General features: G+C 32.9%; 1 protein-coding gene and 1 long non-coding RNA gene across 2 annotated transcripts; one reads left to right on the top strand and one right to left on the bottom strand.

The window, feature by feature from the left end:
- Positions 1–16,529: 16,529 nt before the first annotated feature.
- Positions 16,530–17,270, top strand: LOC126892727 (uncharacterized). The gene is made up of 2 exons (XR_007700983.1): positions 16,530–16,627; positions 16,856–17,270. It is a non-coding gene; the product is annotated as an uncharacterized LOC126892727 (long non-coding RNA).
- Positions 17,271–20,688: 3,418 nt separating this feature from the next.
- LOC126891329 (gustatory receptor for sugar taste 64a-like) lies at positions 20,689–61,896 on the bottom strand. Its single transcript, XM_050660506.1, has 5 exons — positions 61,777–61,896; positions 48,706–48,860; positions 29,377–29,539; positions 24,232–24,321; positions 20,689–20,820 (listed from the first exon to the last, which is right to left on the bottom strand). Exons 1-5 carry the CDS (start codon positions 61,849–61,851, stop codon positions 20,755–20,757), a joined length of 549 nt encoding a protein of 182 aa, XP_050516463.1. The 5' UTR covers positions 61,852–61,896; the 3' UTR covers positions 20,689–20,754.
- Positions 61,897–72,089: the final 10,193 nt, after the last annotated feature.

Here is a 72,089-nt window from a genome sequence, read left to right as displayed (position 1 = left end):
TAAATAATTTAACAAATTGTACCATAAGTTTCAATATTAATAAATAATTCGTTAGTTTTCTTTATTCTTTCAAAAAGTAAATTAAAATTAAGAGATTTTTTAACTCGACGGTAAGTGAATTACTTACCGTCGAGTTGGAGTACTTACCGTCGAGTTGGATTACTTACCGTCGAGTTGCTAGTAAATGTCATCTACTGACGTAAAATCTGTCACGGTAAACAGTCAAAAATGATCAATTGTGCAAAAATCAATATTAATCATAGCCCATGTAAAATTAACTTAATTTATGTTCCGACAATAGGTTCCAAAAGTTGGAATTGTTTAGAACAATAATTATATTTTCAAAAAACTTGTTTTAAGAAAATTTCTATTTTTAGATTTTTTAAAAAATGCATTATTTTTTCAAATTATTGATTTATGAAAAAAGTGTTCTAACAGAAAATTTAGCTTCTTTTACTAACAATTTTGCTTGCTTTATGACTCACGTAGCTTATAAATTAAGCGAGATATAAGCGTTTAAAATATCGATTTCAATGTAAAAGGAGTGTCTTTTTAGTCCTTTAACATTAAAATTCTCTAACCTAAAGGGTCCAGAAAGATTGTAACTCTCATGGTCTTATAGCATATGAAATTCCCTACAAAATAATGTCAGAGTGAATGCAAATAGATTTAAGGAAAGCCGAGTTATTGTTAAAAAACCAAATACATTTTTTTAGAGATAATGTTTGAAAATTAGGGAGCGTCTAAATTTTGATGTTTTTGGAGTATTTATTCTTTTATACATGCAGTGTCTGCTTTGTATTTACATATCGGGCAACAAAACTCTCAATTTTACTGATTGGGGATGGACAAAAGCAGTGCCGGATTAAGAATCTTGAGGCCCCTAGGCAACCCAAGCTAGGAGGCCCCTCAAGAAACTTTGATCTTTTCCCTCCAAAACCCCCTGATAACCGTTCCATCTCCGAGCGGCATCTCTTTGATATATTAATATTAGTGGACATTTTGTAAATTTAAACTTAAAATTTTTGTTTCATTTTGTAAAACGTGTTTCTTAAAGAAAAAAAAAGAAATACATAGTCAAGAAACTATTTATATAATTTTGATTAAATTTTGCATTATAAAATTATTTTAGTCTTTTTTTTTGTCATAGTTATCCATAAACGAACGATTCATTTTAAAGTATAATAATTTTTCTAATAATGAAAAAAAAAAGAAGGTCGTAGAAAAAGCATAGTATTCTACTCACATGTAGTGGCTACTACTATCATTGTTTGATTTGCGTGTATAGATATAATGCTATGTGGAAATGCGATCAATGATTGTCCCCGTTTAGGATTTTGTCCTCTTCAGGGTTTGTAGTGAATGTATAGTGTTGGCAGCAAAAGCAAACAGTCCGAAAACACACTGGGGCAAGCGCCGTGTCCTGGTGTTTTTGGATCCTGGGTTATGTCGGACGGTGGTGTCCAAAAGGCTAAGAAGTCAACATAGAAGAAAGTTTGATGGATTGTTGTTGGTTCCATAGACATTTACGTGTACTGTCCGTGCTTTGCTCTCGACCAGTCTCCCTAGAAACCATTGTACAACGACAGGCGAACCTGCGTCCCTCGTCGGCGGTCAGGAGGTGGCTTTGAGCGCGGCGTGGACAGTGTGCGTTCGAGTGGAGAAAATAGTTGCGGCTATTTTCTTGGGACGAACAGGTATAATTGTGCAATGAAGGTGGGAGACCGCAAAAAACCAACTTCTCCCTGTTCGGGGTAGGGAAGAGGAGATGTTAAAGGTGGGTACGGAAGGCTAACGGGGTAGCCTCGAGGATGTTTTCGTACTCCACCGGGAGTTCGTCAATGCATGTTTGCATTAGAGCGGACGGTAAATGAATCTTTTTGCGTTTGGGCTTTCGGTGGAGTACGTGGCCGGAAGATGAACAGGAACATTTGAGAGATTCTTGTGTGTCGGAGGGGGGGCCGTTGATTACTTTGATTGTGAAGTTCCTGTTCAGAGAGTTTATTCTCTCGGTGATTTTGGGGATGTTCGAGATGTTATGGATTTCGTTTGAGGGATATCGCCAGTGCTCATAGTTACATCTACGCAAGATTCTACGTTCAGCGCTCAACAACCACTCTTGTTTTGCTCTAGCGCAAAGAGAGTAGAGGCAAGATTTGTACTCCATGACGGGTCGAATAAAGGTCTTGTAAGTGTGAATGAGAGTCTTCTTGTGTGTCTTGCCAATTCGTCCAGAGAGAGAGTTGAGAAGTCTGGCCCTGTTCCTTACCCTATCTAAAGTTGCCTTTAGATCTGCGTTCCAGTTAAGAGTCCTGGTGAACAGAACTCCTAAATAGTTCGCAGTCGGACTAACAACAAGTCTTTCTCCCAACAGTCTCAGAGGATATTGGTCGTCTTCATTAATTATGATTCTATGTGACACAGAAGGGGCGCGAAACACAATTGTTGTTGTTTTGTTCGCGTTCAGCGTGACTCTCCACTTACAACACCATCCGCCGACACCGTCCAACAGAGCCTGGGCTCTTCTGAAGAGGAGTCTTGGGTTGTATCGAGAGGTTGTTGTGAGCAGAGCCGTGTCGTCTGCATCGAGAAACAGCCGAGTGCCTGGGATATTTTGGTTAGTGATATCGCTGTTGTAGATAATGTACAACAGCGGTGCTAGGACTGAACCCTGGGGGACTCCAGCTTGTGGAGTGAAGGGGGTGGACTTTTGATCACTTATTTTCACTCTGACAGTTCGGTTGTGGAGGTATGAGTGTACAATTTTGGTAAATTGCAATGGTAGCCCGATGTCCAGAAGTTTCCGAACAAATCCGTCATGCCAGACCTGATCGAAAGCCTTCTGCACATCCAGGAATGTGGCTATGGCGAATGAACCATCGTTGATGGTTTGAGTAACTTTAGTAGTGAAATCAGTTATTGCATGTTTGGTAGATTTACCTGACTGGAATCCGTATTGAAATTTTGGTATGATATTGTGGTTTTCGAGAAAGTCATTGAGCTTCTCTTTTAGGATTAGCTCAAGAACTTTGCCCAGAGTGTTGATTAAAGAAATTGGTCTATAGGATTCCACGTTGGTTGGGGGTTTGCCTTTTTTCAAAAGCATGATGATATTGGCCACTTTCCAAGGAGTAGGGAAGTGGCTGTTTTTGAGACATGCATTGAATATTTTAGTTAGAAGAGGGATGATACTCTCTGGAAGTTTTTTGAGGCATCTTCGGTTGATGCCATCAGGTCCGGGAGCGCTGTTTTTACCTATTTGGCAAAAGCTCTCCGTCTCCCTGTTTGTGAGGGGGTCCATGATAGGATCATAGACTGGAACGTGGTGATTGAGAGTAACATTTACTATGTATTCTGTGTTGAATTTAAATAAGTGATCAAAGTTCGGGTTGTCTGGGGTTTGAAAGTTGATTTGAAGCGAATTTTTGAATGCTTCGGCTTTCCCTTCTGGGAAATTGACTATGTGATTGTTGACCAACAGATGAGATGGTTGAGATAATTTTTGTTTTGTTAGGACTTTGAATTTGTGCCAGAATTTACTACCGTCTCTGTAGTCCAGTTTTGAGGTAGTATCTTCCCACCGGCGAGCCGTTAGGTCAGATATCTCTCTCTTTATCCTGGCGCAGATCCGGTTGTATTCTGTTTTGATTAGTGGATTTCTGTTGGCCTTGTATTGACGTAGAAGACATCTTTTTTGTTGGATTTTGGCAATGATGTATTGTGGAAGTGCCGGTGATGTATAGGATATTTGTTTAAGTGGAATAGCGTGCGTGATCGCCTCGGTGATGAGGTTCTCAATTTCGGTTGCACTGGTGTCGATACTATCGTTAGTATCAAGTTCGCCTAACATAGGGAGATTTTGAGTGATGAAATTTTGGAATTCAGTCCAGTTAGCGTGACGATAGTCTCTTATAGTTCTTGGAGGGTTGAAAAATCCGTGAGGCGGATGCCTTCTGGGTTTTGACGGTGATCACCAAACTGTGTGTGTCTACAATTTAGATCGCCCATCGACACGGCCTTGCCGAGCCTTGAAAAATACTCTAGCAAATGCCTGTTGAGTGGTTGATCCGGGTGTTTGTAGTAAGAGACTATCGTGAGGGTTTCGTTATTGGGTATATGCACGTCAATTGCCAGGAAGTCCACATCAGGTGGACGAAAATTTTGTGGGAATGTGTGTATGGTGTGCGGTATTCCGTGTTTTAAGAGAATACCATTCCCGCGTGAAACCTGACAGCGGCTTCGATGGATGATCGAATATCCTGCGAAGTGTGGATCGCTTTTCGACAGAGTATCTGTGAGTGCGAGGATCTGGATGTTATGCTTCGACAGGATATTCTTGATGAGGGGTCTCTTTTTGGAGAGACCCTGACAGTTGACTGTGCCTAGGGTGAAATCCATAAAGGGAGGGTGTTTAGTGGTTGGAGCGGAATGTCACCGTGACATTGCTTCCGTACCCGTGGACCACTGTCGAGTGGTCGTAGACTTGGCTAATTAGATTAGCCGTGATAGCTGCGATATGCTCGCGAAGTTCGGGCAACAAGTTCAGCAGCAGAGCAGTCTGGATAGACAGGATGTTTTTCGTTTCAGTTGGGAGTTCAAATGGAGGGAATGATCTTTCGATCGTTAGTGGCTGTATTTCATGTGGGGCGGAGGGGATAGTGTGTCTTTGTGGACACTTATTGGAATATGCAGGGTGGTCGCCGCTGCAATTCGGGCATTTGGGTTCCTGCTGTTTTGTGCAGGCGCTGGATTTGTAATTGCCGCCGCAGTGGGGGCAGACGAATGTAGTGGCTATTACTCACTCTGATGAATAACGACACTAGCCTTCGGCTCGTGTCGCAAAATTCATCCTCGTGAGTAATAGCCATCATCACAAACATGCTCGTTGAATGAAATGCCATTACTTATTACATAACTACAGTCGGAAAAATGAAAGAATACCCATAAACGATCACATCAGTCACTTATTTTGTATTTTCTGTCTTTTTCTATAACAAACGTTTGTTATTTATAGAAAAAGACAGCAAATACTTACAAAATAAGTCACTTATTTTGTATTTGCTGTCTTTTTCTATAACAAACGTTTGTTATTTATAGAAAAACAGCAAATACAAAATAAGTGATTCATGTGATCGTTCATGGGTATTCTTTCATTTTTCCGACTGTATGAAATTATAAATAATTTTGGATTAAATATAGTTGGACTTTTCAAAGCCTTATAATTATTATAAAGCAACTTTTCTGAATTTCATAGAAACAAAACTACTTAAAATATCTTCTACTTCCAAATTTTCGAGCACATCATTCTCAATAGCCATAATTGAGGGAAATGCTAGTATATTTTGTGCCACTGTCTAACGGTGACAGCTTTTAATAATTTTCATTTTGGAAATTACCGTTCGTCTGTTGCATTTGTAATAATTAGCTTAAGATAAATATTATAAGCTATGTACTGACAAATTTCGAAACTTCGATTCGAATTTGTTCTCATAAAAATAACCCAAAGAGACTATAAAGCAGCAATAAATTGTTTTCGCTACAAATTCCTAAAGATGGACTACAAAATATTTGAACTGCAGTAGTTCATCTTAAATTTCAGGTTCAATATCATCAGTATAGCTTTCATGTAGTTTTGGAGCACACTCCTTTGTCTGAGTATCATTCAGTTTTGGAAAAGCACACAAAATACCAAATACTGAGTTACTGACTCGTACGCTGTTAACTGACGACTCAGCTCAATAATCAGCTTATACGAAATTGGTAGATTCGTTTCAACCTTTAACTTTTCTCCACCCTATAGAAAAACTTTGGAATTTAGCATCATCAAAATGTAGTTTACTTGCTCGCGTTTGTTTACTCTCGTCGGTATATTCAGAGTACTGTAGATGTAGATCGCAGACCTTCTGCTCGTAGTAAGCAAAATTATCTCTTTGAGATTATAAGAACTCCAAAAGTAATTTTAGCAGCTGAACTGCAGTTTCAAGTTCAATCTCTTCTCTTTGTAATGATTTACTGACAGCGTTGATGAGTTCTAAAAATGTTTATGTTTTGACATTTCTTTCAACAAACACTTAGCCTCATAAACTGTTTCAGCTTTCTGATTAGGGTCTTCAGTAAGAGTATGAAGAGCAGATTTGAAAGCGTTGTAACCTTTAGACAAAGCTCTGGTTGCATCAGCCCTTGCAGTCCATTTAGTGCTGCTTGTTGTTTTAAGGACAAGGTTTAGATCGTGGCCAATGGGATCACGTAGTTGAGTTTCATTTAAGCATTTGATCGTAGCTTCCCAACGGTGGGTAGAGGCTAAAAAAACATTGTACACGGACTGAACAAATTCAGAATACGATATTACTCCAACGGGTTCAACGTAACTTTTAGCACCGGCTAAAGCGAGTGTTTGGCACGAAAAATGTAAATTGCTTTTAAATTAGAAGTTTGTTAATTTTAGATAAGTGAGCCTGTCGACCATTGTATTTGCCTGGCATGTAGCGAAAGGCATGGGTAATGAAGGAGAGGGTAGGGAGTGGGCACTAACTTATTTGTTGCTCTTGCTCTTACTACTTTTCTAAGAAACCGTGCAGACTGATAGGCAGTACTGTTCCTTCTACCAAACTGCATTCATTAGCGACTTATTCTCACAAAATAGGCTTTTTATATGAACAAAAGTATGCATTGTAATGTAATTTTATACGTCCACCATCAATTTTATTAGTCCATTCTTTCACGGTTTTTGCTCTAAATTTTAAAGAACCGCTTGGATTGACATGAAACTTGGCATACGTATAGCTTACATGTCAAAGAAAAAAAGTGATATTGTGCCGATGTGTGCTTTTGGCCTGGGGTTGACTTTCACCCCCTCTTGGGGGTGAAAAAATATATGTCCAAAATAAGTCCGGAAATGGGTAAACTGACTAATTCTAAGTAACTTTTGTTCTATAGAGCTTTTTCGCCAAGTCAACACTTTTCGAGTTATTTGCGAGTGAATATGTTCATTTTTCAACAAAATAACCACATTTTTAGACGGTTTTTCGCAAATAACTCAAAAAGTAAGTATTTTGTCGAAAAAAACGTTCTTAGCAAAAATATAGCCTATAAAAAAGTTTAAAAAATGGTGTACGTGTTAGGTCTCTGCATCTCGTAGAACCAGAGTTATAGCCAATGAAATATAGATTCATATTCACCAAATTTCAAATAGAATATTTCGACGTAAAAATATCCAAAAAATTAGGCACTTTTTGGGAAAAACCCATTATAACTTTTTTAAACTGTTTAAAAAGCTTTATTTCTGTTTTTACAAAAAGTTTCTAGCATTAAATTTAAGCAAGTTACGCTCAAAATAAAGTTGGTTCCTTTTGTTTTTGCAAAAAAAAATCGGGAAAACCACCCCCTAATTAGCAACTTAAATGAAATTAATCGTTACCGCTCCACAAATTATTTTACTTATGTTGTGTTTATATGATCTGTAAGTTTCATCGATTTAAAGTGCTTATTTTTGAAAAAATTTGGTTTCAAAATAAAATTTTTAAAAATTTTAATTTTGAAAAATATGCTTTTTTTCAAAATAACTTAAAGACTGTTAGAGATACCAAAAATCTCGAAAAACAAAAAAAGTCAGATTTGCTCTTCTGAATATCATGTATTTTTTTGTTTTTCTGTTAGACAAAAATTGATTGAGATTTGGTGTTTCTAAATTTGCATACATTCGTGATCAGTGACTCGTTCAACCCCTTTTAACTACAGCCCTTTCAACAATAAGGACTTTGAACCGATGAAACTTACAGATCATATAAACAATATATACACGAGTCAAGAAACTTGTGAAGTCGTAACGATTAAGTTCATTTAAGATATTAATTAGGGGGTGATTTTCTCGATTTTTTTACCAAAACCAAAAGACACTAACTTTATTTTGAGCGTAACTTGTTTAATTTTGATGCTAGAATTTTTTTTTATAAAACAAACATGAAGCTTTTTTTAAACACTTTAAATAAGTTGTAATGAGTTTTCCCGAAATGTGCTTAATTTTTGGTTATTTCATGTTAAAGTATTCCATTTGGAATTTGACGAATATGAACCTATTTTTCATTAGCTATAACTCTGCTTCTACTAGGTGTAGAGACGTGATATATACACCATTTTTTTTTAAATTTTTTACAGGCTATATTTTTGCTAAGAATGTTTTTTCGACAAAATACTTACTATTTGACTTATTTGCGAAAAACCGTCTAAAAGCGTGCTTATTTTGTTGAAAAAATGAACATATTCACTGCCAAATAACTCGAAAAGTATTGACTTAGTGAAAAAACTCTATAGAACAAAAGTTACTTAAAATTAGCCAGTTTATCGATTTCCTGACTTTTTTTGGACGAATATTTTTTCACCCACAAGAGGGGGTGAAAACCACCCCCAGGGCAAAAGCACATATCGGCACAATATCACTTTTTTTCTTTGACTTGTTAGCTATGTGTATGCCAAATTTCATGTCAATCCAAACGGTTCTTTAAAATTTAGAGGTTTTCCAATATTTTACCGTTAAAGATCGGACTATATAGTATGGTGCCATATTTGAATTTTTCAACATAATATGATTTATAATTTTTATTTAAATCTAATTATTTTTTTATTTTGGGCCCTGCGAGGCCGCTTTTGGGGCCGAGGCCCCTAGGCAAATGCCTACTTTGCCTATTGGTTAATCCGGCACTGGACAAAAGTGAATGGCACCTTGGTACCAAACAAAATTCCTGCACCAGAAGAACTTCTTAAAATGATATTTTGCAATTACAAAAAAGGATGTGGCTCAACTTGTAGGTGTCGCAAACTTGGATTATATTGCAATCAATCTTGCGGTTCTTGCTCTGGCGATAGCTGCCCAAATTGTCCTCCTGTCGACCAAAAAGAAAAGGAAGTTGATGCAGAAGAAATAGACGAATTTGAAAGTTAAAGTTAAATTATTGATATATACTTTAAAAACCATATTAATTTTATACTTAATTTATTATTGTAAAATAAATATTTTTCATTATCATCAAAATGTGAAGTTTAAAAAGTTTAATTCTCCTCAAACATATATTGTTATCTACGACTGATACATAATATATGTATTATACTTGTGGTGTTTGCAATATAATGCCATATAATAATCCCTTAGGGATTAATAATGCGGGATTAATAGCTATTAATCCCTCTGGCACAACAATCACAAAATTCACCACGGAAACAAAATAATCAACCTCAAAAAGTGTCACTGTCAAACGAATAGTATATTTGACAGTTTGTGTTGAGATGGACGAAAATGAAGAATCTTTTAATTGTACACCACCAACCAGAAATTGTAGAACTAGCTACAGCAACAGCATCTACCTTAATACCTGAAACATCGGGTGCATTCAGCAGACACAATCGCTAACTAATCGATTAGTGATTTTCTGCTGAATGCCACATAAATTGTGACATTCAGCATGTAAATCACAAATCGATTACTAATCGATTAGTTAGCGATTGCGTCTGCTGAATGCACCCATCGAAATCCATTTATAATAAAACGTACGCAACCTTCAAAGAATGGCGTGTTCGAAACAACGCGAAATCATTTTCCGAAAATGTTCTGCTGGCCTATTTCGCTGAATTAAGTGCAAAATATAAACCGTCTTCATTATGGTCATTCTATTCAATGATTAAATCTATGTATATTGATGGAGGAAGCGATTTAACTGGATTAAAGCGTCATGGGGGCTGGAAGTCAACACAGGTAGCTAAAGGATACATTGATCAGTCTATGAGAAACAAGGCAACTACAGCAGATACTATCGCTAAAGAGATAAACAGTAATGTACCATCTTCTTGTTCTACAGCAATCGAGATCCCAAATATTTGTATTAAAAACTCTACTAAAGTTAATGATGATTCTCAACCAATTCAGTTTATTAATTGTACTATTACTAATTTTAATGTTTTTAACAAATAAAGTTGTTCATTAAAAATCTTAAATTAATTAATTTGTCGTAGATAAAGTAGAGTATACTACTCGCAATAATGGCTCTCATTCCCTCGGAATGTTACTCCCTCGCCGCTAACGCGGCTCGGTTCGTAAATATTCCTCGGGAATAATAGCCATCATTATTGACTCGTGGTATAATCTACTATTATAGGATACAAATTTTATAAATATATATCATTATATCATAAGCAACAATAAATTTTCATTTTCTTAACGAATTCCATTGCGTCAATCTTTCAAAAAGATTTTTTACATAATTTTTATGATAAGGGGTAGTTTTTAGGGGTTGAATCAAATTAAAAACTTGTATGTATCAGGTTTTTTATATTTAAATGATATATATTTTTTCTATTTAAGATCAAAAATAAAATGATTTCATAATCTCAGCAATTTTTTTAATAACTGTATGAGAGGTAGTTTTTATGGGTAGTTACATATAAAAATGTCGAACTATCAGTTACATTGTAAAAAAATAACAAAAATTTAACATGTTTAAATTGATGTCTATAACTGCTTCCATTTAATAATTTTCAATTCTTTCCTAAGTTTCATTCTTAGGGGTGGCTTTTGGTGGTTGCATTATTAAAAAAATTAAGTGTCAGGTTTCTTGTACTTAAAGGAAAGAAATTCTCCTATTACGATCCAAAATAAAAAAAATTCGTGTTTCTTGGCCATATTTTTTAAATAATCTTAGTATAAGGGGTTGTTTTTAACGGTTGTGAGCTGTAAAATATTAAAATATTATAGTCATGATTCAAAACAATCAACATTTGACATATTTGAACATAGTTATAGCCCATTACCGCTTTAATTCATTAGTTTTCAATTTATTGAAGTAAGGACTAGTTTTCCCCCCTTAAAAATAAAAAGCATATTTTGCGACCAAGTCCGGTTTGAACAGGAGGGTAAAATGAACTTAATTCCAAATTTTCAAGAAGATCGATGAAGGCAATTAGAATTGCGAGGTTTGGATCCAGTTTAAGCTTGAATGATTGTCCTAAATGAGGCATTTGAGATAATATGCCTAAAACACTTTCACACTACAATAAATGATCTAAAACATTGAAAACTTTTCGATTGCACAAGTACGTTTTTCAAAATTACATAACTTCAACTGCAAATTTTACACAACACGTTCTTCGTGAAAGCATTTTCCGTGACGTGAGATCGTTTTATTTTCCTTTGGAGTTGTATGACTACGGACGGGCCCTTCAAGGCTCATTCGCCGATTCACCAATTTTGCTCATTTATTTTACAATATCTTTTCCTATACCTATCTACTTAACATGTTTTATTCTACTTATTCTACATACTTTATAAGGAATGACCACTGGTCAGTGGAAATACTACATCAGGCAAAAACACAGGTTTACTTATATAATAGATTTTAATTTCGATCTTTACGTTAGTTAGTTTATAATTTGATTTTTATGTTTTTAATATGTTCTATAAATAATTGCATTAATTCTGTATTATTAATTTGTGATAATATATATGTTAAATTTATTGGGTGTGTTATATTTTTACAACTGTATAATTTACTTATAAACATATTTATATTTATTTGTATTAGAGGGCAATTTAAAATCATATGTTCAGCATCACCTATTTCTCCACATTGACAAAATAGATTGTCTCTTAAATGAATTTTATGTAGATATGTTGGAATCAATGCATGGTTAAATCTTAAACGGCATATTTGTCTCACTGCGTATTTTGGAAGAGTTGTCATTGCAAACCATGGTCTTGATGGTATTGTACATTGAATTTCTTTATGTACATACCTTTTTTAATTTCCTCAAATTCTTTGCTCCAGATTATTTTATATATATTAGTGCTAATATTTTTAATTTCTTTAGGTGTACATTTGTAGTCAATATATGCCCCTTCTTTTAGAGCCTGCTTAGCTAAGGAATCCACGAGTTCATTACCCATAATTCCGCTGTGTCCTTTGACCCACAATAACCCTATTTTTTTTAAATCTGCATTTAATTTGTTAATATTTTGGAAGTTACCTTCAGGTGCTTTATTTTTGACAAAGCGCTTTTACTGTCACTTATTATAACAATTTCTGAATTTGTGATAATATGTTGACAATGCTTCAAGGCTTCTAGTATACCTATTAACTCCGCCGAATGTATGTTTGTGTTTATATTTAATTTTACCATTTTTTTATACTTAACTTGTGGATCATTATTACTTAACGTGAGATCGTTTATGAGAAAGTTTAAATTCTGGGTTTTTTAGGCAATGTCTCAGTCTCATATTTACTGTCTAAACTTAAAATCAAAATTTCATGTTATAGGTTTTGAAGATTAAGCTTTAATAATGGAAATTTCATGAAGATTGATCAGTGGAAGTAGTAAATTTCATTGATATCATAATAATCGTAAAAATCTTAAAAATCGTGTAACGTTTATTTATTTATAGACCAGTAAGGATCTGTTTTTAGGTGGATGTGAGAGGTGGCATTGAGATTTTTGCGGATAAAGTTAGGTGATAACTTCGTTAATATTAATTGATTCATGCTCCTTCTCAAATATGCCCGCAACATTAATAAAAAAATTCAAATATTTAAAAATTTCTAATAACATCGATTTTTCTCTATTTTTTTTTGTTTATAACTTTAAAATGATTCATTTTGGAACAAAGTCGTATAGTAATAAAACAAAGATAATTAAATTTTATATCAGATGCGATTGGTTAAAAATGTCTTAATTTATAACCCTTGCTGCAAAATAGCAATAAATATAAAATAAGGGGGCAAAACAAGCCTGTCTTTATTCAATGACTTCCCATCACTTAGGTTACACTTGGAATCTTCCTAATTCGCTTAGAAATTTTTGTAATGTGCTAAAACCGTATTCCAAATTTCATTAAAATTGACTTACTAGATTTTGAATAATAATTTTGCAATCTAAACTTTTTTTAAAAAATTAAAATTTTGTAATATCTTGCACAACAAAAACTAGATCATACAAAGTTTTGTCAATTTTTTTACATAAAAATAAGCACTCCACCTATCTAATGCACTTTACATAATTAAAATCTGATTATTTAAGCAGCCTCAGCAATGTTTTAAAGTTACAAACAATTTCTTGACTTATAAACAAATTAGTACTGTGGCCAGGAGGAGGTGCTACGCGCTCTTTTATTTAGATGGACATACCCAAGATTTTTATGTATTTTTTGATCCGTAGAACACGATTTTTTTGGGTAAAAGTTGATCCGGATGTCGATAAGATTGTTATAAACAAAGAACTTAAGGAATTACATAACATCGATTTTTCGCAAAATAAAACATTTTTTTTGTATTTCTTGGGTAATTCTAAGCAAAAAATGTTCTTACAAGTTTTTTCGTAGGATGCATAGTTTTCGAGATAAACGCAGTGGAACTTTCAAAAAATCGAAAAATTGAAATTTTTGAACGCGAATAACTTTTGATTAAAAAATAAAATAGCAATTCTGCTGACAGCATTTGAAAGTTTAAGACAAATTATACCGGTTTTAATTATTTGCATTGCTAGTAATTATTTTTTTATTATTAAACAAAGCTATTTGTTTATAAGCCAAAAACTGTTTATAAGTTTAAAGCATTGCTGAGGCCCCTTAAATAATCTGATTTTAATTCTGTAAAGTGTATTAGATAGGTAGAGCACCTCTTTATATGTAAAAAAATTAGCCAACTTCTAAATGGTCTACTTCTTGTTCAGAAAGATTTTAAAAAATTTGAACTTTTTTAAAAACATTTAGATTGTAAATTTATTATGCAAAATCTATTAGGTCGATTTTAATAAAATTTGGTACACGGTTTAAGTATGTTACAAATAATTTCATAAGTGAATTACCAAGGTTTTATGTGCCACCAAAGTGGTTAAAAACATTGAATAACAACAGGCGTATTTTGCCCCTTTATTTTGTATTTATTGCTATATTGCAGAAAAGGTAATAAGTTAAGACATTTTTGGCCAGTCGTATATCATACAAAATTTAATTATCTTTATTTTATTTCTCTACGACTTTGTTCCAAAACGAATCGTTTTAAAGTTATAAGCAAAGAAAGCAGAAAAAAATCGACGTTTTTCGAAATTTTTAAATATTTTAATTTTTTTATTAATGTTCCGGGCATATTTGAGAAAAAGCATAAGTCAATTATTATTACTGAAGGTGTCACCTAACTTTATCTGCAAAAATCCGAATGCCACCTCTCACATCCAAAAATAGACGTTTTTTCACAGATCCTTACTGCTCTATTAACTTCATTTAAAACAAAATACAAAAATTGCTTACGAAAACTGCACTCATACCTTTAAAACAAATTTTTAGTTTTGTTTATAAGATATATACATATACATTAGCACTTCGAGCCAAGCAGGCTCATGGCTTGGTTTACAATCTTCCTCCATTCTTCCTTGCTCTTCGCTTTTTCTTTCCAATTGGTTGCATTGAGATACCTCAAGTCATCATTAACTTCATGGCTCCATCTGGTCCTAGGTCTTCCTTTTCTCTTTTTACCACCTATTGTAGCGCTTAACATGATTTTAGGCATTCTAACTTGGGCCATTCTTTGAACATGTCCTAACCAACTAAGTCTTTGTGATCTTACAACTGCAATTATATTAGGCTCCTTATACAATTCTTCTAACTCCTTGTTTGTTCTTCGTGTCCACTGATTGTTGATTATTTTTCCCCCAAATATCCTTCTAAGTATTTTTCTTTCCCATACTTGTAACATTGATTGCTCGGTTTTTGTCATAGTCCAGGTTTCTGAGGAATATATAACCATTGGTCGTATCACAGTTTTATACGTTCTTAATTTAGCTGCTTTGGATATATTTTTGCTTCTGAGTATTCTATTGAGTGCATACATGCAATGATTCCCTGACATTAGTCTTTTGTGTATTTCATCCCTGATATTTGGTTTACTAGAAAATAAGGTCCCTAAATATTCAAATCTCTCTACTTTTTCAAATTTACACATTGTTCCTTCATTCGTTGTTATCATTAAATATTGCCCTTGTTCAAATTTTTTGTCGGTTCATTCCATGTACTTAGTTTTTGTTTCATTTATACAAAGTCCTTTTTCTCGAGCTGCCTTTTCTAGTCGTTCTACTACCTCTTTTAATTGTTCCTTGCTCTGGATAGAATTACTACATCATCCGCGAATGCCAAACATTGATGTTTTTTATGATATATGTCCTGATCTGTTAATATTAGCCTCTTTTATTATCATTTCCAATACTACAGTGATGACAACGGATCCCCTTGTCGTACTCCTTCTTTCACTTCGAAATTTTCTGTTAGTTTGTTATTTACTTTTACTTTATTTTCTGTTTTCGTAAGTGTAAGCTTTATCATTCTTATTATTTTTGGTGAAACTTCTAGATTTTTTAACGCTTTATACAGGGTGTTAGTAAATAAGTATGAAAAATTTTAAGGGCTAATTGTACATGAAAAATTAATGCCAGTTTGCTCTATAAACATATGTCCGCAAATGCTTAGTTTCGGAGATACAGGGTGTTGAAATTTTTATTTCAAACTGCCAATTTATTTATTGCTCTAAGACCAGTTTAGCTATGAAAATGAAATTTGGTAAGTTTTAGGAGGTAGTTATTACGAATTTTATGACATACAATTAGGAATTTTGTATTCATCATTGGCGCGCCTACGGGCAATGGTCTGAATTTTTTTAAAGAAAAAAATAGTACGCCACTGAGATATTTCGAACTAGAAATTATTTTTAAATTCCACGTCAAATTTATAATAAAAAACCTCTCTTGCCTTTTTTTCATATGATGCACCGTTTTTATGCAGAAAAATAAAACATCTTGGCGCATATTTTTCATTTCTTAATACATCATCAAGAACTATCCAATATAATAATACTAAACTAGAACAATAACAGAAAATATTACTAATACAATTTCAACTAGGTGCAAAGCTGCAAGAAATGTTTAAAATGATCTCCTTTGCAGGTAACAGAAGAATTTTATTTTCATCATTGGCGCGCGTACGGGTAATGGTCTGAATTTTTTGAAGAAAAAAATAGTACGCTACTGAGATATGTCAAACTAAAAATCATTTTTGAATTCCTCGTTCAACTGACGACAAAAAATCTTTCTTGCCTTTTTTTCATATGCGGCGCCGTTTTTATGCAAAAAAATTAAACATCTTAACGTTTAATAAGTATTTGAACTAAGTTTCCATGCATATGGAAACTACCTCAAATACTTGGTAAGCGTTAAGATGTTTTATTTTTTTGTATAAAAACAGCGCCTCGTATGAAAAAAAGGAAAGAAAGATTTTTTGTCGTAAATTGAACGAGGCATTCAAAAATGATTTTTAGTTTGACATATCTCAGTGGCGTACTATTTTCTTCTTCAAAAAATTCAGACCATTAGGGGAATGGGGGGCATGACGGGGTCGCGAAGTAAGACGGGGTACCCCACACAAACAAGAAACTACACGTTGGTGAATAGCATGCAGTAACTCAATAGTAAGAGTCATTCGACCAACGGTCACTGCAAGAGAAACAGTGAATGAGAGTGCACGCGTTTTTTGTTTACAAACGGAAAACTGTTTTAGCGCTCCGTTGATCTAATTTTGTGCAAGGACAACCATCGTTATTTTAAGGTAATTATGATCACCTAATTAATGTCTTTTTTATCGTTGTTTACTAGTATTCTTATTTTGATAATGGCATACTGTTTGTGTGAATACGTTAATTAGTGAATTTTTTTTTTGTTCAAAGTTACCTTTTGAGGCAAGATGGGGTATTGGGTGCGGGGTATGATGGGACATTGGTGGTAAGTCTGGGTTAATTTAAATTTCTTAATAAATAACATTGGATTATTGTTTTAGATAATACCATGGTACGTACTTACAAGAAAAAAACAAAAAGAGGAGAGTGGTCGAGAGATGCTATGAAAACAGCCATATATAAAGTGACATCGTCAGAACCCTGGGTAGGCTGCCAGATCTGTGGATGTTGAGCTCACAATGCTTGTGCTAGGGTGGACAATGAAGATCTGGAGCAAATACACATTTTTGTTTATTTTGTGAGAATTAATTAGCATCACCATCATGCCCCAATTCCATTACCCCATCATACCCCATAGTATGGGGCAAGATGGTTTTTCATAATGTTCTTATTAATGGCTAATTGTTGAAAAATGTGATAGGTTGATTTTCCAAAGATTGTACCAAATCATAGTTAGATTAATGACGTAACGCGCCATCAATTAGTAATAGTAATAAACGTAGTAATTATGTTGTATTTTTGTTATTTTCCTTAGCTACCCCATCATACCCCCCCTTCCCCTACCCGTACGCGCGCCAATGATGAATATAAAATTCTTCTGTTATCTGTAAAGGAGATCATTTTAAACATTTCTTGCAGTCGCACCTAGTTGAAATCTTAATAGTAATATTTTCTGTTATTGTTCTAGTTTAGTATTATTATATTGGATAGTTCCTGATGATGTATTAAGAAATGATAAATACGCGCCAATATGTTTTATTTTTCTGCATAAAAACGGTGCATCACATGAAAAACAGGCAAGAAAGATTTTTTATCATAAATTAGACGTGGAATTTAAAAATAATTTTTAATTCGAAATATCTCAGTGGCGCACTATTTTTTTCTTTAAAAAAATTCAGACCATTGCCCGTAGGCGCGCCAATGATGAATACAAAATTCTAAATTGTATGTCAAAAAATTCGTAATAACTACCTCCTAAAACTGACCAAATTTCATTTTCATAGCTCAACTGGTCTTAGAGCAATAAATAAATTGGCAGTTTGAAATAAAAATTTCAACACCCCGTATCTCCGAAACTATGCATTTGCGGACATATGTTTATAGATCAAACTGGTATTAATGTTTCATGTAGAATTAGCCCTTAAAATTTTTCATACTTATTTACTAACACCCTGTATATTTCTTTTCTTTTTATTCTATCAAAAGCTTGCTTAAAATCTAAGAAGAGTGCCATCGTTGGTTTATTATATACATAGCTCTCAGCTTGTATTTCTCTTAAAGTAAAGATGTTGTCTATAGTACTTCTCCCTTTTCTAATGCCACACTGGTATTCACCTATGCTATTGTTAAGACTTCTTGCTAGCTTGTTTTTGATGTGTAGGTACTGCTAATATCTTATATATTACATTTAATAGTGCCACCCCCCTATAATTTTGACATTCTGCTTTGTCCCCCTTTTTATAAAGAGGACATATCACTGCTTGCTTCCACTCCATTGGTAGTTCTTCCTTTTCCCATATGTTTTTTAGTAATTTGTGTATTTTGGTCTGTCAGCTGCGCTCCTCCATATTTTAACATTTCCGCTGTTATAGAATCACTTCCAGGACATTTATAGTTTTTTAGATTCTTAATAATAATTTCAACTTCATTTAGGGATGGTGCTAGATCTTCCGTACTGTCTGTTTGCATATTCATTATTTCGTCTGTGTATCCTTCATTATCGTGATTTATGTGTTCTTCATTTCCATCATGTGTGTCTTCTTCATTATGATTATTTGTGTACCTACTCCCCGCTTAACAATTCATCAAAATATTGTTTCCATCGTTTTAATATTTCTTGGTCATCAAATATCATTTTTCCTTCTTTATCTTTGTAATAAATGGGCTGCGGTTTATATTCTCTTTTTTGATTTTTAATGCCTTGATATAAATTTCTAGTAAGATTATTTTTGTAATTCTCTTCAATGTCTTTCAACTTATCTTCGTAAAATTTTCTCTTTTTATTTCGTAAAATTGCGCTGGTTTTTCTTCTTTGTTCTATGTAAAGTGTTTCCGCTGTTTTTGATTTCAGTCTTAGACTTTCTAATCGTAGTTTGTTCCGTTTCTCTATTTCTAGTTTGCATTCATCGTCGAACCATGCCTTTTGTTGTTTCTTGATTGGCTTGTCAGTATCATCTGCTACGGCTTTTAAAGTATTTTTAATTAAGTCCCATGTTTGTTCTACATTGTCATTTTCTCTAATAAGTTCCAGTTTCTTGTTAAGTGTCAACTGGTATACCTTTTTTTTTTCTTCGTTTTGTAACCTGACTAGCTTGTTCATCATGCGTTTTTCTCTGTTTCTGTTTCTATTTATAGGTATTATTTGGTTCATTTTTATTCCCACTAAAAAGTGGTCTGAATCTATATCTGGCCCTCTATATGAACGTATATGCATTATGCTTTTTTCTACATCCTTCTCTATTAAAACATGGTCTATTTGGTTTACCGTTTGACCGTCCGGCGATCTCCAAGTGCCCTTGTGTATTTCCTTTCTCTGGAAGTTTCTCTGTTTATAAGATAATCCGTTCAAAAGATACCGAATTTTTACCATAGAGTTTTAGACCGGACTGTATCGTCACCCGCGCCCCCGCTAGCGAAATTATTCCGATTCGATTTTTTGCACAAACTTACTCAAAAAGAGGTCCTTATAACATATCCACATGGTGCCGGGCGGTGCCGTGGTCGAAAAATTGTTTAGCGTTTTTTTTAAACAAATTCACAAAAATAATTTTTTCATTGCCAACGATTTTTTTTAGATAGGATTTGGGTTATTCTGAGCAAAAAAGGTCGCTTGTGATTTTTCTCTAAAATTGATTGTTGTCGAGTTATATGGCCAATTTCGCATTTTTCAAATTTTAAATAGTGTATAACTCGACCACAATCAATTTTAGAGAAAAATCACAAGAGACCTTTTTTTCTCAGAATATCCCAAATTATCTAAAAAAAATTGTTCGAAGTGAAAAAATTATTTTTGTTTTAAACAATTTTTTGACCACGGCACCGCCCGGCACCCTGTGGATATGTTATAAGGACCTCTTTTTGAGTAAGTTTGTGCAAAAAAATCGAATCGGAATAATTTCACTAACAGCTTTGTAATAAAATAATGACCAAAATCTCTTCAGGGCCTTGAAGAAAGGGTTTGAAACTTGTTTAGGCCACTTTTTGAATTTCATAATAATAATTTTTAATTGAGTTATTAAGCCTTGAAAATGGCCATTTTCGCATTTTTCAAATTTTTAATCGCATATAACTCGACAGCAATCAATTTTAGAGAAAAATGACAAGAGACCTTTTTTGCTCAGAATGACCCAAATTATCTAAAAAAATTTGTTCGATGAAAAAATTATTTTTGTGAATTTGTTTAGGTAAAAAAATTGTTTAAACAATTTTTCGACCACGGCACCGCCCGGCACCCTGTGGATATGTTATAAGCACCCCTTTTTGAGTAAGTTTGTGCAAAAAAATCGCATCGGAATAATTTCGCTAGCGGGGGCGACGATACAGTCAGGTCTATTTATAACATTAATTTAGCGCGCGTAACAACATTTCAAAATCGCCGGTCGCTTGAAGCATTATTTCTGAGAGAACGGTTCATTCTACATAAAAAGTGCTAATAAATATTTTTGTTCAAAATTGTCTCAGCTACATTTCCTGTATGAAATCACAGATTCTTGGTGAATCGATGTTTTTCGTTCCTCCTGCAGTGTAGATAGGGGGTTTAGAAGCCCGGGGAAGGGTGAGGAGGTAAGAGTGGCAAACTTTTTTGCATTTTTTTTTTTTTTCAGCAAATTTAGCTGATTAGTATGACTTTAGAGATTCAGTGGCATTTGTGTCTCTGACGACTGAAGTATTAATATTTATTTGGAAATCATATATAGATAATAAAATACAAAGATAAGTACAAGATAACTGTATTACATTTACATAGGTTTTCATATGTATTTCCTTAAAAGTGAACACTTTATAAATAAATGTGAATACCAGCTTGCACCATGAATAGTTCATACGTAATAATTACAGCGGCCATCTAAAAAAATTGTTTAAAGTTAAAACATTTACTACTATAATACTAATTATATTAATGTCATATAGCCTAATAAAATTTAAAAAAATCAATATGTAATTCCGTACAGATTGAAATAAATTGTATATCAAAGTTTAGGTGAATACAAAAGATATTTTCAAAAAAGTATCCAAACCATATGGGGGGATCATTGTTTAAATAATTAAAAAGGGGTCATTTTTGCACAATATTTACTTTTTAACTGCTGAGGTAATTTACCTTTTAATGAAGGTCTTTAGGATTTTTTTATACAAAGTTGAAGGATAAATATTTTACCTAAGACTTACTAAATTAAATTTGACCCCCTATTTATTAAATAATTATATTTAAAATATAAAAATCAAATTTGCAAAAAAAATATTATTTGCGTTTTAAATAAGCACTATAAATTATTTTATTTAATAGGAGAAGTTGCGCTATGCTACCAGTATTAGGCAAAAATCATTGGTTAAAAAATATTTAATAACTCATGAGATATTTATTTTGTTTATTAAATGTTACTATATTGCAAAAACGCGATTGTTACCAAAAGGATATAAATCTGTGTAAAACCTCATTACTTTTATTTTTATGTAAACTCCCCTCCAAAATGGCATTTGAAAATTGTTCTAATTTGTTTATAATTTGTTTTTTAATAACGTCACGGGGATTAAACATTTTGAAATTCTGTTTCGATAATCAGGTTCTTGGGAATTTTTCACTAATTAACAAAATTTTTTGTCGTTTTTTCTTCTTCTTTTTCTTTTTTTTTGTAGTAAAAGATATAGTTTTGCTTATAGAGAGGGTTTCATTAAGAATGTCCAATCTCTGAGTTGTCGATTCTAGACCTTAAAATATTAAGATTGAACCAAAATCACTTAACTAAAATATGGCTCCTTATTGAGTTACAAGGTGTTTTATTTAAAAATTAAAAAAAATAGTTTTGCTCAGTATTTTAAAAATATTTAAACCTGTATTTAACATCATTTCGTAGAGTGTATAGTACCTACACTTTCTACCAACTATGAAAAGGATACGTCGAATAGTTTTAAAATACTGAGCAAAAATAATTTTTAAATAAAACTCAATAAGGAGCCATATTTTATTTAAATGATTTTGGTTAAATCTTAATATTTTGAGGTCTAGAATCGACAACTCGGAGATTGGACATTCTTTATGAAACTCCCTCTATAAGCAAAACTATATCTCTACCTATAAGGAAAAAAAGAAGAAGAAAAAACGACAAAAAATGTGTTAATCAGTGAAAAATTTTTTCGAACTGTGAATAGATGGCGCTATAATTGGGAAAAAGTAATTATCCTGATACCATAGGTAAAATTATAGAAACGGTCTAATATCTCACGAAATACACTTCCAAATGAGAAACCAAAAACCAGATTTTTAGTCTTTTTCGAAAACCTACCGAATAACACTAAACATGACTCTCCAACCCACCCCCTGGACGTGGGGTAAGGGGTAACTTTAAAATCTTATATAGCAACCCCCACTTTTTATCGCAGATTCGGATTCGTCATAAAAAATTAAGCAACATTTATTCGAAACATTTTTTAAAATTTCTGATAGATGACGCTAATAAATCGTTTTTTTTTTTCAATTAAAGCGCCATCTATTATAAATTCTAAAAAATGTTTGAAATAAATGTTGCTTAATTTTTCATGACGGATCCGAATCTGTAATATGGGGGTTGCTATATAAGATTTTAAAGTTACCCCCCACCCCACCTCCAGGGGGTGGGTTGGAGGGTCACGTTTGGTGTTATTCGAAAGGTTTTCGAAAAAGATTAAAAATCTGTTTTTTAGTTTCTCATTTGGAAGTGTATTTCGTGAGATATTAGACCGTTTCTATAATTTACCTATGGTATCAGGATAAATCGTTTTTCCCAATTATAGCGCCATCTATCCACAGTTCGAAAAAATGTCTTGAATAAAAGTTGCTTACTTTTACGGTTTTTTAAGGTTTTACCTTTTTAGGTTCCTGAGGTTAAAATAGACCGATTTAAGCTAACTTACCTTAGTACAAAGTTTATAATAACCGAGATACAGGGTGTCAAATTTAAACTTTTTTTTTATTTATTATTGAATATTTCGTGACAGGCATGAGATATCAACACAAAATTTGGTATGTGGGGGTTTTTCGGGACGAGAAAACTAAATTCCGTACCAGAAGTTATGTGTTACCCAGAGGGCGACACATACGCCTTTCAGCACTCATTTAATACGTTAAATTTTTTTTATCCGTCACTCGGTATAATTTTGACATTAAAATTTTTATTCCCCTATTAGTTTTACCTACCTAAAAAGGGTATACCTTTTTCATCTCCCTAAACTCAACCGTTAACGAGATAAACGCATTATTTTAAATCTGCGGTGCAACATAATTTCTAGCATAATATCTTTGTAGTTACACCAGAAAAATAACTTAAAGCCATAAAATTATCCAAAAATGTATCGCAAATTTCTTCAAATGGAATTTGCGATAAAATGACATAAATTTGAGAACTGGCACAATTATTATGGTTTTAAGTTATTTTTCGGGTGTAACTACAATGATATTATGCTAAAAATGATGGTGTATCGCAGATTTAAAATGCGTTTATGTCGAAAACGGTTGAGTTTAGGGAGATGAAAGAAGTATACCTTTTTTAAGTAAAACTATAGGTGAATAAAAATTTTAATGTCAAAATTATACAGAGTGAGGGATAAAAAAATTGAACGTAATAAATGAGTGCTGAAAGGCGTAAGTGGCGCCCTCTGGGTAATACATAATTTTTGGTAGGTAATTTAGTTTTCTCGACCCAAAAAAACCCCACATACCAAATTTCATGTTGTTATCTCATACATGTCATGAAATATTCAATAATAAATAAAAAAAAAAGTTTAACTTTGACACCCTGTATCTCGGTTATTATAAACTTTGTACTAAGGTAAGTTAGCTTAAATCGGCCTATTTTAACCTCAGGAACCTGAGGTTAAGCTATGGCCCATTTTTTACCAAACACCCTGTATATTATTAACAACAGTACTATGTATTTGCAGGAATAATGTGAAAATTTTGAATTGTGTACTTTTTGGAAAAAAACCTAATCAAAATATATTTTTTTTTATTGAGAAAAACTTGTTATCGTAGCATCATGGGGTATACAGGGTGATTGATTAGTAGGGTAAAGCTCAATAGCTCCGCTATAATAATAGATAGCAATAAAGGTTAATAACAAAAATTTTAGCCACCTTTGAGCTTCACATTACAAAATTAGTTAGAATGTTACAGGGTGTTCGATAACACAGTGGCAGACCAAACTTATGTTTTTTAAATAGAACACCCTATATTTTATTTTAAATTCGAAATCCTGTGTATTGCTTTCTTTATCCTACTCACCTGAAACAAAAGACCCCTCGTAACAACAAAATACTCGCCTCCAGATAATGAAGTATTTTGAGTATAGACTTGCAAAATAAATCTTTGTGACTAAAACATACAAAAGGTTTAGGAAAAAATAAAAAAAATAAAATTAATAGCCATTTTCATCTCGTTGCAACACGAAGCCAAAGCCGTTTTATATTTCAGTTCGTTTAGAGAGCGCAACAAGCACTCTGACCGAACGATTTCAAAACTCGTTTTAGATTTTTATCAGAGAATGTATATGTTGTATTCTCTGCTGAAAAGCTAAAAGCTACAGTGGGTGATCATATTATTAGAGCCACCTAGTAAAATTCAATGTTTTAGAGGAAGGGTATATATTATGTAATTGAGCTGTATCATTAGTCCATGTGGTGAGACCGCTCCCGTCTGGAAAAATTTCTGATTCGGTTTCTTTGTGGATTCCTATTCAAAAATGTCCTCTTAAACAAATCTAAAGGGTGCCGGGCGGAATTTTTGGGCAGAAATTGTTTAAACAATGTTTTTAAACAAATACAAAAGATCACGGTTTTTTGCTCCGGAATATATTTTTCGATTTTGTGGGTCATTCTGAACAAGAAAGGTATCTTGTAAATTTTCTCAGAAATTGATAGTTTTCGAGTTATAGGCGATTTAATATCTGAAAAATGCGAAAATACGCATTTTCGAGGCTTAAAAACTCATATTCAAATTAGTATTTTTAAGGTTGCCAGATACTTAAATTGAAGACTAAATATTCAGCTTCAAAATTCTGAAGAGTGATCGCGTCTAGCTTTAATTTATACCGTTGTTTTTTAATTGTTAAATATACGTGTTTATCCGATTTTTTTGCCGGTGCGGTTACGCTACGTTTCAAAAATCTCCTATTTTCCTCCGAAAAATGAGTTTTCTAGATTCTTTGGGACATTCTAAATAAAATAAGTTTCTTGACATTTTTCTCAAAAGTTAATAGTTTTAAAGTTATAAGCGATTTAAAATTCGATGCGTTTTTTTTTGTCATTTTTCGGATTTTAAATCGCTTATAACTTAAAAACTATTACCTTTTGAGAAAAATGGCAAGAAACTTATTTTATTAAGAATATCATAAAGAATCTAGAAAAAATATTTTTCGGAGGAAAATAGGAGATTTTTGAAATGGTGCGCGCCGCACCGGCAAAAAAATCGGATAAACAATTAAAAAACAACGGTAAAAATTAAAGTTAGACGCGATCACTCTTCAGAATCTTGAAGCTGAGTGTTCAGTCTTCAATCTAAGTATCTGGCAACCTCAAAAATACTAATTTAAATATGAGTTTTTAAACCTCGAAAATGCGTATTTTCGCATTTTTCAGATTTTAAATCGCCTATAACTCCAAAACTATCAATTTCTAAGAAAAATTACAAGAAACCTTTCTTGTTTAGATTGTCCCAAAAAATCTAAAAATATATGTTTCAGGGCAAAAAAATATGATCTTTTGTATTTGTTTAAAAAAAAATTTTAAACCATTTCTGCCCAAAAATTCCGCCCAGCATCCTTCTGATTTCTTTAAAGGGGCCATTTTTGAATAGGAATCCACAAAGAAACCGAATCAGAAATTTATTTCAGACGGGAGCGGTCTCACCACATGGACTACATATATTAATTCATTTGTTTCCATTTAGCTGTCTTGTTACACTTTATGAAAGTGCAATAAATAGTCTGACAATAGTGGCAACACGCATGTGTGGCAAGGCGTGACTCAGATGGCATTGTTTGTCAGTTCCATAGATAAGGTATATATAAGTAGAATAGATAGGCAACTCTTTAATACGTAAAATTGCAATGTATACAGCGCCCTCTGTCCGGTTTAGTCATGAACTAAATGGACAATGGCGGGAATTTTAAACGTTCAAATAAGCTTTGTTGCTAATTATTGTAGTAAAACAAGATTCTATAACATAATGCAAATTATAAAAATAATCGACAATTGTTTCTTACATTAGCGATTATTTTTTGTAATTTGCATCACATTATGGAGTCTTTTACTGCAATTATAAATATAGTTCATACAATAGGAAAGGTAGAAAAACAAAATTCAAAAATTAAAATATTTATTTAAAAAATTAACGGCACAATTTACAGGAAAGTACCAAAATTAAAGCTCATAATAAAATTAAAATATTTCCAGTATCTTTTTGTAACATTGCCGAGTTTATAAACACATCAATCCTGACATTAAGGCAGCGCCGAAATTAACACAAAATTTTTAAATTACATGGATGTAAAGTAACCCAAAAGAATATTCCTTACTTCTCAGTCCTGTTTGGTACACAGCATTTAAATACCATTGATTCAAAAATTTGCACACAAACTGAATATTTTACTTTATAGTAAGAGAACAAAAGTCTTTGTTATATATAGCTAATCTATAAGTAAAAAGTAAAAAAACAATTTAATAAAATAAATCCAAACACGTATGTAAACAAACAACGATGTCATCAGATGCCATTGACAAGACAAAATAAAATGACATTTCTGCACAGCGTTGCCACATTTTATTTAGAAAATCTACTGTAAGTCTGTAAGTTTAGCTAAAATCTACTAAATCAAAAACTAAAATATACTATAAAACTTTATTAACGTATTTGTATATAATTTAGGACTTTTTATAATAAAAACAACAGCTGACTAACTAGAAATTAATATAATATGAATATTTGTAAAAAAAACCAAACTTTTTTAGATTGTAACTGGGAAAAAACTATAATTAATTTTTATCAGTTTCATATTTAATATTTGTATATAATATTTTTTCATCCACTGATTTCTGCATGTCAGGATCAAATTCTTCACACAATTCTTTCGCATTTTACATTGGAAACACGTAAACACAACATTTTTTTGTTTTGCAAAGTTACATATGCTTAGATATTTTAGTTTTCCATCGTTAGCTTCTAATAGGCTCACCGAATGCCATAACTCTTCAATGACACCTGATATACTGCTTGCACTGCTAGATACTTGAAATCTGCAAGTTTGTTGAAACTGCACCAGAATCCAGTTTCATTTCTCTGTAAAGGCCGCGTCCCACCATCAAATGATTTGATCAAACTGGTTTGAGCAAACTGAAAGTGACAGTTAGTGACGTCACATCCTGAGTGTTCATTGTGGATAATATTGAAAAATTTTAATTTTAAATTAAGTACAAACAAGTTAAGGCCGCTTCCCACCATCAAACAATTTGATCAAACTGGTTTGAGCAAACTGAAAGTGACAGTTAGTGACGTCACATCCTGAGTGTTCATTGTGGATAATAATGAAAAATTTTAATTTTAAATAAAGTACAAACAAGTTAGGCAACTCAATACAAAAAATTTGATCAAACTAGACTGATAGTGAGAGCACAGATTTTTAGAATTTCAAAAAAACTGCAATTGTGACGTCACTTTGACGTACTTCCGGAGTTTGCTCAAACTGTTCGATCAAATTATTTGATGGTGAGACGCGGCCTTTAGACAACTCAATTCAAAAAATTTGATCAAACTAGACTGATAGTGAGAGCACAGATTTTTAGAATTTCAAAAAAACTGCAATTGTGACATCACATTGACGTACTTCCCGAGTTTGCTCAAACTGTTTGATCAAATTATTTGATGGTGAGACGCGGCCTTTAAATTCATCATCTACGTCCTGAATCTTATTTTCGGTAATGACATTGGGAAATTGTAACAAAATGTCTGAAAACTAATTTAGAAATGGGGTAAATACTATAAAAAGCAAATTTTATTTCAGCCATAACAAAATGTTGAAATATACCAAAAATTTACTAAAAATACTAGAATTTTTTAAATAATATCAAAAATCTACCAAAAAAGTAGAAATCTACTAAATGTGGCAACGCTGTTGCAGTTTCTGCAGATGCAATGACATGCGCATTTGGAAAAGTCTTTAGTGGCACCACCTTTCCAGTTTAGTAAAGAATTAAAGAGAATGAACCGTAATTGCCATTAAGGATAACAGTGCATGGTCAGTTCTGCCCAGCCTAGCTTGCAACTCGTGTGCCTATTATTTTGTATTCGGTGTTTAGAGTTAAAATAAACTTTGAGAGTTTCCACTGCTCTCTAGTGATATTCTGACAGTCCTATACTATGTTTTGTGAATTTAGTAAAAATTGCGTGTTCGTTACACTAGTGGTACCAGAACATCATGGCAAAGGCCAAAGACATCTCACCAAGGAAAATAGCAGAAATAAAAACTTTAATATTCAATACTAATCACTTCAACAGAAACATGGCATCCATTTCTAAAATTTCAAAGGCAACGTGGACCGTATAAAGAAAAAATTTACATACCATTATTAAACAAAATAAAATTTTCTGAGGTGGCTCTAATAATATAATCACCCACTGTAAGTTTTGAAAATGTTCGGTCAGAGTGCTTGTGGCGCTCTCTAAACGAACTGCAATACAAGCTGGCTTTGGCTTCGTATCGCAACGAGATGAAAATGGTTATTCATTTTTATTTATATTACTTAGTATTAGATACTCCCATCTGAGTATGAAGGGTTCCATTGTCGTTGAATTTTTTCCGCTCTAGACAGATGGGATGTGAATTGCAAATTATAGAATTCCCTCATGTTCTTTTGCTCCAGCATCTGCTTGGCTTCCATTTTTAGAAGCCACGGAGGTATAACCAGAAAATGGTCCCAAGAAAGTTTCTAATTTAATATTATTTTATATTTTATTAAGGTGAAAACTTTGACTTGTAGGAAAAAAGTTGATTGTAAAATAAACTATTCTTTCTCAGCATTCAAATTATACTTAAAAACTTTTTTGAGATAGATAGTTGATAATCGCGTTTCAAGTATTGATTAAGTTCAGATTTAGAAAATTATAGAAAATTAAATATTTTGTATAGGATAGGTATCTCAATTACTGACTTTCTTGATGTCTATTGTAAAATTCACACTGGGAGTGCAGTACGGTTAAGATAGGAATACGCATTCAGTGTTGCCACAGTTCCTGTGCGACGCTCTTGAGGGAGCAATCAACAACTGGTGAAGACCGAAAACCCTGTGCGTTTATTCCCCATGAGAAATGTATTGCCCTATCTTAGCCGTACTGCACTCTCAGTGTGAATTTCTCTCTAGAGGAAGATTTACCTACCTCTAAATTAAAGGCTTCATTTCTTAGAGAAACCAAATAGCTTAGGGGCTTTTTAGACTCTAATTCAACCATAGATCCATAGTAAATAACAAAGATTGTTCTTGATAGTAGTAATCCGAATGAGTACATGAAATAGCACTGATCTACAATAGTTCTTCTTGTCCTAAAAACATGCAAATTAGTAACATGAAAAATTCTTGTTCTAAAAATAGGTGTAGGTATATGTAATATGGTAGAGGAAACGCACCAAATTTGAGACACTTTTTTTGAAAAACAAATATAAAACAGAATATTCAAAAGTTTTTAAAACATTTATATCGAACACTTAAATTTAAGGTTTCTACAACACAACAAAAAATAAATAAAGCGAATAAGACATATGTTTTGCAAAAAAAATACATTTAATTTTTTTGCGACATTTAATATTAAAAATAAAAGGTCACCTAATTTGAGATAGCCAGGTATCCAAATTTGAGACAGGTACCCCAATTTGAGATACTATTCAAAAAAGCCCTTTCCTTCGCAGAAAAGGCAAATAAATGTGCTGGACTTTATTTCTCCACAGTCTTCATGTGCCCACCTGCCACATTGGTAACACATCGCCCATTGTTCTCCATATTTATCGTTGGAAAATTTTCCGGTGCAAAATAAACATTCCGCGTCGTTTTCTCCACTTTCGTCGGATGATGAATCAGCTAATGGAAAGTCTTCGCTGCTATCTGAACTTGAACTCGAAGAAACTTTCCGTTTCCTTCTTGATGTTTTGCCTTTTGATGTAGAAGGTTGACCTACGTCTTCGTGTACTGCTATTTCTTCTTCGGACGTTGCTGTTTTTTCTGATCTAACACTTTTTGTTGAATTGTTTTTTTCTGGAGCTAATACACAATCCAAGTTTAGCTAGGGTACTAGTTTTTTTGCTTTTTTCTTCTGCAAACTTTGCTCTAATTCTTCTTTGTAGGGTGTTAGAGTAATTACTGAAGCCTTTCCTGATCTGGCATGTGGCTTTTTAGTGGTGTCTCTCTTGTATGCAGGGATCGGACAGATGTCTTTCGGAGACACAAGTTGTTAATGAGGTAGTGGTGGACTAGGAGTTCTATGTTCTCGCATTGGATGATTTGGTTGTTCATGGTTTGGTTCTGTTATTTGTTCGTCCCTTTCGTTTTGTGTTTCCAAGTGCTCTTGAATTCCAAATTCAAAGTCCCTAAAAATTGTCCCTACAAATAGGGACCAGTCTGGTTTTTCGGAAACCATTGCAAGATATTTCCATCGTCGCAGCTTTGTTATACGCTTTACAAAAAATACTGGCAATGGCATAAGGCGACACAACACGCAACTGATTTTCTCTAAGACAGTTTTCTATTTCTTGTGCGTAGTAAGTTTTCAGAGGTGCCATAAAAGCAACATCCAACGGTGCATTTTATGTGTAGAATGTGGTGGGAGGCAAATAATCGTCACATGATTCTGTTTGGCCAAATCTATTAGACCAACGTTTCTCGTATGAGAATAGTGGCCATCAAGGACGAGAAGAACAGGGTCTGCAGCTGAAGGTTTAGTGAAATGTTGTAGCCATCTAGTGAAAATATCGGCCTGTACCCAACCTGACACATGGCATTCTGCGACTGCTCCAGTGGGAGCTCCTAGCATCAACTCTGTTTTCATATTTTTTCTAGGGAAGATTAAAAATGGTTGTACGAAAACTCCTGCAGCATTCATACATGTAATAACAGTAATCAGCTTGCTCCTTTCTGCTGAAGTAAGTGACGAAACCTGCTTCTTCCCTCTCATAGAAATGACTTTGCTATGTTTGTGCTGAACAATTGTAATACCTGCTTCGTCTACATTGAATATACGTTGTGCAGGGTTAGTAAGCTTAAGATATTCTGGTTCATACAGGTCAAAGAACTTGGATACATTTTCATGAGTAAACGATTTTACTCGAGTAGATGACATTCCCTGAGGAGTACGCATTGAAAGCGTCGGATGCCTTTTCAGAAAGAGTCTCAACCATTTCTTTCCGGCTGATTTTTTTACTACGCTAAATGGATGTGGTATTAGTTCCGTATTGCAAGTTGAAATGCCAGTCGTTTTATATCACGCGCTCTTAGCCCGAAATGACGTTGCTCCATAGTAGGGCATACTCAATCAACTCATTTTTTAATTCCAAAGGAAGAATAGGTCGGCGGCCAATTGATATCCCGACGAGTTCTTCTGGAATCTTGTCTGATTTCACATATCGTTCTAAGGTACCTTTTGGTACCCCAAAAACTTTTAAGGCCTTCAAATAGCCCATCTCTCTATTTCTTACTGTATTTACCCGTATCATATCATTTGCATTCCATTGCTAATTGAAAAACACAGTTAGGATTGGCAAGCCAAATAAAAATGTTCACAGGGCTCTGAAAGTAATTCTAAATAACCAAGAAGAGGCTCAGCTTGTTATTCGTGCCAGATCTAACCTTAAAGGAAGACATATATACATAGAACAGGACCTAACAAAAATTCAGGCAGATGCTGAGGCTAAGGTTAGAGCTGAATTTAGAACACGAGTAACTAATGGTGATAAAAATATTCGTATTGTGAACCATCAAGGTGTCCCAAAGATTATTCAAAAAAACTAATTAGCTCTCCAAACACAAATAGTATCTCTGTTTATTACTAAAATACACAAGGTTTAAGAACTAAGTTAGGTGATCTTTTGCATAATATACCAGCATGTCAACATGACATATATGTCTTGACAGAAACTTGGTTACATAACGGCATTAACGATTCTGAACTGAGTTTTACTGATTTTAACATATTCGCACACGTCGTGGAATAATGTAACATCTCCAAAAAGTAGTTTTTAGACAATTGAAGGTTAAAGATTTTGTTTTTCTAGTTAAGGTGTGTAGTAGTTACTGTTATTGATTTTTAACCGGAATCTTATTTTAAAGTGTCAATTATTGTTTTCTTGGTTTGCTAATGAATATTATTTAATTGTCTTTTAATCAAAAATGATAAAATTTTACAGATTTATTTCAAATTTCGTAGTTGTTACAGTATTCTCTGAATGAATTTATTGTGTTTTTGGAATATTATCGTGTTTCTAAGACGATTCTATTTTATTTTTAAGTTATCACGCGCATCGATCAAAAATAATAGTAGTCATTTCTGTCATTGAATGATATAATAAAGCGAGAACAAATTAACGATATTTTTAAAAAATGAATTTATTTTTGATAAAAGTAAACAAATAAACAAAACAGAAAAACTATTATGAATTTAAATTGAGGAACAGAAACAACAGTAATATTCTAAAAAATGGCAACAAAAATTTTTTCATACCTTTTAACAAGTAACTTTAGTCGTTTGTAACGAGTAATTTAAATAAAAACTTAAGGTACAAAAATAACACATTTCTAAAAATAGCGAGGCAGTCTTGAAAATCATTACAAATTTTGTTCTATACCCTAAGACTATTATAAAATTCGTAGTAGGTCCTTTTAACGTTAGTTATTGTCCACCAAGTACACGAGATCTTTTTTTTTTTGTTTGGAGATATGGGAATGGGCGCATTGTACGCTTTCTTTACGGTCCAAGTTTTAGTTTTTTCTTTCCTGCACAGACAAGGGAATTGCAGATGATCTTGTATTTTTTTTGAGTTGATTTTTAAATGTATCTAGTTCTTCAAAGTCATCAGCGAGGTAGGATGTCTTATACAAAAATTTGAAGGGGTGGTTGTCTTGTGAAAACTATAAAACTTTGATATCATAAAATGGTAAATTCTCATTTTTTCCGTTTTTCTTAGAATTGTCACCAATCTCATTTTCAAAAGCTTTAGTGCTCTTCTTTGCTGTTCTCATAATATAAAAATACTGAGAAAGGACATAAATGCCGCCAGATTTTAAACTTCTTCTAATTTCTTTTTCGATAACCGAGTGTGCGTTATCCCCTTCATTTTGGGTATGCTCCTTAAAAATATTTATGCTCAATCGTTTTTATATTGTCGAAGACACAGAGGCTGTACATGTACATCATTAATATGTGTGTGTTTTTCTGCAGACCTCCACAATTGTCTGTGTAGAATACAAAACTTATATCTTGCTCATTTTTCCAGTTAGCTAGTTTTTCAATATATTTAAACACTGACGTTCCGATCTCGATGGCTCCTAGATTGGCTTCGCCCTCGTGCCACACGTGGCAACTAGTCATTACTTTTAAGATCGTAGATAGTTCAATTATACGTCGATAATTTCGATCGGTAATAAAATACCGATACATTGCCCCTAGGCGTCGGAAGGGCAGCTTGGAGGTCATAAGCACAGACAAATTTATATTTGTCTGGGTCCGTTTTGTCTTTCTCTTTCTGCTTTCTTGCTTCTTTTTTTTTGATCCAGGTGATTGTTGTATTGTGTATTATTGTGTTTAGAATTTTCGTATTGTGTACAAAGTTCGCACTGATCCTTTTTTGGTATAAAAAAAAGATACGTTGAGCTCATTGAATATTTCAAAAAGGTTGTCCGACTCCCAAATGGTTTTTTTAGTTCCTTACATTTATCCACATGGTCGCGATATATTTGGGCGATGGTCCGCTCTCCTTCGATGTCCGAATATAATTTATGTGGGCGCGAATATCTTCCTTGATACTGTTGGAGAGTTTACTATGATTACCATGTTTTCCACGGTTATCAGTTACAAGAATACCATCAACAAGTTTTTTTCTAACTGTCGTGACTGTGGTTGAGGAAATAGAAAGAGTCACACAAAAAAACCGTTTGCAAACACGAATGTCATTTCCGTTTATTTTAAAATAATATGCGACCTTTCCGAGACTTGTTTTATTCTGGAGAAGCAGTGAAATGTCTTTAATGTGACGGCTTATGAAATCTCGCTGCTTTTGCACATATCCGAAATGCCAATATTTTTGGAAAAGTTTAAAACGTTCGTGTTCAGAAATTTTGGTCGTACATTTATGAATGCAGTTTGTACATCCTGCTCCCATTTTTCTTGAAGGAACAAGTTTTTTTGTAGACTTAGAAGTGTACTTTTTTCCCAGGTTTCGTCTTTTTTTTGCAACATTTGATTTCCAATTTTCAGGGGTCGCTCATCGTTTTCTTGTTTTTTTTACGGAGACATCTTTTTCATTTCCTTCATCTGTAATCAAAATCATGTTCGAAATCAGAAAAAATATTATAACCTAAATATTAATTTACCTTCACTCTGCATCGCTGTCATCAACCGGCGATGTAGAATTTATTCGACTCGTGGTGCTGCTAGATTAAAAGCAGGAGGATGATGAACCGCTGGTTGAGCTGGAAGACGATAATAGCTCGTTCACTAGATTTTTTCTGACTTTGGAATCATTTTTTGATGTTTCTACAAGTTCAACATTTTCATCAGGAAATGTTGATTTTAAGATTTGGAGTGTGTCCTGGTTAATAGTCGTGAAAACATTGTCTGTCTCAAAAGGAAAAGGTGCCAAAATATCTCCATCTTTAACGGAATACTGCTCTTTTACTGTTGTATTATTATCGTGTTTTATTTCTGGGACAATAAGTTTTTGATTTGGCGGTTTAAGGTTAACCATCTCCAAAAGTTTTGCACTTCGCGAACTCTTTTATTAACAAATTCAAAATGATAATTATTATTATTATTATAACCCACCTAAAATATACCATGATCGTCCGTGAAACAACGCTACTTCTCAATAACCAAGTAAAAATATATAATAATCGTCCGCGAAACACTGTAATTTTTCAATAACTAACTAAAAATACATAATAATCGTCCGCGAAACACCGTAACTTCTAAAGGAGCTTGGGCGAATTGTCCGGCAGTCTAGAGTGACTTTTTGAATATAGTATTCTACGGACGCGGGCGGGCTTTCCCCACAATGGCAAAAGTGTAACAAGCGCCATCACTTGGACTACCGTTGAAGCAATATTATCTCAGTCTTTCGCAGATAATTTACTCACAAACTCGAGTTGAATGGCGTAATAAACTCATATTTACAAATTTTGAGATGTTACTGTATTCCTCGACGGGTGCGATATATCGTTGTGACCGCTCTGCTAACACCAGTGTCTTCAAGAGAGGAGGAGTGCTAATAGCTGTACACAAGTCAATACCAATTACTCGTCTCCAAGTACCAGATAGTATTGAACAGGTGTTCATTAAGGCTGGATCCAGTGTTTTTAGTTTTATATTAGGAGCAGTCTATTTACCTCCCAACTCTCCGGCAAAGTCGTATACCACTTTCTCTGAAACACTGGACTCGCTCGCTCTATTGATGCCTAAGTTAAGCCTACACATGGTTGGGGATTTTAATTTGCCTCATGCTCTCTGGCAAAATGGTCCCTTTAGTTCTGTTGCGACTGCAGGTGGAGCATCATTACAGGAAGTGCCTTGCATCCAGATTATGTCAAATGTTTGCAGTTTCCACAACCTTTTCCAATGTAGTCATCATGTTACAATACACAACAGTCTCCTAGATCTTTTCTTGACAAATGACCACCTAGCAGAAACGGAGCTAGCAGACTTTTTTCTGGTTCCTCCAGTCGTTCATCCACCACTCTCAATTACCATTAAATTTAACCTATCTTATGATGAACCTGAACTAAGTTTGATGGTTACTACAGAGATTTCAGGTCTGCAAACTATCAGAATATTTCCTTATTCCTAGACCAGTTTAATTGTGACATTTTGTTTATTAACGCGAATCTCGAGTCTAGTTAAATATATTTTATGAAATTGTTTTTATAGCTATAGATAAATTTGTACCATTGAAGAAGTTTTCAGCCAGAAAATTCCCAATATGGTTCTCTCAGGATCTAAAAAATTGTATCATCTTAAAGAAAAAATTACACAAAAAATATAAGTCAACTGGTTCTTTGAATGACTATTGGGAGTTTTCTAGGGTTAGACAATTGTGCAAGGATCTGACTCGGGAATGCTACTCACAATATGTTCAGTCAACCGAAACAGCTATATCTTCTAATATCAAGAAATTCTGGTCTTTTGTTAATAACAAAAGAAAAAATAGTGCTTTTCCTAATGGACTTAAATATCTCGACAAGTATTGTACCTCGGGCAAAGATATTGCAAATCCTTTGTTCTTAAAGGAATGCAGTTTTAACCTTTCCAGGCCATTGTATTACATATTTAATTGTTCCCTTCAAACTGGTGTTTTTCCAGATTACTGTAAAAAAAGTTTTCTTAAGCCTATATAAAGACGGGGATAAATCTCTCGTCAATAATTATCGTCCTATTAGCGTCCTTGGTGTGATACCCAAAGTGTTTGAGAGTCTGGTTTGTGACTTTTTAACTCCTTTACTTGAGCCCAAACTTATAGATCAACAATTTGGGTTTAGACCCCATAGGTCTACTGAGCTTAACCTCTTAACATTTGTAGATTTTTTGTTTGACTCCCTTGAGGGGGGGGTATCAAGTGGATACAATTTACACTGATTTCTTCAAGGCGTTCGATAGGGTGTCTCATGGTATGTTGCTCCATAAGCTCAGAATGATTAATGTTGTTGAACCATTGATTTCTTGGTTTGGCAACTATTTGTCTAATCGTAGACAGATAGTAAAAATTGGCAATTTTCTTTCCAAATCAATTCTTGTTCCTTCAGGGCTTCCTCAAGGATCACATCTTGGGCCTCTTCTGTTTAACATTTTTATAAACGATACTCAGGAATGTTTTTCTTCTTCCCTTTTTTTGCTGTTTGCCGATGACTTAAAATTGAGCTGTCTGATTAAATCTCCCAATGACTGTGATAAACTTCAATATGAGTTAATCAATTTGTTGGACTGGTGTACAAGAAATGGGATGAGTCTGAATCCATCTAAATGCAAAGCCATTACGTTTTCTTGATCTAGATCCCCAATCCATTTTGAATACAAGATTGGACAGCATTGCCTAGAAACTGTACCTTTTATCAAGGACCTTGGTGTTACTTTGGATGCTACTCTACAACTTTCTGATCACCTAAATAATGTAGTCAACAAGGCATTTCAGATGCTTGGCTTTATCAGAAGAATCACACAGGATTTTACTGGGATTACCGCCTTAAAGACGCTTTATTGCTCTCTTGTCCGTCCCCATCTTGAGTATGCGTCCTGTGTATGGTCACTTTTTATCGTGTGGATATTGAGACCTTGTGTCGTGTTGAGCATAAATTCCTTAAACAGATTGCTTTCAAATTAAACATCTTGGACAACTACAATGATGCAGATTTACTTGCTACATTAAATATGCCACCCACTTCTATGCGTCATAAGAAGAGAGATCTTATTACTTTTTACAATATTCTTCATGGTAGAGCTGTTGCTTCTTCTTTGCCCAATAAAATTAATATACATGTTCCATCTAGACCTAGCAGATCTGCAGCTAGTTTTCATTACCCTATACATCGCACTAACTATGGATTTAACAACTTCATTTCAAGAACTGCCAGACTAGCCAATCAATATGGTAACATAGATTTCTTTGCAACCTTTGGCTCATTCTTGCGTCAGGTTTTTTGTACTCTTGACTTGAGTAATGGATATAGATAACTTTTTGTATTGCATTGTATAATAATACAGATTAACTTTTGGTATTGTAACCGTAGATATAGTCAGTGTAAGGATTTTAGAGTTTAACATTATTGTAATTGGGCTTGCCCGTTGATAAATAAAATAAAATAACAATACAGAATGCTAGCTAATAAAGCTTTTTCGTGCAAGTTCTATTCTGGTCTAAATTTCCTCATGAAATTAAAACAAAAAATATTAAACTATGTTTGATTTTCTGTTTAAAAATAAACATGTATAACATTTTCTTAGTCTAAAAAAATGTCTTTACGCCACAGGAGTCTTCCATAATATATCTATCAAAAGTTATATCAATATAATTTTTCTTTAAAGATGTTAACAAGAAGATAACCGAGTCGTTTTCGACCTTTTTCAATAATCACACTGTAACTAGCTAATGTGGGGTTAGCTATTATTTTAATAAGATAATAGATACTTTAATACTAGAGAGGCATTATTTACTATACAAGCATTCATTGAACGGTGTTGAGGTGTCAACTGTGACGTATTCATTCATATCCCAGGCAACCAAACGACGTTTTTATAACGTAGATAACACGTCATAAAAATGACCAATTGACGTGTTTCTATGACGTAGTACTGACGTTGAAAATCACGTGTATTTGTCTCATCGATTTGACGTCATAATTGTGACGATTTTAAAACGTAATCGTATCTACGTTTTTTTACGTCGGTAAAATCACGTCTTTAATACTTTCAAAAAGTGACCTCTTTCAGATGTTTCAAAATAGTATAAATAGTATAATAGGTAGATAACATGAAACCTATAGGCCTACGTCCCATGTGTCGAACTTGTTTAAGATCGCTTGTGCGCTAGACTAGAAGCAACATTGATTGTACCAGCCCTCACATTATAGAATTTTCACTAGTTATATATACCTACTTCCATCCATCCAATATATATACCTACTTACTGTGTCAAAACTGAAACAACTAAAAATATGAAACATAAATATAGAAAAAAAAACAAAAAATATGAAACTAATAAATAATTTATTAACAAATTATCCAGCATACTTAATATCTGAATTTAACGCTGTCTTAATATCTTCATTTAACGCTTAATTAAAAACAAATTAACATAACCTCAGATAGTTGTCAAGAAGAATTACTGCATTAAACTAACTCACTGAGCAAAAACGCATAAAAATCTTCATAATTTATACCTTTCTTTAACTAAATATATAAATGAAAAGTATTATTTTATCACACAAGATACAAACCGCGTATACAATAAATGAGAAATTTCTTATAAACATTTAGCGTTACCTATACCTAAACGAAATTGTTTGGAGTCAATACAAACAAGCAAGCTCCTCCCAATTTTGTGACGTCAGACTTAGGCTGTCTAAAGTTAAAACGTTTTTTAAACGTAATTTTAACGTCATTAATCTTACGTATTTAAAATCACCTACAAAAAACGTCTATTTGACGTACTGTTCAAACACGTGTTATTTTCAACCAAAAACTGACGTTTCCTCAACGTTATATGACGTCACTTGGTTGCCTGGGATGTCTGGTTAGCTTTGAGAAAACCTTCGACAAAAACACAGAAGGCTTGCAAACATATTACGAAACACAGAAATAGATGACCAGGATGTGAGAATCATTACCACACAATCACTTTGTTTTGTTGCCTGGTATGTCACCTTCGCTCATTCATCTCATTTAATAACTACTACAGTCAATTCCTTTGGTCTGCTACACATTTTACTATCTTTTCTTATTATTTTCATGTTACCTTTTTCTCTTTCGAAATAATTTTATTAGACTATACTAAACAATAGGGTACTGCAAACCTAAATCCATTAGCTTAAATTCAGTCTGTTGCCTTTTTCATTTTTCCGCCTAATATCAGGCAACCCACAATACTCAGCTATTTTAATTTAATTTCATATTAGTTCTTTTACATCATTCCTAATTCTGGTTAACATCTCTGTCATTTAAGATTATAAACTTGCACTAAAATTACATCAAACTTGGTTCAGTTTGTTCACTCCCCTACCATATACCACATCAAACTCATGGTTCACTATCTCAGATACTCAGTCATTCTAGATTCTCCATTACATATTGACACTAACACATAATTTATCCTATATTAGTTAGATATCATTCCATTATTCACCCACACATTAACCACTGCTGCTGGAAGCCTTCATGGTATTTTTCCTTGAATTATTTTATTCCATCCTAAACAACATAAAGTGTAATTAGATTTTGCTGTCACATATTTTATTCTCCTTTTCGTTACTAATTCATTACCTATTTTATTAATTCCATTGTTTACAATTATTTCTTTAATATTGTCATCTACTCTTGATCTGTATTCTTTTAGTTATTTTAACTTTAATTTTTCCACAATTTCCTTTACAATTTTAACAGACAGAATCATCATTACAACAGTATACAGCCAAATTTAAACATTCCTCATCATGTTAGGCAACCAACAGTACATATATCTATAACATTTAAAATTAAAATCTGCTTTATTTACCATCCAATCTCTCCACGTCAGATGCGGGAGCACGCCAAATAGAATTCTATTTTGCTGACGTCACAAAATAGAATTTTATAATGGAAGAATCGACGGATCCTAGGCAACGTGACGTCACTGAAATAGAATTCTATTTGGCGTGCTTCCGCACCAGGTCATTTATTGTTTACATATAGTATATACCTCATTCTATTATACTAAATTAAACTTTCACCTTTAAATTTTACAATCGATGACGTCACGCTTCTAACCGTGAAATATACCAATCTTATTTCCAACAAACCAAAAGTTTTTCTGGATTATAGAGTTGCTATTTTAGACTTTACAATATATTCTCAACATATTTTTAAACAGTTTTAATTATATTTTCAATCAGTTCACTACACAACTACACTTTTTGAAGTTCGTAACCAAAAATTGACTTTACCTTGTCTTGTCATGTCACTCTTTGTCATTCCTTTTCCTTTTATATCAGTTGGTCTGTGCCATGTCTGTGCTAACTGAAATGGCAAGTACCTAGTTTTTTCGAGCAGGGAAGCATGTTGTTCTTTAGGCACATACATAATTTAATCTATTAACATCGACTAGTAGTCAAATTATTTTATTAAAGTTTATAATGTAAGCCATATATTATGAAGTTACCACCTTCATTGGTGTGCTAGTTACAACTACTTTGCGGAATGTAAGTATTCTCCACATATTTTTCTCATTAACAGTCACAATTTTAACCTTTTTGCCTTAATCTAACGTGGAAATACTTCATTCCAGGCACTGAAGATGTTCTGTTCAGAACGAAAACGTTTTGCAATTCATGTGGATGACTTTTAGATAGTTTTTAAATAAACGATTTTATACCAAAATACAATTTGAAGTTTTTACTTCTGTATAGGTTTTTTTATCATTACCAATTTATGCTGATATCAGGAAGCCATAATTCGAGTAGACCAAAAAAATCTAAAGAGATTCCAATAAGAAACGGAGTACGACAAGAATGTGTACTATTCCCTCTACTTCTTAATATGTGCTCAGAAAGAAATGTTTAAAGAGGCACTAGAAAACATTAATGAAGGCATATCGATTAACGGGAACATGGAATGTCAGAACGCTAAATAGACCAGGAGCACAGAGGATCCTTCTACACGAACTGAAAAGATATAAAATAGGAATCACTGCAGTACAAGAAACTAAATGGTTGGGAAAAGGTATCCGGGACACTAAAACACACACTATACTGTATAGCTGTAAAGATGAAGGAAATAAAGAATTTGGAGTAGCCTTTATTGTAGATAATAAAATGAAGCACCTGATAACAGATTTTCAAGCCATCAATGAAAGAATCTGCAAGCTTAGGATAAAAACGCATTTCTTTAACATAACCCTTATAAATGTACACTGTCCCACAAATGAACAGGAAGAAGACACTAAGGTAGCCTTTTATCAAGATCTAGAACGAATCTATGACTCAATACCAAGAAACGACATTAAAATGGTGGTAGGCGACACAAACGCCAAGATCGGAAAAGAAGAAGAGTACATAGGGGTAATAGGGAAACATAGTTTGCATAGAGACACAAATGAGAATGGTCAGTTTCTAATAGATTTCGCAGCTGGAAAGAATATGATTATCAGTTCGACATGCTTCCCACATCGGGACATACATAAGGGCACTTGGATATCACCTGACGGAAACACAATAAATCAAATAGACCATATACTGACTGTTCAATCTCAAAGTAATCCCTTAATTTGTAATCTCACATTTTTTCTTAACTTCCTAAACTTTTATAGTTTCACCATGTATAATTGAAACATTGGGAAACATCGAGTAATATTTTAATAATTAGAGTCCATTCAACCTGCAAACTTAGTAAATTGCCAAATAATGTATTTTCCAATTGAACTTTAAGTTTTGCAATAGCTTCCTTTAAACTGTAGTTGCAACCTTTCAAAACGCAAGGTCCGTAGTTCGGTTGTCATGCAACTTATTGATGAATTGCATATTTTGACGAGATTATAAATTTACCAAGGGGATTATTTTGGGTTGCAGTCTAATTGAAATAGTTACCTCGTTAACAAGTGCGTAAGTCGTTGTTAGAAGTTACGCACGAATGTAATTATCATCAGTAGCTGTCATTAAAGGCAGTCTATCATAGAAAGTTACCTGAACATCATCTATAGTGTAATTACGTAGCTGTCAATAAAACCATATTTTTTCTCCACACTCAAACATTTATTTACCATCGTCGATCGAGAAGAAGCGGACAAAGGGGCATTACAAAACAATTCGATCCTGAGATCTACGTCTGAAATCTCTACGAGATTTCAGAATTCAAATTCAAATTTTTACCAGAAAAATAATTTTGCCGAAAATTCAAAGTATACCACTAATTTTGTTTTTCATCCTCATTTCAAATGCAAAATCCATTTTAAAAAATTTAATATACAAGGTGTTTTTTTTTTGGGTTGGAACATTTATACAATATTTTTTAATCCGGACGTGGATTATTTATAATTGTAATTAAATTAATTGACTGGACACCTAAAAGAATATTCGCGTGTTAAATATAAAATCAATATACAGTGTGGTTGACAAGTTGTAGGCTGTATTTCAATATTTTTTGCTTAGAGTTCTCGCAATTCACTTAATTTCAGAATTCAAATTCCAAATTTCACCAGAAAAATCATTTTGCCGAAAATTCAAAGTATACCACTGAATTTAGTTTTTTATCCTCTTTTCAACTGAAAAATCCATTTTAAAAAAATTTAATGTACAGGGTGTTGTTTTGGGGTCGGAACATTTTTCCAATATTTTTTAAGCCGGACCTGGATTTTTTACAATTGTAAATAAATTAATTTATTGTAAGCCTTAAATGATATTTGCGTGCCAAATATAAAATAAATATACAGTGTGGTCAAAAAGTTATGAACCAATTAAGAAAATGGTAAAATAGATAAAATACCCAGTATCTTTGTTATTAATGGAGTAAGACCCATTAAGTATGGTATTTTTGAGACCGCCTAAGTATCCTCTTTCTGCAGTTAACGTATGTTACTTTACCAATGAAACACCCTGTATATAGCTTCTTGTTTTAATCAAAGCAATATTATTAGTAGAATACAAGAAGCTTCTAATAAATGTAGTCACATATTTTTTCATCATTGGATTAAAACACTGAACCACTAAAATTATTTCAATTAAACCTATACCTATAATATTAGATGATGATAAAACGATGGTAAACTTTTTCAGAATAACGGAGCTACATCGCGCATCGGTAATTATAGAACTTACAATAATTAGACACTGCCAATTTAAATCTTAAATGTGCATTTTGTAACAGTTACTGTTAAATTTCCCGCCAAACTAAATGAGAATCTTCTTGACAACGTTGTCGCTCTTCACGCTATCGGTCGTAAAAGATAGTATTATGCAGGTACTTTTAGGGGATTATCGCTGTTAATTGTTGTGGAATACTGAAGGAGGATTTATTTATGATAATTCACAGAATGGCAAACCCGCTTGCAATATACAACCGTACTGACTCTAAAGTTCTAAGAAATAATGTTTGGAAGGAACAGAACAGAAATAAACCTCTTTTAATGTGCATGCTTCATAGGGTGCCATTATCTGAATTTTGTCTTTATTAAGTTATTACATACAATATAATACATCCTGGGGTTTCTTTGTGTTTGCTGTTTATCGTGCAAGGGCAATCGTGCATTAATGAAGTTCCTATAATAATGTATAGGTACATAATAAAGTTATAATAAAGAGAAATAAAAAAGGTATTTTGTGTAATATTTTAAGTATAAATTTCGTATTATAGGAACTATTTCCGATACCTAAAGGCTTTTTGCTATGTATGTATTCAAAAAATTATGGACACTAGATTGCTTTCTGAAAAGTGCCCAACAAAAATGTCCATAAGACGTACATTGAATGTAGGGGAAAGGTAGGTAAAGTGGAATGGGTGGGTAAAGCGGAATAAGCTTAAAATTTAATTTCAAAATTGGCGGTTTTTGTTGTAACTCCTACCACAATATACCTTTTGACATTTGGCAATATTTACTTCAATATGGCGCACTTTCATTGATATGTTCATGTGAGTTAAACAAGATCATTGTTTTTTAACAAAAAGTTGTAATATTTGGTGACTAAGACGAAATTTCTTATCAGCAACAGGTAAGTTTTTCTAACCGTATTTATTATCTATTGTATAAAATGGTTATTTGTGGACATAAATACTCTTTCTTTAACTTATTAGCACGTTTGGTTAGTAGCTATCGTGTTTGTACAGAAAAAATGTTGATGCGGGTAAAGTGGAATGAAACGTATGCGGGTAAAGCGGAATGACGTTCCACTTTACCTCCTAAAAGTTTAACAATATTATTAAGTGACAACATTTTTTTAGCATGCCTAATTTTTACAAACGAAAGACTTCGCAGCAGAGTTGGGACGAGAAGGCAATGGCTGAGGCTCTAACTGCATGTCAAGGTGGTTTATCAATTCATTCTTCTGCAAAACAATATAACATTCCATCGACAACTCTTTTTAGAAGATTAAAGCGACCACCAGAAGAACGTTTAGTGAAGCAACTTGGACGATTCCGTTGCGTGTTCACGGTAGATCAAGAGAGGATGTTGGTAGACTATATTCTTAAAATGGAAGAACGCCTGTTTGGGCTAACTATTTCTGACTTAAAATATCTTACCTACGAGTTTGCCATACGAAATAACATTGAACATAGATTCAATAATGAGAAGAAAGAAGCTGGTAAAGTATGGTTGCTTGGTTTCATGAAACGGCACCCAGTTCTTTCACTTCGACTTCCAGAAAAAACGTCAGCAGCGCGAGCGTCAGCATTTAACGCAGTTAGTGTCGGAAAGTTCTTTGATTTATTGGAAGACTTATACCAAAAACACAACTACAAACCTAACCGCATCTATAATTGTGACGAAACCGGAATCTCTACCGTGCCAAATAAGCCTTCAAAGATTATTTCAAAAAAGGGGAAAAAGCAAGTAGGAGTTTTATCATCAGGTGAAAGAGGTACGCTTACAACTGCAGAAATTTGCTTCAACGCTGCAGGGGAATACATCCCTCCTGCTCTTATTTTTCCACGGGTGAGACATCACTTGACATTCGACATTGGAGTTCCTCTGAATACCAAAATTTTCACGCATGCTTCTGGATGGATGCAGACCGAAATCTTTACGGCTTGGTTTCACCATTTTATTAAATTTGCGAAGCCTACCTCCGAGGACAGGGTTTTACTAATTTTAGATGGCCATTCAACCCACATTAAAAACATTGAAGTCTTAGAGCTTGCTAAGAAAAACTTTGTAGACATCCTGGTGCTACCACCACATTGCACACATCGACTTCAGCCACTGGACGTATCATTTATGTATCCCATGTCGACCTTCTATGAACAGGCAGTGCGAGTTTGGCTGCGAACCCACCCGGGGAAAGTTGTGACGATTCATGATGTCGGTCCTCTCTTCGGAGAAGCTTACTTGAAGGCAGCTAGTATGGCAACAGCTATCTCAGGATTTAAGAAGACGGGTATTTGGCCGTTTGAGAGACCTGATCCAAACGTTTTCGTGGCTGCAGATACAACTGATCGTCCTGGGCCTCTACTCGCTACATCTAACCTGCCATCAGCGTCCACTCCAGTGTCAAATGACATTCTCCTCCATAAGACTATTATTAGTCCTGCGGATATTTTACCTATCCCACGGGTCGCTTCAAATATCGAAAATCCAACGAAGAAAAGGGCTCGATCAGGAAAAACTGTAGTAGCAACTTCTACCCCTTTTATTGAAGAGTTAAAAAATTTGAAGGCTCCGACCCCAAAAAATCCAACCAAGAAAGTTACGAAGCAACTATTTCAAAGCGACAGCGAAGAAGAAGATGATGCAAACATCAGCATTTATAGTGACACCGACAGCGGTTCAGAGTTGGACCTACCACTTCAAATTTCTACCATAAAAACAGAAGATATTAAGGAAGGGATATATGTAGCTGTAGAGTACAACGGACAAACATTTCCCGGTTTAGTAATTTCAAAATCAGGTGAATCAGCGTCTGTAAAGTGTATGGAAAGGACGCAAAAATATTTCAAATGGCCTAATAAAGATGATGTATTAGATTACAACATTAAGGACATTAAAATGATTATTAATGAACCAAAACAGTTAAGACGAGGGTTTTTCAATGTTCCTGAGCTCTGTTTATATGCTTAGTTGAATAAATAATATTAATTCATTTTAAGTTTTTGTATTCCGCTTTACCTCCAATATGGCGGGTAAAGTGGAATATTACACCACTTTTACTTTTGACGTTTTTCTCCGAAGTGGTGATATATTAGTTTAATTTCTTAACAGTACTACGTAGGGCTATAACGTAAGTGGCTTCTTCCATAAACTCAAACTTTTAAGACGAATACTTCTACCGGGATACAAGCTTGAATCGGTAATTATTCCACTTTACCTACCATTCCCCTACATCAGATGTACATTGAATGTACATAAGATGTACACTGAAAGCTTCAACAACGTACACTGTACGTTTGTAGCGGACGTTCTATGGACGTCCAATTTTGTGAACTCAGGACGTTCGTTGGACGTCCATCGGATGTCCATTGTACCTTAGCGGGACGTCCATTGGACGTTCCAATGTACACAGATGTACGTTCATTGGATGTCCAGAAAACGTACTTGTGCTATCTGGATCTTAGATCAGCTGAAGAAAGAAACTCGTGAAGAAAGACGAAAAGGCATTTTCAGAAGAAAAAAATATTTTTTTAGGACAATGCACCGTGTCGTATGAACTTTTTGACAATGGCTAAAATCCATGAAGTAAAGTTCGAATTGTTAGAGCATCCACCGTATTCACCAGATTTGGTCCCAAGCGATTTCCATCTGTATTTTGCAGCCCTTTCAGATTCTTACTTCAGGAATGGAATTTATAATATAAATCAGAATCTACATGAATCTACAGAATGTGAATAATAAATAGACAAGACGAAAACGGCGGGTTCGTTGGAAAATATATTCCCATGAGATTTTTTTGCATAATCACATTCATGAGATACCCCAGAATGTGGCTCAAGAAGTCGCCCACGCGAAAAGTGGTCCAAATGTTTTTAACAATTTTTTTAATCAAATTGCAAAAATAAATTGTTTCGGTCCGTACAAATTTTTTAGGTTGTTTTGATCATTCTGGACAAAAAAGGTCTCTTGTAATTATTCTCTTAAGTTGATAGTTTTCGAGTTATAAGCAATTTAAAATTTGAAAAACGCGAATATGGCCATTTTTAAGACTTAATAACTCGGTTGATAATAATTATTATTATGAAAGTCAGAAAGTGACTAAATCAAAGTTTAAAGCTCCCATACATGATCCTGAACAAATTTGTGTCATTAAATTATTACTAAGCTGTTATTCTTAATTATTAACAATGAGCGGTAAGATCGTATTGACGCTGCTGTAAATGTGAGTGCGAGTAAGACGCACCATAAGACTACCGGAATGGCATCTCTCTCACTCACCATTGACGGCAGCCTAATACGTGCATGGCGCTCATTATTATTACTTATAAATAACAGCTTAGTAATAAAATAATGACAAAAATTTCTTCAGGATCTTGTAGGGGTGGCTTTAATCTTTGATTTAGTCACTTTCTGACTTTCATAATAATAACTTTTAACAGAGTTATTAAGCCTTGAAAATCGCCATTCTTCGATTTTTTTAATTTTAAATTCTTATAACTCGAAAACGATCAACTTTAGAGAAGAATTATAACAGACCTTTTTTGTCCAGAATGGTCCAAAAAACCTAAAAAAAATTGTCCGGGCCGAAAATATTAATTTTTGCAATTTGATTAAAAAAATTGTTAAAAAAATGGGACCACTTTTCACGTGGGCGACTTCTTGAACCTTATTCTGGGATGTCTCACGAATGTGATTATGCAAAAACAACTCATGGGAATATTTTTCCAACGAACCCGCCGTTTTCGGCTTGTCTAAAAGTGTATTTCAAATCCTAAAATTGTGTTTTCTTTTAGAATCCCAAAACTTATTGAACAGCCTATTATCTCGCAGAACATACCTACCACTTTGAAACACACAGTACATAGTTTTTGAATAATTCTAGTGGAGTAGTTTGATAGCACCAAAATGTATTTGTTTAATGTTTATTAAATATACTCACTGTTTGATAAAAAAAGTGTATTACTTACTATACTTACACTAATCCTTTGTACAACTGAGTAACAATGAAATACATGTTAGCTCCAAAAGAAATAACAATCATATTGCCAATTTTTTTATTAACTTTTTGACACAGTGTAGCTACTTGCGAATAGTCATCACGAATTTTTTGCCAAAATATTATTGAATCATACTAAAAAGATGAAAATTTTTATATTTTATGACATGTTTAGTGTTTGGAAGACATGCAAGCAGGGAAGAAAATGGACAATTATATATCAACTGTTTTCTTTAATAAGTAAGTAAACAGCTACGCTTTCTGATTCTGTAATATATTTCAGGACTTTGCGACTGCTTTGGACTATCGCTAAAAACTCGACAGCCAAAGGTTCACCCTACTTAGTCCAGGGAGCATCTGCTTTGAAATGGACATTGAGAGGTGTCTCATATTTTTTTGCAGAAATTGGTTGAAATTAACTCATACTATAATATAACTCATACTCATATAATAATACCTGAGTTATCCTCCCACTCAAAAAGGTCCGGAACATTGTTTAAATAATCAAAATGTCAAAAAATAAAGGAAAAACTCGATTTTTTCTTCGTTTTTTGATTATACTTTAAAAGTATTCACTTTCGAGAAAAGTTGCATAATTAAATTTCCTACAATATAGGATTAGTCAAAAATTTTAAAAATTGTCACCGTGGTTGCAAAATAGCAATAATTGCGAAAAAAACATAAAAAAACAAGTATTCGCATTTTATGTTTTTAAACCATTTATGCTACACATAGGACCTTCATATTTTACTCATAAAAACTTTATGATATAATAAAATAACACTGTGATTCAGATCGGTTCAATAGATTTTGCAAAATAAATTTTGCAATCCAGCTTTCGCAAAAAAAAATCATTTTTTCAAAATGTTGCAGGACTGAAAATAAAGCAGATATCAATTTTTTACATATAGAAGGATACTGTTACTTTCATTTTAAATTTGCAAAATTAAAATCGGTTAACTATGGCGGCGTCAGGAATTTTTTTTAAATAAACATTAATTTTTGGTGCTTCGCGCAGGACAGCGGTGTTTGATTCGCACAAGTTAATTTCCACCATAATTTCTTCCAATCTTTATCTAATAATATATTATTTTCTTGGTCTATATTTTGTTGGATTTTAATATTTTAATTCCACAAAAATCACACTAATTTGATTATTGTTTGTGAAATATTGTCTAAACAATTGATGTTTAAAAATAATAAACTTTTATTAAGTTAAAATATATGAACAAAGAAAGTTTTCGCTAAAAAATATTATTTCAAAGGAAAGAGTATGTGTTTTTATTTTGCAATAAACAAATTTATTTATTTATATCCAAATGTACTAAAAATTAAAATTTATCAATCATTATCAAAGGTCATTGGAATGCCCAATCAGAGCAAACGTATGCGCTGTCCTGCGCGTAGCACCAAAAATTAATGTTTATTTAAAAAAAATCCTGACGCCGTGGTAGTTAACCGATTGTAATTTTGTAAATTGCAAATGAAAGGTACAGTATTAGCCTGGGAGGTAGTGTCAAATTTGACCGGAGCATTTTAGCATGGCTGGTTTCTTTTTATTTAGGTAGGTGTTCCAAAGCTTATTAACAAATGATGTGTCAGCTGGCCCAAAACCGGGGATTTTAGACAAGAAAAGGTAAAATATGAAAGTTGATGGACAAACACTACAACTTAAATGTCAAATATTTATATACGTTACTCAGAACATTTGATAGCCTTGCTTACTTGGCTCCTACCTTTCACACAGGAGATCCAGGTTCAAATCCTGACGCGGAAAATTCTTTTTGTTTTTTAAACATTTTATTTTGAAAAATAATTATTTTTATAATACCACGTTTTTATTATTTATACGAGAAAATATAAAAAAATCTGTTTGTCTTTTATAGAATCGAAAACTATGCATTTTTGGTCATAATATTATGATTGATCTTAATAAGCAAATTTGTTGTATATGAACCTCTGAAGGTTCCTGAGTTGGTAAGACCAACAATCTAAGTGGAAAGGGAGACATTATTTGTTATTTTTTTGGACAAACTGTTTTTTCTTAATTTTATATGTTGTAGAACCGAAAGATACAATCCTAAATTTTCACTTTTCTCTCACCAACCCCAATTTTTTAATAGCAATCTAAATATTTCTCTATTCTCTATAATACATAAAAATGAATGTTTGTCTGTACCTATGTCCCGTATAGAATCGTAAACTATGCATTTGGTAGAAAAAAGTATAGGTACGTACGCAATATTTTTTAGTAGTTTTTGGCTTTCTGGTAATTTTTAGGTATTAAACTTTCAAACATAATTTAGTTTTAAGATGGTACGAAGTTTGCCGGGTTAGCTAGTTAATAATAAAAAAATATTGGACTAGTGTGGCCAAGATTAAAATGTATAAATCAATAATTTATTAATTTTAGATTGTAATAAAAAAGCGTCAGCTGCATCATGTACGTTGCAAAAAATGTTAGCTGGCCAAGTGGACATGCCGCGGTATTATAAAAATAACTATTTTTCAAAATAAAATGTCAATTTAAAAAACAAAAAGAATTTTCCGTGCCAGGATTTGAACCCGGATCTCCTGAGTGAAAGGTAGGAGCCAAGTAACCAAGTCTATCAAATGTTCTGAGTAACGTATATAAATACTTGATATTTAAGGTGTAGCGTTTGTCCATCAACTTTCATATTTTACCTTTTTTTGTCTAAAATCCCCGGTTTTGGGCCAGCTAACACATCATTTGTTAATAAGCTTTGGAACACCTACCTAAATAAAAAGAAAACAGCCATTCTAAAATGCTCCGGTCAAATTTGACACTACCTCCCTGGCTATATTCTTCTATATGTAAAAAAAAATTAATTTTGCTGTCTGCTTTATTTTCAGTCCTGCAACATTTTTAAAAAGTGCATTTTTTTGCGAAAGCTGGATTGCAAAATTTATTTTGCAAAATTTATTAAACCGATTTTAATTAAATTTACAGTATTGTTTAACTGTATCATAAAGTATTTCTGGGTGAAATATGAAGGTCCAATGTGTAGCAGAAATGGTTGAAAAACGTAAAATGTGAATACTTGTTTTTTTAATTTTTTTGTGACAATTTTTAAAATTTTTAACCAATCCTATCTTGTAGAAAATTTAATTACGCAACTTTTATGTCAGTACAACTTTTCTCGGAAATGAATATTTTAAAGTTATAATCAAAAAACGAAGAAAAAAACGACTTTTTCTATCATTTTTTGACATTTTGATTATTTAAACAATGTTCCGGACCTTTTTGCGTGGAAGGATAACTCAATTGTTATTATATGAGTCATTTCCACGCAATTTCTGCAAAAAAATATGAGTCACCGCTCAACATCCAAATGTACTAATATTTTTACAGATGCGCCCTGGTCTAACTGTAAACGAAAGTAAATTGCTCTTGTATTAACAATTTGAAACAAATAATTTTTAAATTGAACTAAAAGCCCTTTTATAAGTTTTTTAACAGTATTAAGAAGTCATTTACAGTAAATCATTTTGATATAAGTCATGTGCACTGCACATTTTACGAGGAAATGTTTGTTTGCCAAGCAGTTTTACCTTTTTTGCTCCATATTAAAGACAGTTCCATATTAACAAAGTTATAGGCATGGATCCCGCGTACCAAAAAAAAGTTGATTAACCCAGGAGCAGTCGTGCCGTGAGAAAAAATCTCACATTTTATCTTTTTTCGTGATAACTTGATGAAAAATTTTTCAACATTGCTTTCCACAAGTGCCTCGAGGAAGATCGTAGTAATGCGTAGAATTTTTTTTTATTTTTTTTTTAATTTTTTAATTTTTTTTGTGGAATTTATGGCTTTGATGAGAACTAATTAGCATTAAATTTGTTAGAAATAGATATTTTTTAGTCCGTTCTTTAACGGTAAAATATTGCAAAACCTCTAAATTTTAAAGAACCGCTTGGATTGACATGAAATTTGGCATACACATAGCTAACAAGTCAAAGAAAAAAAGTGATATTGTCCCGATATGTGCTTTTGCCCTGGGGTTGGTTTCCACCCCCTCTTGGGGGTGAAAAAATATTCGTCCAAAGAAAATCAGGAAATGGATAAACTGGCTAATTTTAAGTAACTTTTGTTCTATAGAGTTTTTCACTAAGTCAATACTTTTCGAGTTATTTGGCAGTGAATATGTCATTTTTTCAACAAAATAACCACGCTTTTAGACGGTTTTTCGCAAATAACTCAAATAGTAAGTATTTTGTCGAAAAAAACATTCTTAGCAAAAATATAGCCTGTAAAACATTTTAAAAAAAAGGTGTATATATCACGTCTCTATACCTAGTAGGAGCAGAGTTATAGCTAATGAAAAATAGGTTCATATTCGTCAAATTCCAAATTTAATATTTTAACGTGAAATTACCAAAAATGAAGCACATTTCGGGGAAAACTCATTACAACTTATTTAAAGTGTTTAAAAAAGCTTCATTTTTGTTTTATAAAAAAAAATTCTAGCATCAAAATTAAACAAGTTACGCTCAAAATAAAGTTAGTCCCTTTTGGTTTTGGTAAAAAAATCGAGAAAATAACCCCCTAATTATTATCTTAAATGAACTTAATCGTTACGACTTCACAAGTTTCTTAACTTTGTATATATTGTTTATATGATCTGTAAGTTTCATCGGTTCAAAGTCCTTATTATTGAAAGGGCTGTAGTTAAAAGGGGTTGAACGAGTCACTGATCACGAATGCATGCAAATTTAGAAACACCAAATCTTAATCAATTTTTGTCTAACAGAAAAACAAAAAAATACATGATATTCAGAAAAGCAAATCTGATTTTTTTTTGTTTTTCGAGATTTTTGGTATCTCTAACAATTTTCAAGTTATTTTGAAAAAAATCATATTTTTCAAAATTTAAATTTTTAAAAATTTTACTTTGAGAATAAATTTTTTCAAAATTAAGCACTTTGAATCGATGAAACACAGATCATATAAACACAACTTAAGTAAAATAATTTGTGGAGCGGTAATGATTAATTTCATTTAAGTTGCTAATTAGGGGGTGGTCTTCCCGATTTTTTTTTTGCAAAAACAAAAGGGACCAACTTTATTTTGAGCGTAACTTGCTTAAATTTAATGCTAGAAACTTTTTGTAAAAACAAAAATAAAGATTTTTTAAACACTTTAAAAAAGTTATAATGGGTTTTCCCCAAAAAGTGTTTAATTTTTTGGATATTTCACGTCGAAATATTCTATTTGAAATTTGGTGAATATGAATCTATTTTTCATTGGCTGTAACTCTGGTTCTACGAGATCCAGAGACCTAACGCGTACACCATTTTTTTTACTTTTTCATAGGCTATATTGTTGCTAAAACGTTTTTCGACAAAGTACTTACTTTTTGAATTATTTGCGAAATACGGCCAAAAATGTGGTTATTTTGTTGAAAAATGAACATATTCACTCGCAAATAACTCAAAAAGTGTTGACTTGGCGAAAAAGCTCTATAGGACAAAAGTTACTTAAAATTAGTCTGTTTACCCATTTTCGGACTTATTTTGGACATATATTTTTTCACCCCCAAGAGGGGGTGAAAGTCACAATCAGGGCAAAAGCACACATCGGCACAATATCACTTTTTTCTTTGACATGTAAGCTATACGTATGCCAAAATTTCATGTCAATCCAAGCGGTTTTTTAAAATTTAGAGCAAAAACCGTGAAAGAATGGACTATTTAACAAAACAAGTAAATAAACATATTATAAAATAGAAATTTGTTTTAAATTCGTATTTAAATTCGTATTGTTAGATTTGTTCTCTACGCGCGACTACTTACGTTACAGAAGTGGGCGCGACTGCTCCTGGGTTAATAGCAAGCTGAAAATTTGTTAATGGTGTCTAGTCGGACAAACTTTAATGTACGAGAACACTGGAACAGGGGAAGTTTTAATTGTGGAACAGTTTAATAGTTTGGAATGTCAGATTATGAAAACGTCCCATGTATTTTGTCGGACACAACATCCAAATGATTTGTTACCCCTTCATTAAACTCTCATACAAAAATCAGACTGCTATTACCAACCAACACGATTCCTGTCATTTGACATGTTCTTCGTGTTCCATTCATTAAAATGCCCAATTGGTGATAAACACCAGTCCGATTTTTGCATGAGAGTATCAATTGGAAGTTCTGTCCGACAAAATATGTACATGGAACATTTTCGTAGTCTGACGTTCCAAATTTTTAACCTGCTCCACAATTAAAACTTCCCCTGTTCCAGTGTTCCCGTACATCAAAGTTTGTCCGACTAGACACCGTTAAGCTATTAACAAATTTTCAGCTTGCTATTAATCAACTTTTTTGGTACAGTTATATTCAAAAAAAAGGGTACAAGTATTCGAAAGAGAAGTTAACGTCATCCTTTTTGTGTAAAACCGGCTGGGATTTTTGGAGGTTATCAAATGTCACAGGTTATTAAAAATATAAATCATTGGCGTTGAGCATTAATTAGACGAAACCATTTATTCAACAATTATATAAAGAATAATTTTAATGACTGTTACAAATAGAATTTAGTATTTGGTGATAGAACCGTCTGCTTCTATAACTTTATTTAGTCTATTTGGCATACTTTGAATTATATTAGATATCATATTTGGATCAAGATCTTCCCAGCACTCTAAGATTGTATCCCACAATTGATCTGAATTTTGTGGCATAAAATTTCTTTTATATATTTTTTTAACAATTATGCCCCAAATGTTTTCAATTGGATTTATATCTGGACTGTGCGCAGGCCATGGCAATACTTCCAGGTTTTGCGTTTGAAACCAATTCCTTACGGCATGGGCAGTGTGGACTGAACAATTATCTTGTTGATATATAAAAGTATTATTAGGATACAATTGCTCAATAGAAGGGAGCATTACGTGTTCCAAAACGTTAATGTAATTGTTGGCAGTAAATCTTCCCTCTAATCGCCAACAAACACAAGGTCCATGTATACTAATCCAACCCCATACATTTACAGAAAAACGTCCAGATTTATTATGAGAGTGAATATATCGTTCTTCAAACCTAGTATTGGCTGGACGATAAACACGGATTTGACCGTTATAGGTCGACTGAAAAGTCTTTTCATCAGTAAAAATGGCGTTGTTCCAAAATTGTGGGTTGCGGTAAATATAGTTTAGTGCAAATATTACTCTTGCTTGCCGATGTTCAACAGTTACTAATGGTTTTTTAGCAGCTGGTCGGTTTTTTAATTCAGATTCATTGATCCTTCTGCTTACAGTAGGTTGGGCACCAGGAAATCCCGTATGAATCCTTGAATCCTTCGACGTCGCAAATGGATTATCTCTTAAGAATTGAACTAAAACAGCATCTTGTTGAGGAGTGGATACTTTGGAACGCCCTGAACCAACTTTTCTTTTTAATGATTGTTGTTGGACCCATCGTTGCTTAATTCTGAAGATTGTTTTCAAATTTCTATTATAGAAATTTGCTAGCGCACGAATTGACCATCCTTCTTCCATTTTCGTAATTATTTGAGCCTTTTCAATCTCACTTAAATGACGAGGCATATTAATTTTTTATTGTACGTAACGTTAAACCTTCTATCAAATTAAACGTTTTTGACGTCTATGAGTTGCATTTTTGATCACTTATGACATTTGATAACCTCCAAAAATCCCAGCCGGTTGTACACAAATAGGATGACGTTAACTTCCCTTTCTAATACTTGTACCCTTTTTTTTTTTAATATAACTGTACGCGGGATCCAAATCTATTATGAAAAATTAAGATTTTTGAAACATTAAGGTGAAATAAAACGGATTTGGCAGGACAAGAGTAAAAAATCCGTAAAACAAACTGATATTGAGGGAAGGACACATATTATATTTCATGCGGGTGGAAATAGTATATTAAGTATGGAGAACGGTAAGGGTTTTATACCGATCGAAGACAATTGTTTGGAGGAGGAGCGGGGCGACGACTCCAATTATTGTCTGAGATCGGTTACCCTTAACGTTCGACATGCTTATAACGTTTTTTGCACGATTGATACCATTATAAATTATAAAATTAAACATTTTCGTCATATTGACTAGTTTCATTCATTTTATCAAGATAGTAGATACTTTGGTTGTTAGGTAGTAACTAGGGTGCATAACAACAATGGAGAATTGAGTTTTTATTTAGTTGTCAATAATTTTAAGTACAATTTTGATTATTATAAATGAAAATATGAGCGAAAGTGAATTTGAAGAAATTGAACGGGCTTGGGAAGAAGGGTGTTCCGCAATTATTCCCGAAAAATCCAAAATCCGTTATCAAAATACCTACCAAAGTTTTAAAAAATGGTGCGAAGGCAAGAATTTAAGAATCGAAGAAAAGACTCTATTGGCATATTTCGTTCAAAGACATATGCAGTTGAAAGCTCCTGGAAGCCTCTGGGCAGAATATTCAATGATTAAATCCACCGTTTTTCTTTATGATGGCATTGATATTTCCAAGTTTTCAACTTTGATCGCGTATTCGAAGAGAAAAAATGTTGGCTATAGGCCTAAGAAAGCGAGCATTTTTACACGGGAGCAATTTGAAAAATTTCTGATGGAAGCACCGGATGAAGAATTTCTAGTACACAACGTAATATAAGCTAGTTTAGGTAAAAGAAATACTCTAATGAAGATTTTTTCATAATTTGTAGGTCGCAATGATATTGGGAATATCTGGTGCCTGTAGAAGAGAAGAATTATATAATATTACTATGAATGACATCCAACAAACCGATGGTTTAATGAATGTAAAAGTACCCAATACAAAAACGAACATCCAGCGTACTTTTACAGTCGTTAATAAACCAGACGATAAAATTCCATATTTAGAAATTCTGCAAAAGTATATAAAACTTCGTCCATTACAAGTAAAATCAAATCATTTGTTCTTAAGATACGCCAAAGGAAAATGTTGTGCTCAAGTAATAGGGAAAGGGACAATCGGGGGCTGGCCTTCTCAAATTGCCAAATTCTTAAATTTGCCTAATCCCGAGAACTATACTGGCCATTCGTTCAGGAGGACATCAGCAACGCTTTTGGCTAATAAAGGAGTTGATGTCCTCGGATTAAAGCCTCATGGAGGTTGGCGTTCATCGACAGTGGCACAAAGCTATGTAGAAGATTCTCTTCAAAATAAAATAGATTTTGCCGAAAAAATATTGTGCAATACTAGTAATACTACTAATGTATGCGATTCTGCAGGAGTTTCTGTTTCTGAAGTGAAACCACAGCCCAAACAAGTGGGATTTGATTAAATAATTTAACAAATTGTACCATAAGTTACAATATTAATAAATAATTCGTTAGTTTTCTTTATTCTTTCAAAAAATAAATTAAAATTAAGAGATTTTTTAACTCGACGGTAAGTGAATTACTTACCGTCGAGTTGGAGTACTTACCGTCGAGTTGGATTACTTACCGTCGAGTTGCTAGTAAATGTCACCTACTGACGTAAAATCTGTCACGGTAAACAGTCAAAAATGATCAATCGTGCAAAAACATAGTTTTATTAATGGAGCGGATCTTGTGTTTTCACTAGTAATACCACTAGAGGTCAAATTATTTCCGGAAATTTTTTTGAGATCATGAATATTTTGAAAATTTCCCGAGTCGCAGACGAGGGAAATTTTCTAAAAATATTCATGATCAAAAAAAAATTTCCGGATATTAATTTGACTTCGCGTGGTATTCGGTAAGAAAATTCCACACCAAATTTGCATTTGAAAATCCAAAGCTGCATGAACAGATTAATAGTGCGCCATAGCTTTGTCAGCAATTATTTAGGCTTTCAAATTCGTAATTTCTACTTTGTAGTTGCATGGGAATACCATTTCAAGATAGAAAATAGTATATTCTTCAATTTTACATAAGTTTTGAGTAACTACAAGTGATAGAAAATGAATCAAAACTAAATTATGTAAACAAATAAAAACCAGTCTGTCAAAAATGTTCTGTTATTGTAAACGTCAAAAAATTTCCACTATAATTCGCTGTTGGGTACCCCACGAGCAAAAAATTTCCGATAAAATACCTCCGTTGCCATGGTGATCTGTCAAAATAACGTATTTTGATTGGTTCAAAATTACAGGTGTGGAATTTTCACTAGTAATACCACTAGAGGTCAAATTATTTCCGGAAATTTTTTGAGATCATGAATATTTTGAAAATTTCCCGAGTCGCAGACGAGGGAAATTTTCTAAAAATATTCATGATCAAAAAAAAATTTCCGGATATTAATTTGACTTCGCGTGGTATTCGGTAAGAAAATTCCACACCAAATTTGCATTTGAAAATCCAAAGCTGCATGAACAGATTAATAGTGCGCCATAGCTTTGTCAGCAATTATTTAGGCTTTCAAATTCGTAATTTCTACTCATTGTAGTTGCATGGGAATACCATTTCAAGATAGAAAATAGTATATTCTTCAATTTTACATAAGTTTTGAGTAACTACAAGTGATAGAAAATGAATCAAAACTAAATTATGTAAACAAATAAAAACCAGTCTGTCAAAAATGTTCTGTTATTGTAAACGTCAACAAATTTCCACTATAATTCGCTGTTGGGTACCCCACGAGCAAAAAATTTCCGATAAAATACCTCCGTTGCCATGGTGATCTGTCAAAATAACGTATTTTGATTGGTTCAAAATTACAGGTGTGGAATTTTCACTAGTAATACCACTAGAGGTCAAGTTATTTCCGGAAATTTTTTTGAGATCATGAATTTTTTTGAAAATTTCCCGAGTCGCAGACGAGGGAAATTTTCTAAAAATATTCATGATCAAAAAAAATTTCCGGATATTAATTTGACTTCGCGTGGTATTCGGTAAGAAAATTCCACACCAAATTTGCATTTGAGAATCCAAAGCTGCATGAACAGATTAATAGCGCGCCATAGCTTTGTCAGCAATTATTTAGGCTTTCAAATTCGTAATTTCTACTCATTGTAGTTGCGTGGGAATACCATTTCAAGATAGAAAATAGTATATTCTTCAATTTTACATAAGTTTTGAGTAACTACAAGTGATAGAAAATGAATCAAAACTAAATTATGTAAACAAATAAAAACCAGTCTGTCAAAAATGTTCTGTTATTGTAAACGTCAAAAAATTTCCACTATAATTCGCTGTTGGGTACCCCACGAGCAAAAAATTTCCGATAAAATACCTCCGTTGCCATGGTGATCTGTCAAAATAACGTATTTTGATCGGTTCAAAATTACAGGTGTGGAATTTTCACTAGTAATACCACTAGAGGTCAAATTATTTCCGGAAATTTTTTTGAGATCATGAATATTTTGAAAATTTCCCGAGTCGCAGACGAGGGAAATTTTCTAAAAATATTCATGATCAAAAAAAAATTTCCGGATATTAATTTGACTTCGCGTGGTATTCGGTAAGAAAATTCCACACCAAATTTGCATTTGAAAATCCAAAGCTGCATGAACAGATTAATAGCGCGCCATAGCTTTGTCAGCAATTATTTAGGCTTTCAAATTCGTAATTTCTACTCATTGTAGTTGCATGGGAATACCATTTCAAGATAGAAAATAGTATATTCTTCAATTTTACATAAGTTTTGAGTAACTACAAGTTATAGAAAATGAATCAAAACTAAATTATGTAAACAAATAAAAACCAGTCTGTCAAAAATGTTCTGTTATTGTAAACGTCAAAAAATTTCCACTATAATTCGCTGTTGGGTACCCCACGAGCAAAAAATTTCCGATAAAATACCTCCGTTGCCATGGTGATCTGTCAAAATAACGTATTTTGATTGGTTCAAAATTACAGGTGTGGAATTTTCACTAGTAATACCACTAGAGGTCAAATTATTTCCGGAAATTTTTTTGAGATCATGAATATTTTGAAAATTTCCCGAGTCGCAGACGAGGGAAATTTTCTAAAAATATTCATGATCAAAAAAAAATTTCCGGATATTAATTTGACTTCGCGTGGTATTCGGTAAGAAAATTCCACACCAAATTTGCATTTGAAAATCCAAAGCTTCATGAACAGATTAATAGTGCGCCATAGCTTTGTCAGCAGTTATTTAGGCTTTCAAATTCGTAATTTCTACTCATTGTAGTTGCATGGGAATACCATTTCAAGATAGAAAATAGTATATTCTTCAATTTTACATAAGTTTTGAGTAACTACAAGTGATAGAAAATGAATCAAAACTAAATTATGTAAACAAATAAAAACCAGTCTGTCAAAAATGTTCTGTTATTGTAAACGTCAAAAAATTTCCACTATAATTCGCTGTTGGGTACCCCACGAGCAAAAAATTTCCGATAAAATACCTCCGTTGCCATGGTGATCTGTCAAAATAACGTATTTTGATTGGTTCAAAATTACAGGTGTGGAATTTTCACTAGTAATACCACTAGAGGTCAAATTATTTCCGGAAATTTTTTTGAGATCATGAATATTTTGAAAATTTCCCGAGTCGCAGACGAGGGAAATTTTCTAAAAATATTCATGATCAAAAAAAAATTTCCGGATATTAATTTGACTTCGCGTGGTATTCGGTAAGAAAATTCCACACCAAATTTGCATTTGAAAATCCAAAGCTGCATGAACAGATTAATAGCGCGCCATAGCTTTGTCAGCAATTATTTAGGCTTTCAAATTCGTAATTTCTACTCATTGTAGTTGCATGGGAATACCATTTCAATATAGAAAATAGTATATTCTTCAATTTTACATAAGTTTTGAGTAACTACAAGTGATAGAAAATGAATCAAAACTAAATTATGTAAACAAATAAAAACCAGTCTGTCAAAAATGTTCTGTTATTGTAAACGTCAAAAAATTTCCACTATAATTCGCTGTTGGGTACCCCACGAGCAAAAAATTTCCGATAAAATACCTCCGTTGCCATGGTGATCTGTCAAAATAACGTATTTTGATTGGTTCAAAATTACAGGTGTGGAATTTTCATCAAAATCAAATTCGCTGAATTAATGTCCATTTTGTTTCTAGGCTTTAAGTAAGCTCAATTATCTTACCTTCTTGTGTATGCCGAATTTCAGATGGTAGTGAATCTGCTTAAATCTATAAGCCAAAGCAATACTCATGATCATAATAAAACAATCTATGAAACTCCATGAAAATACATTGCAAAGATTGACAAACTGAAAAGTACAGGTAAATAATGAATTGTAAAACATATACAGTGGAAACTCGATAACTCGGATTAATCGGGACCGCGGCCGATCCGGGTTATCGAAAATCCGGGTTAGCCGGAGAGCATGATAAAAATTAATAAAATACGGTATACTTCTAGATAAAGTCCGTTATAATTAAAATAACATGAAATATATATGCACAGTACACATCTAACTTACCTATAGCTGTATTCGCGGTGTGCAAGTACTTGGAAGGGATACGCGAAACGATCGTGCGCGAATAGCGGAGAAATATTGCAACTTTCTTAAATAATTCATATTGTCAATTGAAATTGTCAAATTGACGTACATTTCATACTTATTGTCATTTAAGAAGAAAAATTATATATTGCTCCACAGTATTGATATGATATGCAATCATTATACAGGGTGTCCCGAAAAGATTGGTCATAAATTATACCACACATTCTAGGGTCACAAATAGTTCGATTGAACCTAACTTACCTTAGTACAAATGTGCTCACAAGAAAAGTTATAGCCCTTTGAAGTTACAAAATGAAAATCGATTTTTTTCAATATATCGAAAACTATTAAAGATTTTTTATTGAAAATATACATGTATCATTCTTATGGCAGGGTGATCTTAAAACAAAATTATAGTGAGATTTGCCCACCCCATAAAAATTTTATGGGGGTTTTGATCCCTTAAACCCCCAAACTTTTGTGTACGTTCCAATTAATTCATTATTGTGTTAACATTAGTTAAACATTACGCTTTTAAAACTTGTTTGCCTCTTATTATTTTTTCGATAAGCGAGTTTTTATCGAGATGCGGCTTCTTTTTTAATATATTTACATAAAATTTTATGGGAGTTTTGTTCCTTTAAACCCCCCAAATGTTTGTGTGCGTTCCAATTAAACTATTATTGTGGTACCATTAGTTAAACACAGTGTTTTTAAAACTTTTTTACCTCTTAGTCTTTTTTTGATAAGTCAAATTTTATCTAGATGTGGCTTCTTTTTCAAAATATACTAAAAAATGTAAATTATAAATACATTTTCAGATTATTTATTAACAGGTCTCTATAATCGTACTTAACCATATACAAATATGTGGTGGATTCGATAAATATTCAAAATATCTCGATAAACACTGGCTTATCGAAAAAGTCCTAAGAGGCAAAAATGTTTTAAAAACAGTGTGTTTAACTAATGGTGCCACAATAATAATTAAATTGGAACGTACACAAAAGTTTGAGGGGGTTTAAGAGAACAAAACCCCCATAAAATTTTTATGGGGTACACAAATTTTACTTTAATTTTTATTTAAGATGCTGCTACCATAAGAATGCCACATGTCCATTTTCAATGAAAAATCTCTAAGAGTTTTCGATATATGAAAAAAAATTGATTTTCATTTTGTAACTTCAAAGGGCTGTAACTTTTTTTGTGTGCACTATTGTATATAGGTAAGTGAGGTTCAATCAACCTATTTTTGACCCCAGAATCTGTGGTATACTTTATGACCAATCTTTTCGGGACACCCTGTATAAAGGTAAATTTAATTAATTATATTTTGCTTGCAGTACTGCATTTTAATAACTGATTTTATTTATTACATACAGTTGTTTACGTTTAAATAACATAACCTAAATCTTATTTTTTCTTCTTATTATTTTTTTGGACTATGGCCTTGACAATTATCCAGTAACCAGGACCATATGATTGGCCAATATAATCAACAGTGCGAATAAAAGTGCAGAGCGTAGAAATAAGTGTCGCTTTTCCGAACTTGCACGGTCCCAATAGAGTATAGTATAGATAGTATAGCTATAGAGTATTGTTCATTTCTAGGTAAAAAAACTCAGTCAGTTTCGGTTGTGCCAATCGGAACGATGTTATGTTATTTAAGAACAGTGGTTCTTTCATTGTTTAAAAGACCATTGTAAGAATTTTTTAAAAGACAGTTGGAAATAAATAAAAGAATAACAGGTGCCTGTTGTTTGCGATAGACCGAGTAAATGAACGTCGCTCTGCCGCCGCAGCCGTGTGCCATGAGTCATTTTTACTATCGTATAGTTCAAATTACACAAATACCCATTATCTCTCAAATATTATATTCTGGTCAAAGCGAAGTTTTATCAATGAAACTCGATATTTTTAAGACATTCCAGAAGAGGCTAAAGATAAAATGTTTTAACATAATACATACATTTTTATTATTGAAATGTTTGTCTGATGAAAATCGGTCCGGGTTAGCCGGACTTCCGGGTGATCGGGAGCCGACTTATCGAGGTTCCACTGTAGTTATTTTATCTTTCTTACAACTTCTTCTTCTTCCTTCTTCCGTCTTCCTCTTTCTTGGCTCTAAAACACTAAATGAGTATTGGCCGCGTTTACCATTCTTCCATGGTTGTACGACCGACTGACCTGTCATCGGGCCTTTCGCAGAAGGTTGTATTTAGTCTTTCATCATTCTACTCAAAACTTAGATGTTTTGAGAGAAAAATGCTCAGAATTGTCCTCAAAAAGCTAAAGGTTTGGTACTTATTTATTTATTTATTTATTTATTTATTTATTTACTGAAATATACATCCACCAGGTATAAACCCATAAAGGTGTACATAAGAAAACTACATACATTGACTGAACACTTGATGACAAAATATAAAATAAAATAAAGAATGACCAAAAATGTTTCTGTTGTTAATACACATTCACAATAATAAAAAAAGACCTTAATAAAGAAAAATAACATGGCATCAATTTGATAAGCTATTGCGTATTTCGCGTTTAAAGATGTTAAAACTAAGAAAAAAAATGTCCACAGATCTTAAGTTATTTACACTTCTGCACATACTTTTTATCGGACAATAGAAATTATGTTGCGAATTAGGCATCGAAATATGAAAAGTTACAGCTGAACGTGACACAGCTCGTGGTATTGTCCAAGTAAAAAATACTGTAGAATAGCTTTAAGCCGGTGAAATATGATATTCTTCAAATATAAATGTTAGGTCAAACGTTTAAGAAGCGGCCCTTTGTGAAAGCATCTGTGTTTTTACGGCCAGACCTCCCGCATATCTATTCACAAGTTTCGTGCAAAACATTAGTTTTAGTTCGGTAGCCTAGCAGTGTATTAGTACTGGAGTGTACGTGTGTTAAGTGATACGAGTGTTTTGTTTGCTGTAATTATTTTGAATATTGGTTTAGTATTTCGTTTGGAGAGTATCAAGTGTTGATTATTGTAATTTAATTAATGTGAATAGTGATGTGGCGCCCGTGGGATAATGTAAATATCGCGTATGATAACGCTGATATTGTAGAAATTGCCAGTGCTAGTGTGAATGTAATTACTAAAAAAAAAGAGATCGTAAAGAAGATTCGAATGCATTTAAATGCAGAAACACAGCAAGTATGTTTGAATGTATACAAAAATCTACGTACGAAATTCGGCTTCGATGAAACACTATTGGCACAAGCCACCTCTGATTTAACAGAAATTCCACTTTCTACTGTATATAAAATAGTTAAAAATGAACCCTATCATCGCAAGAAACGATGTGACTACAAATTTTCAAGACCTTTAAATCCTTCACTTGTAAAACTATTGAAAACCACAATATACGACTGCTACAAAAGCAATGAAATACCTACAATAGAAATAATAAGAAAGAAATTGGAAACAACCGGTCGAAATATGAACTGCTGTGAGAAAACTCTTCAAAATTGGATAAAAAAATGGGCTTTAAGTTCAAAAAAATAAATAAACGTCAAGCAATTATGGAAAGCCAAAGAATAGTCAACAGACGTAATATGTACCTAGAAGAAATTACTAAATATAGGCAAGAAAATAGGAGAATTTATTATTTAGATGAAACTTGGTATGATACCCACGATACAGTAAAGAAAGGATGGATAGATGGTTCAAGCATGTGCATACCAGAAATGCCTGCAAATAAAGGCTCGCGACTAATTATTGTACATTGCGGAGGAAGTGAGGGATGGGTTCCGAATGCTTTAAAATTATGTGGGAAGAAAATGGAAGATTGTAACGTTGACTACCACAAGAATATGGAAGCTGACATTTTTGAAGATTGGTTTGAAAACTCGCCGATCCCAAACTTGGAGAAAAACAGCGTAATAGTGCTTGACAACGCTTCCTATCATCATCTCACAGCTCACTAAAATACCAAATACATCTTCAAAGGAAGCTGACCTGCAAAAATTTTTTAATGGAAAATGATTTGTATTTCGAAGATTTTTACACAAAAAAACAACTTATTGAAGTTCTACACACGAAGCAATTTATAAAATTATACGCTCTAGAGAGTATTGCCGAAAAGCATGGACACACTATATTGAGACTTCCCCCCTACTTTTGTGTTTTCAATCCTATTGAGTTAATTTGGGGACAATTAAAACCAAGTATAAGGAGTTCAAATAAATTTCCTAAATTTGACAAAAAGGTAATTGAGATAATTAAAAAAGAAGTAGCCAATATTACCAAAGTAGACTGGCAGAAAAGAATCGCCAAAGTGATCAAAGTGGAAGAATATTATAAGAAGATTGGGCACTTCCACATTAATGGTGGAAATAAATTTATTATTGAATTGGGCGATGATAGTGACGAAGAAAATACGGAAGAAGGAGAAAATGAGTTAAGTGTATCAGTATTTTAATTGTTGTGTTGTGCAATTCATTTTCCAAGCATAAGTGTACTAGTGAAAAGACTCGGTTAAAAAAATATTTTTAGATTTTGTATTTTTAATAAAAAAAGAGCGGGGACATGCTTGCATTTTGTGCTGAATTTTAAAAGTTTTGAACTGTATATCTAAAGTAATTTTAGATCTAACTGTGTTTTTATAAAGTTCTTTTAGTATCAGTAATTCTAACAATAACAAGATTAATTATAAAAGCTATTCTACATCAGTTATTAATGCAAGCATGCGGTAAGAGGGAGGTCCCTGTGAGGTTAAATGTTAATAAAAAATTGATAAAAATAATTTTAACACATACAATATTATGTCCTGCCTTAACGGTATTTACCTAAGTATAAATAAATATTTTTAACTACATATTTAATTACCAGAAAACACCAGCTGCCGGCCTAATATTAAAGAAGAACAACCCAAAGAAAGCTACAAATCTTACCTATTACACTATATAGATTGCTTGAACAATACATTAAAATCTACAAGACTAAGCAAAACATCGCTATTAATTAGGCAATTGACAATTTTGAAGATGAATATTAGGCCGTTTATTTCATGCTGCTTACGCAGTGAATGGAATCCAAACTCAGAAAGGAGTAAATTATAGCTATAGCCTCTAACCGGATATCTGTTATATTTTTTGAGGTAACAATATCTTAAGAATCTTTTTTGGACAGATTCAAGATTAGAGACAAGTTCTGCATTATTAGGATTCCATACCACGCTGCAGTAATTAAGTTTACTACTAACTAGTCCAAAATATAAACTACGCAAAGCTTCCACAGACGTTACATCTCTGCAGCTTCTAATAATATATCCTAAAGATTTGGTTGCTTTAGAGACCACGGTATTAACCTTTAACTACACGCGCTGGCGTACTTTGTACGCCAGATATAAGAATTCTACTGGAAATATATTTAAAAATTTAATTTTTGACCTTGCTTATTTTTCTAACCTATCACTGGAATGTGCTCTACAATTTGGTTTTAGTTTCGTTATAATCGACGTTCTGGAAAGATCGTAATTTACATTTTATTATTTGTTGTTTCCGGTGGTGGACAATATACCCCAGGATTATATTACTATAAGTCGTAATATAAGTACATATTTTAATTGTTTTTTAGTCATTATGGCAAAAAATATATTTTTCTTTATAAACAATACTTTTTCTCCTGTAAAAAATCACATTTAAAAAATTTTTTTATTAGTAATTTTATTTATCATGGAATCCAGTTATTCCATGATTCCAGTTATAAATCCGAATTGGCTTACTCAAAAGGAACTCCAAGTATTCACTGATGCCGAATAAGGTTTATAACAAACAACTAAGTGTATTTTTCCAAAAAAAAATTAAAGAAATCCGCTGTTTTTAAGTGTATTTTCTTGTGGCGTACAAAGTACGCCACGCGTGTAGTTATGTTATAACTTGATGCGCGGGTAGTTAAAGGTTAATATGAGTTGAGAATGTTAATTTACTGTCAAATATAACACCAAGATCTTTAAACTCTGAGGTAGAAGACAGTAAAATGTTGTTGACCTTATAATCGAAATGTATGTTATTGATCTTTCGGGTATAGGACATTACTTTACATTTCTTTATATTTAAGGATAGTTGATTATCGAAACACCATTCATTAATGGCAGAGATATCCTGTTGAAGTTTAACGCAGTCGGAAATATGGTTAATTTTGCGAAATATTTTCATATCGTCCGCGTACAACAGAGTTTCAGAGTCTACGATGGAGCAGATATCATTAACAAAAAGGAGAAATAATAAGGGACCCAGATTTGACCCCTGAGGTACTCCAGACGTGGCAACAAAACGAAAAGATCGAAACCCTTGATATTCTACAAACAAACTCCTATCAGTTAAATATGATTTCAGTAATATTTGAAAGTTATTGGAAATTCCAAACTGATCTAATTTTGTTAGCAATTTATTGTGAGAGACTCGGTCAAATGCTTTACTGAAATCAGTGTATATGACGTCCACCTGTTGTCTTGAATCTAAAGCTGACGAAACATATTCTGTAAATATACAAAGATTTGTTGCCGTACTCCGAGCTTTCACAAAACCATGTTGATTGCTGGTAATCAAACAACGCACATGAGCATACAAGTAATCTGTCAAGATAATTTCGAACAATTTAGAGAATGCTGATATAAGAGCGATAGGTCGATAGTTAGATATATCAGAGTTTGAACCTGATTTAAAAGTAGGACAAACTCTTGTATTTTTCCACGCAGTTGGAAATGTTGTTGTCTTAAGAATGAGGTTAAAAATTACAACAAGTGGTTCTATGAATGACTCGACGTGACATTTAAGTATCGAAACAGGAAAATTATCAGGACCGCAGGAAAATTAATTTTTTAATTTCTTTGCACCTTCTATAATATCGTTACTGGTAATTTTACCGATATTAAAGTAAGAACTTGGATTATAATTAAAATCAGATGTAACAGAAGGAGAGCTATTACTATCAGAAATATAAACACTCTTAAAGAAGTTTGCAAATGCGTTTACTATATCTTGACTCGTGGTAAACTTATCACTACCGTATTTCATCAGACCAGGTATCCGTGATTTATTATTTTTGGCATTAAGAAAGTTCCAAAATTGTCTCGCATCTGACTTAAAAGAATTTTGGGATCTTTCAACAAATTTTTTATATTCTAGTTGTATTTCTAATTTAATAGTTCTCCTGAGATCTTTAGCTCGTTGGAGGTAAAAACATTTACTTCGTCTATACATTCTCAGATAATGATGTTTACGTTTAACTTTGGCGATTATTTCAGACGTAAACCATGCTGGATATTTTTGAGATCTAGTTGAACTAAGTGGAACACATTTATCTATAATTTCTTGGAGAGACAAACTAAACGAATCTACAGCAGAATCTACATCTGAAAAATATTTTAAATGACTCCAGTCCATTTCGGTTAAAAGTTTGTTAAATTTATTTACGTTATATTTTCTAAAATTAAGACGTTTCTGATTCGGAACAAAATATTCATCTTCTTTGACTTCATACGGAAAATAACAAGTTAAAGCAGGATGATGATAATCAATAGGAACTAAGCCATTGACTTCAGGTTTAACTTCGCAACTAAAAACTGACGGTGTTACAATCAAATCTAATATCTTTCCATGTATATTTTTTATTTTGTTACATTGTACAGAATCTGTATAGTTTAATAGTTGAACAAATCTATTAATTAAAGGAGTTATTTGACTATTATTAACATAATATGCCGCAAGATCTGTTAAATTAAAATCTCCAATTAAAACGACCTCATGAGTTTCATGGAAAGTTTCAATATAGTCAAAAAAATCAGAATACTCACTAAATGTCACATTAGGTGGGATATAAACTGTTATAAAGAAGATTGGTTTGCTATGGGTTTTGAAAACTTTAACACATAAAACATCAATTTTTTCTATAGGAAACACTACACTATGTTGTTCTGAATGACACACGTTATTATTTACGGCAAAAATCACTCCTCCTCCAAACTTGCCAAAACTTCGATCTTTACGATAAACTAGGTGTTTTCAGGAAATAGTTCACTACTGCGTACTCCATCCCGAAGCCAAGATTCTGTGATTGCAATAATGTGATATTAGGACATTTTGAAAAAATGTAGTTGTTTTTGAATTTAGACCGCGACAGTTTTGATAATATACAAAAAGTTTGTCATTATTTTTCGGTGATCCAGTGGATGATACTACAGGTTTTTTGAGACAATAAATGGTAGATTATTGTTGTATTTTATAATCAAATTTCTTTCACCTGCTGCCAAACGATCGCTAAGTTCCTTTTTGATTTTTGAAGTATACTCACGTTACATAACAGTTTGATCTGACCTCATATATATATATATATATATATATATATATATATATATATATATATATATATATATATATATATATATATATTTTTTAATTTGGGTTTCTTGGGCTTAGGTTCACAAAGAAAAAGAGATGGCTATGATGTTATGTCATATCATTTAATCGACGTTTCGACAGGAATATCCTTGCCTTTTTCAAGATCATTACGTGACTAAAAAACATTTCGTCAAAGATACAATACCAAAATTTAAGAAAACATTTTGACTTACCCTGCATGTAAAGTTGGCAGTGAACAATAACAATAATAGACGTCACAAAATAAAACAATGTTAAAAACATAGGGACAGACCCACTAGTAGATACATTTAAAATTTAGGTACTGTGTCGAATTATTGTGATGTTATATCGATGTTTCAAATATCAATCAATTAAATACCTAGTTGCTTCCGCATCATAGGCGTGCTGAAATTTCTTTTGTATTATATTTTAAATTAGATTATAATATAATTTGTTCAGATGTTTGATGTCCCTTTTGTCATTAATAGCATGGTTGTTCTTTTTTATTTCTATAGACTCTAGGAGCTCCCTCTTTTTCTTGTTGTGTTCAGTTTTTAAGATTTTGGTGTTGTCAAAATCGAATTTATGTTTTTTCTCGTTTTCATGTTTTGTGAGGGCCGTTGAGTTTTTTTTATCATATTTGTGAGAACGTATTCTTGAGTTGAGTAGCTGGCTGGTTTGTCCAATGTATACCCCATCGCAATCTGAGCAAGGGATTTCATATACTAGATGGGTTGCGATGGGGTATACATTGGACAAACCAGCCAGCTACTCAACTCAAGAATACGTTCTCACAAATATGATAAAAAAAACTCAACGGCCCTCACAAAACATGAAAACGAGAAAAAACATAAATTCGATTTTGACAACACCAAAATCTTAAAAACTGAACACAACAAGAAAAAGAGGGAGCTCCTAGAGTCTATAGAAATAAAAAAGAACAACCATGCTATTAATGACAAAAGGGACATCAAACATCTGAACAAATTATATTATAATCTAATTTAAAATATAATACAAAAGAAATTTCAGCACGCCTATGATGCGGAAGCAACTAGGTATTTAATTGATTGATATTTGAAACATCGATATAACATCACAATAATTCGACACAGTACCTAAATTTTAAATGTATCTACTAGTGGGTCTGTCCCTATGTTTTTAACATTGTTTTATTTTGTGACGTCTATTATTGTTATTGTTCACTGCCAACTTTACATGCAGGGTAAGTCAAAATGTTTTCTTAAATTTTGGTATTGTATCTTTGACGAAATATTTTTTAGTCACGTAATGATCTTGAAAAAGGCAAGGATATTCCTGTCGAAACGTCGATTAAATGATATGACATAACATCATAGCCATCTCTTTTTCTTTGTGAACCTAAGCCCAAGAAACCCAAATTAAAAAATATATTAAGGTTCAAGAATCATATTCAAACTATATATATATATATATATATATATATATATATATATTCTTATAACAGTCTATTGATTTGAGTTTTGGATTTAGCTTTAAAAAATTAGTCACTTGATTACTATTCGGAAACGTAACTTTAATTGGACGAC

This window comes from Diabrotica virgifera, chromosome 9, assembly GCF_917563875.1.
Source record: "Diabrotica virgifera virgifera chromosome 9, PGI_DIABVI_V3a".
In the NCBI taxonomy this organism is placed as follows: domain Eukaryota; kingdom Metazoa; phylum Arthropoda; class Insecta; order Coleoptera; family Chrysomelidae; genus Diabrotica; species Diabrotica virgifera.
The sequence above is the reverse complement of the archived record's forward strand: the minus strand, read 5'-3'. Positions and strand labels throughout refer to the sequence as shown.

Excerpts from the sequence above, each read along its gene's own strand:
- LOC126891329 (XM_050660506.1), bottom strand. The coding sequence starts at position 61,851 with ATGATCATGAGTATTGCTTTGGCTTATAGATTTAAGCAGATTCACTAC. Across the intron at positions 48,861-61,776 it reads AATTCGGCATACACAAGAAG|TATGATTCAATAATATTTTG; the intron begins GTAAGATAATTG and ends TCATCTTTTTAG. Across the intron at positions 29,540-48,705 it reads CAGTTGTACAAAGGATTAGT|GACAAGAAGAACTATTGTAG; the intron begins GTAAGTATAGTA and ends GCATGTTTTTAG.